This window comes from Eucyclogobius newberryi, unplaced genomic scaffold (assembly GCF_026437365.1).
Source record: "Eucyclogobius newberryi isolate DKJ021-1_F unplaced genomic scaffold, fEucNew1.0.hap1 SCAF_7, whole genome shotgun sequence".
Lineage (NCBI taxonomy): Eukaryota > Metazoa > Chordata > Actinopteri > Gobiiformes > Gobiidae > Eucyclogobius > Eucyclogobius newberryi.
The window spans coordinates 11891535-11951946 of NW_027316389.1; the positions used below are offsets into that span (position 1 = coordinate 11891535).

General features: G+C 39.7%; 2 protein-coding genes across 2 annotated transcripts; one reads left to right on the forward strand and one right to left on the reverse strand.

The window, feature by feature from the left end:
* The first annotated feature begins 22510 nt into the window (after positions 1-22510).
* LOC140348784 (excitatory amino acid transporter 2-like) lies at positions 22511-35688 on the forward strand. The gene is made up of 11 exons (XM_072434877.1): positions 22511-22758; positions 25149-25288; positions 27391-27543; positions 27860-28110; positions 28342-28486; positions 28638-28764; positions 29098-29331; positions 29412-29606; positions 30422-30556; positions 30690-30957; positions 32446-35688. Exons 1-11 carry the CDS (start codon positions 22721-22723, stop codon positions 32515-32517), a joined length of 1758 nt encoding a protein of 585 aa, XP_072290978.1. The 5' UTR covers positions 22511-22720; the 3' UTR covers positions 32518-35688.
* A 2948-nt stretch (positions 35689-38636) lies between these two features.
* Positions 38637-56850, reverse strand: cd44b (CD44 molecule (IN blood group) b). The gene is made up of 8 exons (XM_072434878.1): positions 56510-56850; positions 45647-45812; positions 44812-44954; positions 44679-44738; positions 43628-43978; positions 42336-42419; positions 42172-42250; positions 38637-41165 (listed from the first exon to the last, which is right to left on the reverse strand). The coding sequence occupies exons 1-8, from the start codon at positions 56574-56576 to the stop codon at positions 40952-40954; spliced, it is 1164 nt and encodes a 387-aa protein (XP_072290979.1). The 5' UTR covers positions 56577-56850; the 3' UTR covers positions 38637-40951.
* Positions 56851-60412: the final 3562 nt, after the last annotated feature.

Here is a 60412-nt window from a genome sequence, read left to right on the forward strand (position 1 = left end):
TGCATGGCGGCTGGCACATTATGCTTTGTTTAGAATGGAATTGGAGACTTCCGTTTATTGCTCTGGTCTGCACTCCTGCCAAAATGTCCCTTCAAAATCTCTGTATCACCCACATAACCCCAAGAAACAAGGAGCAAGAGATGAGTAAACGGAAAATACAAAGCAGGTAATGTTTAGGGAGCTAAATAATCAAAGCTGGACTTCCCTTCATTTTACAATATTTTTTTGACCATCAGGTTTTGGGTTCTGTGCATGTTTTTGGCATGAACCTTTTTGTTTTTAATTGTATCTTCTTTTTTCTTTCATGTTTCTGTAGTTTTTGTATTAGTGTGTTGTGTTTGATCGGAGAGTTTTGTAGAATTGGTAAATTGATGAGAGTAAAATCAATACAATGGCATCAGAAGAGTTACGAGTAGAATCCTAATGTTAACGGCACACTGAACCCATCAAATGATCAAAATATTAACAAAAATGAAAAAGGAGAAAATAGACCTGATTTACTTGCAAGACACACATTCGAGCAATATAGAATATAAAAAACGAACACAATGTTGTACTATTCATAATACAGAGGCAAACACTAGAGGAGAGCTGCAGTATTGATCTCACACCAAATATCTTTTGAACAAAGTTTTGAATGTAAGACAAAGGTGGCAGGTACAGTATGTACTGGTTAAAGGTACTAGTAATGAATGTTTTTTACTCTATTGAATGTGTCTGCTCCACCAGGGAGTGATATCACCTGTACTTATAGTATTGACCTGGTTGCAAACCACTCTGAGGGAATCCTAATCTGTGAGGGTGATAAGAAATCATCGTGTCCAACCTGCATTAGACTTATAAAACCAAAGGGGCACTGGAAGAACAATAAATAACTAATTCTGCAAATTAATAAAGTATAGGACTGATTGACATCTGGAGGGAGATGAACCCTGGTGCACGTCATTATATACATTTTTCCAATCCACATACAATATTCTCCAGAATAGACTACTTTATTATTTACATTAAGACAAATATATAATACAAATATTATAAGACAAGTAAAAATCACAGGCAGATATAGGCACAATATACACTTAAGTGACCACATGCAGTACTGTAGACTTGGAGGGAAAAAAACTAGAAAAACACACTTTGAAGGTTCGATACCAGCCTGCTTAAAGGTGGTATGGACAATTTTTTTCAGCAATTTTTTTATTATATTTCCTCGTGGCGTGGATAAATCATTTGTCCTGCCACGTATCAATCACAAAACGCACCTACCGCTCACCTGCTGCCGCGTGCTGCTCGTCCCCACGTTTCCGCGTGTCTAAGCGCATGGATCTATCATAATATAGTTCCCTCAGTGTACGGGGCAAAATGAAAACGGAGAAAGACTGTTCGAGCTGAAGCAGAAGTAGACGAAAATCTACGGGAGACGAGCGATGCGATGCGCTCCGTTGCGCTAATAAACAAACGCACGTGTGTGTTGTATCGGTCCGAAAAATCGTCCATTGCGCCTTTAATGAGCTGCAAGAAAAACTAAAACTACGTGAAGTAAATCATGCCAAGAGAAATTAATGACCTGACTTTACAGGAAATAGTTAAGAAAATGCTCTTTACCAAACAAAGATATTATGGGAAACTTAGAAAACAAAGCTGATAGAACAATTTTTAAAATACGAGACTGGCAGAGTAAAGCAATCTTAACCAAACAAGACCAAATTAAATCATCTTTTCAATCTTTCTACAAAACAAAAATGCTCAAAAATTTCAGGAGATAAAGAAAATGAACTAAATTGTTTTCTGGACACCCTGAATCTGTCATGACCGAAGAACAAAATAAAAATGAGGAGCTGAAATAACAATTTTGGAGATACAGGGTGCAATCAAAAGACTAAAGAAGAATAAATCTCTGGGGAGCAATGGGTTAACCTCAAAGTGGTATAAAGCTTTAAAATAAACCCTTATTCCTCTGATTTTAACAACTTAAACTTCCAAAAAACTCCTAATTAGAAGGGAAGGACCTAATCAATTGTGCCTCATATAGACCAATTTCCATTCTGAATGTGGACTATTGTATACACACCTTGATTATGTCCAAAATAATGGAACAAATGCTCCCAAATTGAATCCACAATGATGAGACAGGATTCATTAGCACAGATAACATAAGACGATCTCTACACATAATGAATCATATACAAAAATATAAAATTAAGCCGTAATGATTGTTTTGGACGCTGAGAAAACTTTTGATTCTATTAGCTGGCCTTATATATTCAAATGTATTTAAACCAAAGCTGGACTTACATTGTATGAACAGCCAACAGTTTCGCGCCCAACCAGAAGCTTCTTCAGGGCTTGTGTTGGTGATCGCCTGGGCTCCTGATCCGACAGGAATGTGTCCCTAAATGTGATCCTGAAAAAAAAATGAACAGTGCTCTGCCATCCCACAGAACCATAAGAATTAGCTCCAACAGTTCAACATCAATCTTTAAGTAAAAGCTCATAATAGAGATGGTATATGGCCTGGTTCTACAGTCTTGGGCGAGTGTTCTGTCAACCAGAAGCTGATGTTTGACTCTTTCTGGTGTCTTTGCTGATGCCCTTCTGTGCTTTGCTATTGTATTGCTCCAGATCCATTTTCATTAATCTATTTAGTTAGAAATGGTTTCAAATGCTTTTATCTGGTACCTTTTTACTCCATTTTACTCTTTTATTCATGGGTCCGAAGTGACGTAACAGGTGACACACTGAATGCTGCCATATTGAGGCCAAAAATCTAAAAACAAAGGATTCCTCTTTTGCAACCTTCCCAAAGACCTGTCTGTCCATACATTGATTACTGTCATCAGGTGGGACCAGTGGACTTAAAGAAATCCCTTAAGACCACTCCAGAGCCGGTGAGACCTTTATTTGAGATTGCACCTGGCTAATGCTAGTTTACACATTATTGCATGGCTATGATAATAAACAGGACTCCTAAACTTCCCTCACCCCAGGCACTTCTTTCCAAGGGGCCAGCTGAGAGATATTGTCCATAGATAGATGTGACAAATGTACAAATAATTATAGGTTTTACAACATTTGTGAATCATAAGTTTAGATCTTTCTTCCAAAAACAGTGATTTTTTTGGCCTCCATCTGATATATGATGCTATCAAATAAAAAAAAAAAGTAAATGCAACTAATTTGTTGTATTCAACCCTAAAGGGAGGCCATCCTTAGATCATCCTTGGATGTTTTCATAAATAATGCACTTCCATATTATTTCAATTTTTTTGGAGTGGCCAAACTATGTGTGTGAAGAAGGAAGCCAGAAAGAAGAGTACCCGAGGGAGCTTACGGCGCAACTTTCAGGAACAATTAAATGACCCTGGCTTTTCTTGACCCTGGGGTACGTTCGTCTTTAAGATTAGCTTGACCTTATGTGTGTGAGAGGTACCAAGCACTTGAGGTAGAAATAATAATGTCAGTAATATAAAGAGAATCAAACCTGGGACCTTGCTACTTTACACAATTATAAGAAAAGATGTTCAAGTTGAACAGTTTAAATGCACTGTCCTGACTAAATAAACAAATGATAAATGACAAAGTTAAGGTGATAAAAACGCTCACAGTTATGTCATCCCTAAAAATAGTGCCTGACTGTTGCAACTTGATAACACTTTTTCCGATGACAGAGCAAAACAAATAGCCGGAGCGTTCAGGCTTTTTGGGTTGGACAAAACGCATTTCCTCTGTATCACTTGATCAGGCCGACAGTTGGACAATGCTTCTTAAACATACTGTACAAATAATTACAGAATAGAACGGCAATAGTGATTAAATCCTCTCTCTCCACATTTCATTTCTGTCCTGTTGAAGAACACCTTTGGGCAAGGAAATTACTGTTATTGATTTGGAAGGGTGCAAGATAACAATGCATTAAAAAAATGCTTACAGAAGACCTGTATATGTCAAAAATGATCTCAAATTAAAGACGTCCGTGCTATTTGTCATCAAGATGTCAAGAACATAATGTTGAGTTCCATCAAAGTTTCAATCTATTAACAGTTTTTGACTATCATTGAAAATATTTCTGCGATCTCAAATAAAAAGCAATATCTGTTATGCCAAGTACGCCTTGAATAATTTCTGTATTCCTTTGGCTTGCCTTATTGCACCTCTCTTTGTTTATATCCAGTCTCAGATCCCACACTCTTTAGGTTATGACCCCTGCGTCTTGCTGTTAACACCTCTACCACCCTGATAAGTGCTCCACCTTCTGCAGCTCAACACTCGCCAATGTGTGGCTAAACAGTAACTCCATATATCAGACGTCCTGTGTTTATCTTGGCTGTTTATTGCCTGTTTGTTATCCCACGTTTGAAGGACGACCTGTTTGAAATGAGGACAGGTTGCTATTCAAGTTCAATAAAGTTTGTTCTTATTATAGAGGTTTATTATATTCACAATAGATTTTTAGGGGGGATAAAAAGGGAACCTGACCATGATCTCCCAAACTGGGCTTTGTTGAATGAGTGCATATCAATAGCAACACATAAAATGACAGAAATCAAGAAATAATTCCATTCTAATGTCATTGCAAATATCTGATTGTTGTAAAGATAATGGCGTTGTAATATGATACATAAACTGGAAACGTGGTAATTCCATTTTAGACAAAGATAGGGGTGACACCGCTTGAAATCCCACTATAAAAATAATCAATATAAATGTATAAAATGCAAATTAGAGAAGAAGAGCACAGACACAATCCTTTCATTCATATGCACAGCTAAATAAAACAGTTTTTAGCCTGGATTTGAACAATGACAGGGAAGAGGCCTGTCTCACATTTTTAGGAAGACTGTTACAGATTTGAATTGCATAAAACTGTAACGCTGATTTCCCATGTTTAGTCCTGACTGACTGGGCACCAGCAGTAGACTGGTCCCTGAGGTCCGGAGTCTGGGATGGGGACAGGTGGATGCACGTCATGATGATGAGGACGTAGAGGTTTACCCTTTGCATCCTTTGAATCCTCTCACTCAGAGTATGACGGAGTGTGTAACTTCAGGTGAAGATCAAAAAAATTCCATTCCATTCTCCAGGGCTACATAATGGGCTACTTGACACGGCACAGGCGGTGGTACTCACCGATATGATGAAAGAATGTACAAGTTGAAAATAGAACAAGATTCCAAGTTCTGGTGGAAGCAGCCATTGGAAAAAATGTGAGCTTGGTTGACTGCAACTGTTACAGAATGGAATTTGCCAAGCCCATTTAATTGATTTTGTTTTTGAGACGAGCAATGTAAAGAAGGTTAAAACCATCCACCCTCCTCTAGTTTGTTTGGCAGAATGCCAAGCACCTTAATGTTTAATGAAATCCGGAGCAGCGTTGCTACCCAGGCCAACCGACACCTCTCGAAAAAAGAGCAGTGGCAAGTCACAAAAGTTATTTGCCATGACCAAAACACAGTGGAAATATTTGAAGTGGTCCTCCCAGATAAGGAAACCGTGCTCAAAACTCTAAAATTGAGACTGAAACCCCCTGACATGGAAGAGGAATAAGTTTGATGATTCTAATAAAACATCTGAAGTGGAACAACAATTTGATGATGGGCTGGACTCAAGCTTCTCCCTGTCTTTGGAGGAGTTGGAACGGAGGTAGAGTCGATGCACATTGATGTAATAAAAGAAACCTGTTCTACCTCATAATCAAAACTGGAGTTATATTTATTTAATTCTGACTGTTTTATGGCAAACAAAATATATCACATCTTCATGAAACTAAATACATTGAAAACAATAACAGTAAATGGACTATGGCATGCTGTGTGTGCCTGTTTTGTTTTTTTAATGTAATGGATGAGCTGAGCCTGAGCAATTACACATGTGAGATTCAAAAATATACCATAGTGATTTGTTAGGTTTAGTTTTTAGCCAATGGGCTGATGAATACATTTCCACAAGTGCATCTGTGAACTGCCCACTGTACAGAGTGCCTATCTTTAATTCCCTTGGAAATAGACAAGTTCTTATGCAACAGAGGTCCAACAGCGCAAGCCACACACGGACAGACTGGGTTCCCAGAAGAGGTTGTGTGAAAAATACAAAGAGGTGATGGCAAAATAAAGGCAAAGTAAAAAGCGGGGGAGAGGTGATGTTACAGGCAGCATCTTCGACCAACGGGAGCTGGATTCCCATGCACAAAGAGACAAAGAGGGGGAAACGGGCGGAGGCGTGTGAGAGTGGGGTGGGGGCAGTAAAGCGGCGGAACGGTGAGGTGAGGCACAGCTCATTCAGTGGGATCGTTGAGCTGCGGAGCTCCTCGGATTGTACAGGCAGAGGACCGCCGGGTTTGGTACGTAAAGACGCGCTCCGTGACTGTGAGCTCTGTGCGGACCGCGGTGCAACCTGCAGCTGCTGTGGCGCGTGAGGCCAGACAGACCCTGTGAGGGGACCAAGCCAAAAACTTTTTACTTCCCCGTGCTTTTGATCAAAGGTAAGGTGCACTGATTTTGCTTTCTTATATAGGCTGTCAACAAGACGCTCGATAGAAAAGCAGTGTAGGGGCTTACGTTTTGTGCAAATTATAGTTATATTAAAGATGTAAAAGACGCAGTTGGCGGTTCCATGTCTTTGAAAGATGAAATAACTGTAAAGTTTATATACTGAAATGACATGATGAATTATTGTCACCTGTAATTGCATCTGCAGGGGCGCAAACAAACACCTCTCACCAGACACATTACGATCAACATTCATATTTCACGCGCGCAAATTGCCTAATAATTGAGTTGCTGCAGATAAAACGATATAATTAACCCCTTGGTCCAACAACATTTCAATTACTGTGTAACATTTAAGCTGGGGGATCTCCAGTCATGTGCTGCAGGGTTGTGAGGACAGAGAGAATAGAACCGAGGTGCGATGTGCCCGATATCTGCAGGACAGGACAGTCCTGATGAAGTTTGAACAAGGTTTTTATGTTTTACCACCCTGCATTTGAAGGGGAAAGCTGCCTTATTGTGCGCGCATTATTCTATTTTACTGATGTTAAATGCAAACATGTCTTTCACCACACACTGTGCACGGAATCTCACCCATGCTCAATGGGCTACCCAGCTCAGGTTGTTTTTCATTGAAGAATGGTTTCGCCTTGCTTTATTCTGATGTTCTAAACACATTCAACAAGTCAAGTTCTCTTGTTTTTCCAAAGTTTGCCAGAGGAGAATTTCAAACGCTATTGTGTGATGTTCAAATTGAAACATTTCATTCGTCTTTGCTGGAGCTCAATACAATTAGATATTTTCTGCGGATCAAAGGTATGCGCTGGTTCACACGGCGCGCGCGGGGAACGCTCCTGGATGAAGCGCAAAGCTCGTGCGCCTCACTATCGCCACCCCCCTCTGGAGCCAATCACCGCGGCGCTTTCCCCACTTCATATTAGCGCGCATGCACGCAGCCACACGCACGCACATGTCCGTTTTCTGACGCACACACTTTACTAACACCACCAATGTCTCTATGGAAACCCACTCTCTAATGCACCCTCAGTTGATCGTCTCCAGGTCTTGCCTTTTGAAATCATACATTTAGTTATTGTGTTTTCTTCTGTGTGGAGGAGGCTTTCTTCTGTGTGGAGGAGGCCTTCTTCTTCTTCTGTGTGGAGGAGGCTTTCTTCTTCTTCTGTGTGGAGGAGGCCTTCTTCTGTGTGGAGGAGGCTTTCTTCTGTGTGGAGGAGGCCTTCTTCTTCTTCTGTGTGGAGGAGGCTTTCTTCTGTGTGGAGGAGGCTTTCTTCTGTGTGGAGGAGGCTTTCTTCTGTGTGGAGGAGGCTTTCTTCTTCTTCTGTGTGGAGGAGGCCTTCTTCTGTGTGGAGGAGGCCTTCTTCTGTGTGGAGGAGGCTTTCTTCTATGTGGAGGAGGCCTTCTTCTGTGTGGAGGAGGCTTTCTTCTTCTTCTGTGTGGAGGAGGCTTTCTTCTGTGTGGAGGAGGCCTTCTTCTGTGAGGAGGAGGCCTTCTTCTGTGTGGAGGAGGCCTTCTTCTGTGTGGAGGAGGCTTTCTTCTGTGTGGAGGAGGCCTTCTTCTGTGTGGAGGAGGCTTTCTTCTGTGTGGAGGAGGCTTTCTTCTGTGAGGAGGAGGCCTTCTTCTGTGTGGAGGAGGCCTCCTTCTGTGTGGAGGAGGAATTCTTCTGTGAGGCTTTCTTCTGTGTGGAGGAGGAATTCTTCTGTGAGGCTTTCTTCTGTGTGGAGGAGGAATTCTTCTGTGAGGCTTTCTTCTGTGTGGAGGAGGCCTTTGGACCCAATAAACGCTTGTGAGATTGTCCAAGTGTCCATGCAGATAATGCGTTTTCCCCTGTTCTGTGGCTTTTGCTGTTGTACATGAATGAACACGTAAGCAGACATGAGCGGAGGCTCACACGTGCTTGAAGAGACTGGATGACTCAATTAACATATAAATGCATGGCCCAAATCTGTGAGGTGTGGGTGGGTTTTTTCAACTGTAGAACCATAACCAAATATTCCCATAAGAGTTGTATTGGTGGGGGTCTGTCTGGACAAATTATGAACATGTTTGTTTACACGCTCATTAGTGAGAAGAAAGGAAATTCCACACTTGCTTTTTTTTATATAATACGTTGTTGAATTAGTTCACCTCAGTAGGCTATAACAAAACGTGCATCTAATCTACAGAAGATTATTTTGTCTTTTGAAACATTTTACTTTATTATTGTAAATTTTCTACACATTGATATTCAAGAAATGCATCCAGGTGATTTGCTTAAAAGGACAGTTTTCCGTTCTTTGCAAATCCCTAAATCAAAATGTTGTGTCTAAAACACAATTTAATGAATGTATTGAACCTAAATGCACATATTCCAATTTGAAGTTCTTGTGCTTTGTTCTTTTATTGTTGAGGTTTGCACTACTATCTTTACAGAGCTGCATCATTAAGCTCTTGAAGCATTCAGAAATAAATTATAACACAAGTAACAATATGTATATTTAAATATTTTGCTTTGCACAGGCGTCCATCCCAGCATAACTCCAGAACATCCTGGGTCAGATATTGCATGTCCAGACAAGGCCCCTGTAGCTCTGCCTCCAGTCTACAAACAGTCCAAACCATATTTCTCTCTCTGTTTCTTGTAAGCCATCTGTGAATGTGTTTAATTAGGATAGACTCCACTTTGAGTCGAGGGAGATCCAACATCCATGTTTGTGTGGCTTTGTGCTTAACAGACTGTGAGAGATGCTCCCACAGGGGGGGAGGGGGAGTCATTCAGGCACTCATATGTACATACACAACGGGAAAGACAAGTACACTGGGTTAACCAAAATCAATAGGACTTCTAAGTGATAGCTTCTTCACTGACTGCAAACTTCGGAGGGGAATTCAATTCGGACAGTCAATCAAAGTGCTAATGTATCATACAGCAGTGTAATCCCTCATTCGTCCAGGCGCGAAAAAGCTTCAGTAAGTTATCATACAGCAGCAATTTCACGCAGAAAGTCATGAGCCAGAAGAATGCTTGACAGCAATTACGTTGACACAAGATAGAAAGAATAATATGCATTCAACACAAAGCACTGACAAATTAATTATTTTTTGCATTTAACCAGGTAAAAAAACACTGAGATTGAGACCTCTTTTTCAAGGGTGACTTGGGGCAAAGTAAAGACATAACAGCACACAATCGTTGAAACATTACACATTTAAAAGACATTTAGGAAAAGAAAAAACAAAATCCATAAAAGGAAAATGTTTTACTCTCTTTGTCTTTTAAAGACCATGTCACGCAATCTCAACCCCGCCTGAAAGAAGCTCCAAGCTGCAGGAGCAGCTTAGGAAAAAGCTTGCTTCCCCCGGTCAGTTCTCACGTGAAGGAGAAGACAAACCAAACATGTCGCATGAGCGCAGGGCATCAGGGCATGATGACCCTCCTCTTGGCACCGGGCCACACAGGACGGAGCACAACCACATATAAGTTGTGAGCCTCCGAAGACCCCACGGGTTCACAGTGATGGGTGGGCGTGCCACAACCTGTTGTACAGGCTGTGCAGGCAGTTGATAATGTTGAATCCTGTAGGGTTCATGTATGAGGTGGAACTGTGAATGCTGCACCCACAAGGGAGCGAGAGAAGTACTTACAGTGATGCATGGATGAGGTCTAGAATAGGCGACAGAATTATGGCCCCAGAATAGAGTGGGTTCGGAAGTAGACTAGGCATCAAGTACGTTTTTCTGCGAGGCATTTACTGGACAACGTGCTTTAGGAGGTGGACGCTGCTTGACAAAGGAGTGACGATATATAGTGTGCAAAACAGTTTGGTTGTAAAATAGGGCGGAGCAGTTTGTAGCATTTGTAATTCAACCATTTCAATTGTGATTTTGAAAGAAAGGATAACTTATTTTGAGGTATTCTGGGTCAAATATGATATGATTACTTTTAAAAACTTATTTGGGAGAGAAACAATGGTTTGGACATTTACCGCAGAACTAGACAAAGTTACTAACATTAACTTTAGATCTGGGCAGTGTATTTAAACTGCAAGATAGGACTATGCCTTGGTGGCACTTTTAGATTTAGATATATTAAAGATTGACTTGCCAAGAGAAAAAATAAGCTTATCCTGAAATGCTTCAATCACAAGATCAGAAATAAAGATTGACATAAACTAACATTAAAATACAAGGAGAGACTTAAAACAGTTGAAGAGCACATTTTCTGGTCTTGCTCTTGCTTTTTTTGTAATTCAACTCTAGATTTTTACATCAAAGCAATAACCTTACTGTATAACAAAGCCCGAGTCAGGCATCATTCTGTGCATGAACTGAATCACAGTTCATTTATATGTGATGAGGGCCGGGGTTATAATGGGATGTCAATGTCTTTCCAACTGCGAGTGCTTCTATGTGCCCATTCACTGCTCTTCTCCTTAGCTCTCACTCTCCTCGGGCACTATGGGCCCTCTAGTACTTGAGTAATCCTCCTGGGAACTTGTTGATGTTGCCAAAGGGCCATCCAAAACCTCTTTTTACACTCATTCCCCCTTAGCCTAACTAACCATTTTCTTTCACCTCCATATCATACCATTTTGATAGAGTTAAGCTTCATCACTGCATTCCTGGAGTGAATCTTCTTCTCAGTAGATGTGCTACGTTGTTTGATGGGCATGCAGGCTACAGAATGGCGTGTTTCTCAGGGAACAGTTTGGGGGCCTCTCCCATGAGTTGAGCAAACAAAGAGCCGGGGCGAGCCTTCGCTTCTGTTTGACTGCACAGGAACAGACACAAGCGCTCGTCCACCGAGTCTGCTGCTGCTGCCGAGCGGTGAGGCCATTGATGTCCACTGAGGATACAACTTTATTTATGGGTTAAGTGGTGTAAAGAATACCAAATTGACAAAATATAACTGTGGTTTGCAAAGTTGAATATAATTCCACAGCCATCAAGTAACAAGCTAAACTATGAATCTAGTAATATTTGAACTGCCAAGGTAAAGCCTGCTGTGTGCACTTTCCCTATGGATTACTTCATTTGGATAATATAGGTCAGAGTTCAAGGCAAAAGTAGGCCACAGTCAAACCTTGTCTATACATTGTAAACAAAAGATATCATGGGTTATGTCAGCAAGTAGGGTAACTATTGTCTATTGCGTCCAATTTGTGCTTATTTTGACACTTATTTCAAGACTTTTCTCATGTTTTTGTACAGCAAAACTCGTTCTTTTACTCGGGCAGTTTGCTGATAGACACAATTTCCTTATCATAGCCCCCTTGTGCCCCTATGTGTTGCCACCCACATCACTCTGGCACCTGCTCCATTGGAATTCAGGTCAGCAGGGGGAGTCCGGGAAGAGCTCTGTGACTGTGCCCATCCGCCCTGTGAACAATCCACCAATTGTACCACAAGAAAAGGATTCCTAATTAAAGCATATGATGGGAATCACTCGCAAACAAATACAAGCGCTCATCCGAACAATAGCTCCAAGATGTGAGCGATAGAATCACGCTGGTGGTCTCCCATGGAGACTATCCACTGCAACATACAACCAAAATGTCAACAAAAATCTGGTAAAATGGGTCCCCACGTGATTTCTACAGGTTTTGTCCACGTAAAATTATATTTATGGTGACATTATAATATTCAAAAGGAGAGGGAATATTCCATAGCACAAGACAGGATTATTTTCAGTTGCATGGACTTCTAACAAAGATTAATATGAAAAGTTTGTACACCAAGATAGAACAGCAGTTATCTTGGCACCTGTTTTCCATCTGAAATTTTGCCCACATCAAATTCTAGCATGTGAACCCAAGCTGTTATGTACTTGTGCCACGTGCGTATCCTTGAACAAATAATTCTATCCTTCAGCTGTCAGTCTATAGCTCCTGATTATCTTCTCATAGCAAAGCTTTTATGATCGCATAATGATAATAATGGCAGATCATCCACCAAGAGGATGAACGGAAAATAGAGGATTCGACAAAGCCTTGAGTTCCATATGGTTGTAAGATGAGCATACCATTAGTTGCTATACAAGAAATCCGCTTTGTTAGATTGAAGAGAAACATCTGAGTCTTTTTAAAAAAATTTGACACCCTCTCACATCACACCCATTTTCCTTCTCCTTTTCTAGTTCTGTAACTACTCAACAAATCTTCAATTAAGTGCACGATTGCTGTGTGAGGCGCACTTTGTTCATCTCTGGGGTGCAGTTAATGCCCCTCTTCGGTACGTAAATAGCTGGGGCTGTGGGAGCATAAGGTTGAGCTTAATTGAGGAAAACTCCATCATTTTTGGACACTTTTGGGGACCACTGGAGAAGGGAGCGTGCGTGAGAAGGATACAATAGAGGTCAGGGGTAACCTCAGTAGCATGCATGCTCTCCTATAGTCTTTCCATTAAAAAAAGTGGGCTTGTTTCCTGTAGGATCCTCCCTTACTCTCCCTTTCATCTTCTCACAACTTTACACAGTCTAACTTTATTTATCCCACCCACTTATACATGCAACAATCCAATTCATTACTTGTTTGTCAGGGCCCTTTTCAGAACTAAAAGACAAGAGAAAAGGAGGGGGAGACTAAAACTAAAAAAGCTGAGGAAACAATTAAAGCCCCCCTTCTCCCCTTGAACCCTGTGCTAGCGGGTTCCCAGCTCGAGATGCTGTGAACTCACTTGGAGGCCTGTAAAGTGGACCATTATTCTTGTCAGGGTGGCGTGTTCCAAGAGCAGCTCGCCTCAATGGGCCGTGAACACAGAGCGGGGTTTGTTAGTGAGTTTTGGCTCACTGCATCATGCACTGGTTAATTAGGATCTATATATCAACATATCTATCTATCTCTCCATCCATCTATATCCAGACATATATGTATGATAATGTATTGCAATGTCTTACCATGACAAAAACAACTTCCATTGCTATACCTTCTGACACTTTTTTCCTCGGGCTATTTAGCAAAGCAGTTTCAGCACCAATATTTTAGTAATTGTCGGTTCAATGGGTTAGTAATAATAGTAATGGGTTTTCATTGGCATTGTAAGAAAGCATCACCTCCTCTGTTTCTTTGTGGTTGCTAGATGTTATGTGTACAGACCTGTAGATGCCTTAGTGACAGATAATAAGCCTATTCCACCAATTGTCGGTTAATTTTCCTATAACTTCAATCCGCCATTAACATTGTACACATGCATTTCTGCTGGCATGTCTATTTGTCATCACAGTGCTTTTCTAAAGAGCCATGTTTGTATTTCCAGTACCTTGGAGACTATGTAGAAGTGTCACAACAATAAAACTAATGCATTCAGGCTAGAACAAAACATTCTCAGGTCTCTGGAGCCAAGTTCTAGTTTTATGAGATTTACAAATGACTGCAAATCAAGAGATTTATGGTTCTGGTTAATTCATCTACTGCACGCTTTATTTAGAGCAAGTTTGTGGGATGATTTTGATTGACAATAATAATCACTACTTTTTTGACTCCATTGTGTAACTTGATTGACGAGATTGAGGGAAAAGCCCTTTTACCCACACAATTCTTTATAGTCATTTGTGTTGGTTGTAGCTGCTTGGATTGTTTGTGGATGGATGTTCATATTGTAATGACTTCACAGATGCACAATGTTCTCCCCCTCATATACTCTTCATCTACTGTTAGCACAAATTTACCAATACACGCTTGTATGGATCATCAGAGCAGAGCAGCACTCCCACTTAATTTGTCATGTGCATTTAAAATAACTCGTCTTACTCTAATTCTAAACGTGAAGATACAAAAAATCAATTGGAGCTTTTGTCTGACATACTTGCGTGGACAATAATAATAGACTTAAGCAAAAAAACGTGCTCTTACAAATCCATTTTGACATCACTGGGGGAATCCTTTTTCTTCGCTAGCACCGGGATTACAGTAAAGCAGGATTTCAGGGAATTTGTGCGCTATGCGTCATGCGCCGTGCCTGTAAGGGTTTCCCATTCTCCATAAGCCAGTGAGTACACCCTGAGGATTTGTCCACGACTACGCACTGAACAGTACTTTTGCCCACAGGTTGTGAGGCTAACTGCGATTGACTGTGACTACGGGCATGCTGTCATAAATGAATAGTGGGGAAAATAAGCTCGGCGGGTACATTAGCTCTCAATGGCATTCCCTCACTGACAGCGACTAAAAAAATATTTACATAGTTTGACAAAATATCTAATGTGTAATGACATGAAAAGAATAACAGATTGGGGAAAACAGCGGCGCGCCTCGTGATGTTTCGGTGTATGACACGCTGTAGACATTAATAGGACATGAAATGTTCTTACTTTGTTGTTAGAGTGAGACATATGAAGGGACACATTATCTGAATGCTAGTGAAATAATTTTGTATGTCATGGAATAGTGTTTATCAATTATATGATGTAAAAAAAATGCTCCTTTAATATACAAAATACTATTACCTCACTACCACTTACGATTAAAGTAAATCTGTATAAATATTACCAGCACTCTCATCACAACTGCTATTGTTATGGTTATTACTAGCAACACTATTTGTTACTAGGTCTAATATTTACTGAATTATAACTACTACATTTTCATTATCTGGCTTTTAACACTACGTGAGTTGTGTGGTTGGATTTTTTTTTCTTCAATTAAATTGGTTTTGGTTATATAAATAGTTTTTTATCCATGGTATGTGTTGAACAGTTTGCATTTAAGTTAATTGATTGATTTTATTGTTTTTTTCTGTTTTAGTTCCCCCCCGAACGATAAATAAAACTGATTTGATCAGGTCTAGTTACAGTTTTGAAATTATATGTTTTTTCATTATATTTTGCTGACTTTGAGAGCAAAATTTCTTAAATGTTTTAAATTGCCATAATGTGCAGCACTTTGGAAAATATATTGTTTTGTATAATGTCCAATACAAATAAAGTTGGATTGGTTAAAGCCTTCTGATACTATCACTGGTGCCACTTTATGATAGCCACTGCCTTAACAAAGTGTGAACAAAGACTTAATTCATAATGAACAAATTATATATATATATATATAAAATTCAGATTCAGTAATTACTAATAATACTAATTACTAGTAATTACTGCATTAGTAAAGTAATGACTAAGCCTGAATCATTCTTCATAAACTATTTGTTCACCTTGTTTATGCTTTACTAAGGCAGGAATAAATGTTGTTATTATAGCGTGTTTATAGTAACTACTACATATATCGTTACTTATTACTACTACTACTACTACTACTACTACTACTACTACTACTACCACCACTAGAGCTATTACTAGTTGCTTATAATGCTTCCCTCTCTCTGCTGCTGCTCCTATATTGCGACTTCAGGAATATGTATTACTAATGTTATTACAACTGCTACTATACTATATATGTTGTATAGTTGTTGTTACTAATTTATTATTATTTATTATCTATACTGCCATATCAACATTACAATAACATGTATCAGGGGCGGGACAAGATCTCCTGCCACAAGGTCTTGCAAAAAAAATAAAGATTGTGTGCACATGAGGAGAATGATCTTTGAAATGAGATGGTTTTTTGTGTTAATTTCATTTTTTTGATGCATTTACATTCGGCGTTGACCACAGAAAAGGTTAAATTGTGCTACAATAGCAGTCAAAATATAGAATACAAATGATTGAAAATGTGTGCTCTAAATTTTGAGCTGAACATTGCACATTTATTTATTGGAAATCAAGTCTTGTCTTATTCTTGTGAATAAGTGAACAAGTCTCGTCTCGTTTTGTGGGGATTGTGTCTCTAATCCCAGTCCTAAAATGTATTCACCTTTTTTATCTGTGCAGTAAAAGAATCTCATTGTAGTGCATGTAAAAACCAGACACGGTTCATGCACAGCTCAGCTGTAAACACCCTGTCAAACTCTGAATACCCATGATGGACTGGGTCAGTTAACATTTGGTTAAGTAACAGAAGAGCAGCAGAGGAGGAAGAAGATGAAAACAAGACGCTTTCTTAAAATATCAGCCTTTTCACCCACACAAACATGGCGACTGTCAGTAAATTCTCATTTGCATTGTTCTACCGTCACACTTCACATGTTTGGAGAAACTGAAAGAGAAAGCCAAATGAATACAGCAATATTGTGGAATAGTGAAAGAAATAGTGGTGCATTGTGGGATAAAATGGGGGGAGATTGGACTGACAATGATTTAAAGTAGCATTACTATTGTTTTTTTATTTTAGATTACTTATCATTTTAGTGCAGGCGCAGCACACATGCAAAGATCCAAGTGTTGTGAGTTCGAATCCCGACTTCAACTATTTACTGCATGTCCTCCATTCTTTCATCCTCATTTCTCTATCATCTGTCCAGTCCAATAAAGCCTACAAGCAAAAAATTCAAAAAAAAATATCTTAAAAAGACTCATTGTTCTCCTTCATACACATTTGACTCATCGAAAGTCCCTGCCTTAGAGATTCACTATGAAACTTTTATGATGGAGGCCCTTCCACCAGCTTGTCTCCATGGAGATGATGTTTTTTCCCCCTGGAATGTTCCTGTTATTTAGCTCCATGGAGACATGCATGGGACTGTAAACAAGCAAATATGATATAGTCTGGCATATGTATAAATGTGTACATTTTCAAATTCTGGTTAAAAGTGAAAGTGTAATGCAGATCTAAAATTAGGTTTAAAAGAAGGGACAAATTAACAACAGTGCTTGTTGACCTATGCTTACTAATTTGTCGACACATTGTTGACTAAATCTAATCAAATACATCTAGTCACCATTTAACATCTCTACCCACAAGCTTCTACTGTAAAACACATATTGTCTTTTCAGCTTAATTGTGTCTATGTCCTCCTAATAGCAAGCTGCATGTGATGGTTCTGTCTTCACTGTGGGGCGGTGTGAGGAGACTAGGCCACGGTTACAGCTGCCGACTGGGCCTTTTCCCCATAGATTCTATCTTTAATTAGTGAGGGAACATCCAGGCTTCTCCAAACTCAGCCTTCTTATTAGACAACCCTTAGCAAAACAATAACCCTTCCTCTTCATTCCCCTTGCTTCCAATCGATGATGGCGAAATACAGAAATATCCAATGTTGTATTGTGGTATTAGCTTATTTGGGGCATTGTAAGAGAACGCAAGACAGACCTATATTTGCGTTGGTGATTGTGGCAGGTGAGTCCAGCCATGTATGAGATGTGATTTGCTCAGTAATCCCATTTCCATCAGCTGCACAGGCACAGATGTCCATTTTTAATGTACTCAATACCTAGTAGTTTAGCCTTTCATATACAGTATCCACTTTATTTGATTGCTTTTATCTGACCTTGTTCTATGCGTTCCGCTGTTATCAACATCTACACAACCAGTCACGTGCCTTTTATCTTCATTTTGTGGTTATTAGCCACACCTTACCTTTTTATGGTTTGGCACCCTTCCCCCCTAAGCCATTGTCACGCATCTATCTTTATATGGTGCGGTGCCAAACCCCTCCCAACCACCAAATCGGCAAACTATACGGTCCTCTGCAGCATAATGGTGGTTGGTTCGATGCAGGGATTGTAGTAGGGGGTGGGGGTGGTCCTGCCTTACCGCCTGATTTAATGAGCTCCGGTGGGGATTGGACAGAAGTCATCAAAAGATACATGTTGCTGGATCGGCAGCTCTGTTGTTAAGCAGATGTGGTAAGAGATACTTTCGTCATTGTAGGTGTACAATAATCTGTGAATTATAAGGTACACTTGGTTGACCAGAAAGGGAAATTTGCCCTCTACATTTGACCCATCCTTCAGGGCTGCTGGGACAATCTGTCAAGAGACATAATGATTTTGATCATCACACATTTTATTACGGATAAATGGAAATACATTTTTTTATACAAAATTAAGTAAAATAGTTTCTATAGTATAAACCCATTTACAAAACCCATTTAGCATAATAACAGATACAATGAAATACAAGTTCTGGACATAAATTGCAAGTGATACATTTGAGTTTAGTCAGTCTGAGTACCGTAATTATTTACTGCTCACCAGTGGTACAGGTTGTTCTGGTACAGATACACTCAGACAAGTCTCTGGTGATATTCACCAAAATAACAGGGGGCAGTAAAGTTCAGCACTATGTCAACAGCTCCCTAGCATAATAGACTGTTAGCGCATAATTACAGTGGAATTGGTCACATCTGAGAGACCAATGCAGACTACAGCACTAGCACTGGTATTCTTCTCCTAATGACTACCTCATTATAGCATGCAGACATTTGCCGAACAATAGGATACATCGGAGAATACAGAGATTGGAATCTTCTACTGTCATGGTTGAGGAAAACATTGAAAGTACATTATAGGGACAAAAGAAAGAGCCTCAAGTTCACACACAAACATGTGTCAGGCAATGTCTTTTAAATGTTTTAAAAGATCATGTGTCAGTTTTTTTGCGGAGATTGTGTATTTTTGCAATATATAGCAGTCAGCCATCAGCGATCAACAAATACATTGCACTTTCTCAAAGATGTTCAACTTTTAAATGGGTGGATCTATTGCTCCTGTGGACTATTTTCCCTCCGATGGTTTGATTACTACTAGCATATAGTCTGGTGCTCTGGAGCATGAACACACAACTTATCCATGCAAATGTATTTGTGTTATTGCACAGACATTTGCCAATCATTTGAGTTGTAGTAGGAATGCACAAAATAAGTCTATTTGATGTAGTTTCAAAGACAAATTTCCCCTCTGCCGGACAATAAGTATTTAGTTATGTTGTTTGTTTGTTTGTTTGTTTGTTTGTTTGTTTGCTAAAAAGATGTGATGACTATTCTTAATCTATCAAGTCTATATGGTAATTATTTACTACCTATCAGTATCAGTTAAGTGTGTTTACCATGATGATAGCATGACCTGTAGGAGTTTTAATGTTGTTTGCTAACACTGTAGTCAAGCATTAGGGATCTAGAAAGAACAGCTAGAAAAAAAACATGGCGGTCAAACACAGACAGACAATGCTAATGCTTATTCAGACACAATCACATTACATAGGTGGTGAGTGGGCCTCTTTGAGATCAGATTTACAGTATAGCTGGCACAAGGGTGGAAACAGTGCCTCAGGCGGACGGCCAGTGGCTATGTCTCTGGCCGTGGTCCTGAAACGTATTTAAAGCAATACAGCAAGCTTACTTACAATATAACTCCCTATTGCTATCCGGGATTTCAAACGCAAACACAGATCAGATTTACAAGTACCTACATGCAGATTTGAACTCAATCCTGGGGCAGTAAATTATGTCACTGTAGATTGGACTATATGTTACAAACCATGTTGTAACATATGGAAATTGGACTCCTTCACCTTGTTGCTATGTCAGAGATTTGTATATAATACATTTGGTCAAATACTTCAGTTGATAAATGGAGTTCTGTTGTAAAAGCATCAGCTGGGAAAACGACATTGGACCTTTTTCATAGTCTTACTGGATCTTCTATCTTTTGTTGTCCCGTAGTTGAACTGTGGGTTACACTAGAGTTGGAATCCAGCAGATTTGCATGATAGTCTCTGTATCACTATCTGTCACCATTTATCCACACAAACTTTCCTGGGATAGAGAAAGAAGAGGCGTCCGGTGACAAAGCTTGTCTTTGTTCCGTTGGTGGAATTTATCTCTTGCTTCCTATGCACGGCACAACCTGAAGTGTTTGCAGAGTGTTTCATTTGGGGGTGGGCCCTTTTCCACTGTTCCTAGGCAGCAGGGATGTGTGAGTGCGATTCTTCCCAGTGCATGGCAAGTGAGTGCTGAGGCCCTCGGAGGCTCAGATATATCCGGAGCCTGGCCTGGATCCAGTTTGTCTTTACCGCGGAGCATATTGTGATGCTCCAGTCATGAGAACGGGCAGTGGGCCCCACAGCAGAGCAGTGGGAAACTGGTTTGCTCATTTACATCTTGCTCAAGGCTGTGGTGAACCTAGCATCAAGCTGCTCTCCTCATGCGCTAAAATGATCATTGGCTAATTCATGCTTTTTGTGAAAAATGTCTCAACTATCATTTTTTTCACATCAGTCTTTATTATTCAGTGCTTAGCTTGCTATCAGTATTTGATCAGGTATTTATAGATCCTTTTACAAAATACACCACCTGTTTGAACTCTTGAGAAGTTATGATATATGGCCGAATGGGGATTTTATTGCCTTCAGATACTTATTTTTGTAATTGATTTGTTTTGTTTCTAAATTTCTTTGCCTTGTTCAGTTGATCTACAAGTTTCATAGTGTAAATGAAGGTAAAAGCATATAATGGTGTCCGTCCATTTACTACTTGAACATCTTTAAAGAAGGTTTAGTGTGGCGCTGAGCTTCCTCTTCATCCCCTTCTTCTTCTTCTTCTCTAAGAGGCTAACTGTTGCTACGACAACCTGTAGAGCTCTGTGCTGCATTGCGGCCGCCCTCAATACCACCGCTCCGGGAACCTCCTCGCACTGGGAAAGCGGCATAAAATTGGGATAATCGCTGTCGATTATGGGGCACAAAGGGCTGCCGCTTGTGAAAGATTCATTCATCCTGGAAAAAGGGTTCGCTGGTGGAGGCGGGAGGGGTCTTTTGGGGGCCCTCTGCTCTCCCACGGTGGGCACAGGCATGACATCAGTGGCCTGAAAGGACTGGCATTCTGGACACTGTCTCTCTCTCTCCCCCATCCCTGCTCACTATAGCCATCCCATACCCACAGCCAGGACCCCGTTCACCCCTCCCCTGGGCCTTTTAACCATGCCAGTTTGGATGTGGCGCTTGGCCGGCTGAACAGGGGCCACTGCCACTGTTTACGTGTGGAACAAAGCAGCTCTGAAGAAGCGATAGGAAGCAGAGAACTTCACATGGAGCCAGCCAAGAGGAGGGACAGCAGCCTTAGTGCCTTCCCTCTGAGGGTCCTCTTTTGGCTCTGGGGGACCACTCTGACCCCAGTACCCCTTCTCCTCTCATCCCCCTGCTGTAACCCCTTCTTGACCAAATCAAACTTTTCTCTTAAAAAGACCCTTTTGAGTGATGTGACAGAGATTTAGCGTGAGTGATTTCTCATGACACCACCTCTGCGGGCCAATGTGGCATTCCTCTGGCTTTTGTTGTCGTTGGTCATTTGTGTGCGGGAGGAAATAGCTTTCCAACACATTTGCCTAATTGGAATAATGTGATGTAGCGGAATGAGATGTGGAGTCCCATGCTGCTGGGAGACTTGGGGCGAAATTGACGTGATATCATCATGACATGAATCACAGGCCATTTGGGTTTGATGCAGTCTCTACCTATAGTATTATTCAGGATTTAGAGTTACGTAACCTCTGTCCTCATATTACACGTGTCATTTCGGATCGTATTAGCTTACTACAAAGGCAGGAGGAACTAGTTCGAATTTATTTCTGCCAAGGGATTATGTTTCCTGTATCCGACCCAGAAAAGTTTCTACCACTGTAAAATGATGCCAAGCATGCAATGTGTTCATAAAATTTACCACCTGCTTTCACTTCAGATCTCGCCACCAAATTTGTATGGCGTTGACCAATAGAACAAATGCTTGATTATTTGGAGTGCTTGAGTTCATAGTTTCTGTGTTAATCAAGTCTATACCATATCTTCTATCATCTTTTTTTGCTTATGTTGTCATATTTTTGAACATTAAATTCCCAGCTCAATTCCAGTGACTTATTTTGCCTCATCAGTGACATATTATGAACCGCACCAAGGCTCCAGTTCGCAATAGATCTGCTCTCAGCCCTCTATTCTATGCAAACCTGTCCCATAAAGCTCCACTGTAGAACCATTAACAGCATCATTCTCATCCCTGGACGAACCCGACCTTCTCCAATAGGATTACACACCACTGTTGAGGGGATTGACAATATGGCTGTACAATGCACTCCCCCTCCCACCTCTGAATGTATTTCTTTATTTGAAGGATTGCTGGACGTCTGATGGTCAAGGGGTGGGGGCAGAGGAAGCAGGGGAGGGGGGGGTGGGGGGGTGGATCCAAGGCCAAGGCAATTCAGTTTGTTGCGGTTGTGACTTGCTGGACTGGCGTGGCTTGCACTGCTGCGGATACTTGGAAAGTATTGGATTGTTGGCATTCTTTGGATTCAGGATTTATGGGATTGGGACCGTATCTGCTGACATCTGCCATTTCTTCACCAATATTTTGAATGGAGTAATTGTGTTTCTGCGATTCATTCCTATAATACCAAAGGCTGGTGCTGAGAGTGGTTCATGTATATTGCACTTACCTCTTCTCCACCAGAAATGAAGTAAGTACAATGTAGATGTGCATAATGTGTAGCACGGTGCAATGTGAAATTACAGTTTAGTTTGAATTTGTTTATCACAATACAGATATTTCAACCACAAAGGCAGCAGAAATGTTTGTTTTTCACTGAAAGTAAAAATCACTTTCAGTTTTCAAAATGAAATCATTGCAGTAGCAGGTTTGTTAATTCTGCATGCATTAGTGAATTTTAGTTTGTTTCCCATGGGTGCAATGTACAATACATACAATAGGATTATTACATTTGAATAATGTAAGTCTCTCTGTTCAGAATTTCAAATTATTTATTTTACTTTCACTTTAGTTTAACTTTAATTATTTTTTGTTTTTATTCCAAGTTTTGTATTTATTCATTTATCTTTATATATGTATGTATGTATATCTATATCTATATCTATATCAATATCTATCTATATATATATATATATATATATATATATATTTTCCCCTCTCCATCTTTAGAAGATGTTTAAACCCGATTATTTTTCCACCCCTCCACCTCTCCATTTATCTCTGCCTGGGAGAGACACTTTCTAATGAGAAGATCATGACAGGATAATATCCAACCTGCGTCACGTCCACTGTCTGCTCCATCTTCCTCCTGCGCTAAAAATAATGAGACATAGCTTAAAATTAATTAACACCACCATCACTCTTAAAGGACATGGGACTACATTGTAAAGTGAAAAACAATGTCTATAGCTCATATTTAGCACATGATCCCAATGCAATGGAATGGTCTGTTTTTCACACTTCACGTTGAAATTAATAAGGGAACGCTTGGCTGTTTGCCTGGAAGCTGACCAGGTGGTCTTCCTCCTACAGCCACGCCAAATGGGGGTGCGTGTGTTTGAGTTCGCTCATGTGGAATTATTAGTGTCTATTCAAAAGAACATAAAACAACATAAAACACCCTGTATTGCTGAGGAGGCTCTGTCACCCCAGTCTTTTGATTGTTACTGCTTGTGACAGAACTGTGATTAATAACTGTAGTGGCTTGACATCATCATGGACTCTAGGGGGAGTGTCGAGGGACAAAAAAGCCTCAAACTTCAAAAGCCTCCAGGAGGTGAACTTGAGGGGTGAGGTCAAAGTTCACTCTGGCATTATCTTGAGTGCCTTTTATTCTCCATTTGCACCCCACTGTTCTTTTCTGGCAAATGAATAGCTTAGCAGTACATAAATTTGACTCAATTGGCAATAGAAAGTTGTCAAATTCTGTTAGATAATTTGATATATTGTAGTAACTTGTTGATGAGTTGTTTCATAAATTGTCTATAGAACACCTGCATGGTTGCGTTGTCAATACGTTGCATGGCCCAGCTGGTTCCCTCTGCCCCCCCCCTGCCCGATAACAATCTAATTTACACCTCCAAATGACATTCTGCGTTCTTCTCAAGAGGAAGTGCGATCACGTTTAATTAATTAGGCAGCTTGACTGAGCTTCCCTTTAAGTGCATTTCAATTCACTTGTGTGTCAGGCGTATAAATACAACACAATGCAAGAATTATAAGCAGGAACAATGGCCAATCATTTCATTTCTTTAGGCAAAGAACATTTTTCTTTTTGCTACAAGTGTGTGATTTTCTGTGGTATACAGTATGTATTATTAGTCGCATGATGTTGATAAGAAAAATATCAAAATCTATGTCAGTATTAAACTGCTACTATTTTACATTACAATTTATTTTGTTGGCTTTGAGGTTTTCTTTTTGGTGGATGTCAATTTTTTTGATCACTTGTCTCTTTCTCATATAAGAATGTTTTTGTTTTTTTATTAAAGTTGATGCAATTACAGTAGAATGTTGTTGTCTTGAACTCCAACTTCAATTCACAAATATTTGAAGACATGAAGTAAAATGGCAATTCATTCTCATTCATTCTCATTCGCTTAAATTACAAAGGACTCTTTATGCATGTGATTCCTGAAGTACTTGTACGTAAGGTGTCTTCCTGAAGGCGCATGTATTGTCTGTAAACTGACTTGGGAAAGATGCTGTTCTCTCAGAGGACTGTGTTCATTTTTCCATTCACCATCTTGTTGTCAGCCTCCATCTGTTGGCGGCCAGAGTTAGCACAGACAGTGAGAGGCTGTCTGACAGCCCACACAAATACTTGACAGATTTTAAACTCATCTTTTCTTTTTACGATCGTCTTTCATCTCAATCTATTTGCATTCTTGCAACGCAAAAATATTACAGTATATTATTATTATCATACAAAAAAAAACATGAAAACTCAAAACTACTCAAAACACTAATATTGGATTTTTAAAAAAATAATTTATCAAACACAAAGAAAATGTTTCACCTGAAAAAGCTTTTGAACCCTCAAAATGAGGTGGAATGACTCTTGTCCTTTCTCTTTTCCAGTGCCAACAGTATGCCTAAACAAGTAGAGGTGAGGATGCACGAGAGCCACCTGGAGCCCATCGAGGCCAGGCCCCGGTCTAAATGTGCTGAAGTATGTTCCAAGTTGACCAAGAACCTTTTGCTCACACTCACAGTGCTCGGTAAGTACCCTCACTACATCAACCAAGATAAACGTATTGTTAGCTTGTTGCTTTGTGGCTGAATTATCCAGTTGTCCAAAAAGCATTGGGCCTCATTCATGAAGCATTCTTATGCACAAATTTGTACTTTGTTATTGACATTTGTTCTTAACTAAACATGTTCTTCTGGAAGAACAAATCATACATATAGTCAAGAGCTCTTACACACAAAGTCTGCTGTTCCAGTTCCTACATGATTGTTGGTAATATATATATATACAAATTAGTTTATATTAAAATTATATAGAATGCAAATGTCTCCCTTGTAAAAGAGGTTTCAATCTCAGTGGGTTTCTTACCTGGTGAAACAAAGGTTAATAAATAAATAAAAGTTGTGATCAGGCATGATATAGAGCATAAGTAAATAATAGACTTCTCAGCCGTCCCAGCCTGTCTATCCCAGCCGCAGTGCCAATGTATGGGCCACTGTTATAAACCTCCACATGAAAACACACCCCTGTCAACCCCCCATGACCAGAGGCTCTTGTTTCCATGCGCCCCCCATTTAAATGAATGCTTGCTCCTCAATGGATGATGGCTTTTACAGTATGATGCATTATTCATTCAATCCTATGTAGCCAAAGTTGCCCTGGGACATTTGATAGAAAAATTGGCTCCTCTGACCACCACCAATAATACATGATAGAATTCACAACCAGAAGGAGTTCGAAGCGTTTCTCTCAAGAACACAGAAGTTACTAAACAGTGTTGGGAATTGGAACCATAATCTCTCTGATTCATGGGAAACTATCTCCAACTGAAAGTAACAAAAAAAATATCCTTTTCAATTTACACATTTGGACGGATTATGTTTTTTGTTAATGACTGGCTTTGACCTAGAGACAACATTTGGACATACAGTGTAGGTGATACAGCGTTTACAGTAGTATGTTCTCTGAGTCCCTGTAAAAGAAAATTAGCTCAAATAACCTGGTAAAGTTTATGCCCATGGTTCTATGAGGGCTATGCTTCTTCAATGACCAGAAGAAAAGGCTGGACATTGAATTTTACATCTGACAGCATTGTCTATAAATGGACAGTGCATTCAGGCAGATTTAACCTACGGTCTACTCTACAACATCTTATCTGCAAATATACTGTCAAATCCAGTCCGTCTAACTGCTTGCTTGCATCTATAATTGTGAATATAGCTCTCTCCAATTGGCAGTTTGAACCACTGCAATCAATGATCTTCTGTCACTCGGAAAATCGGGGCTTGAATTGCAAATGAACTAAAAAGAGGCTTGGGAAAGTCTAAATTGCATCCTGGGATATTGCTTGGAGACTTGTGAAGAGTTCAAGCCCCGGAGGACAATTTAGATGTTGGGCTGACTGTTGGTTGTAAACCATATTTAGCAGGCCGTGGTATTTGGCCATAACTAGTGGAAGCAAAGGAAGTTCAACCATCAGGGGGGACAGAATTGAGTTTGATCTGGCATTTTTTTGGCAACGTTATAGAGACTGACCATTGGGAGTTAGTAAAAAGGGTTGAATCACACAGAGGGAAGTCAATACTTCCTTTGGAGATTCTGAAGGAGGGATCTATGTAATGTCATACATTTCAGACATAGAAGAAATGGGACAAAAAGGGCTTCAGAAAGGTACAAAGTGTGCCCTTGATCACATCTGAAATTACAAGCTGTTCCCAAAGATACACAAGCCGCCTCCTCCTTGTTGCTTCAAAAGATCAGATCTTAATCCTTTTATCCTTTCATCTTCCCAACACTCCTACATAGTGCAACAGACAGTTTCTCAATAACTCTAAGGGTTGAGATTCAGAGAAATCATTTTTCACAACCCCGGTATAATTGTGAGGGGGGGGGGAAGCTATCCATAGAATTCAGAGTGATGGAAAAATAGCCAATAACAATTCAACAAAATAATGTCTGTCATAATGTCTGTCAAACGATTAAAAGTACTCAAAATGACAGCAATAAGATATAGTGAACAGTACAATACAGTGAACAGTCTGCCTTATTAGTGGGGTGGAAGGTTATATATTTATATCTATATATGTGTTAAAAAATGTGCTAATTGTACACCATCTCTCTTCCATATCATAGGTGTGATTATGGGAGCTGTATCAGGGATGTTGCTTCGAGTCGCTTCCCCTATCCACCCGGACATCGTCATGGTGATTGCGTTTCCCGGTGACATTCTCATGAGGATGCTGAAGATGTTGATCCTGCCCCTTATCATTTCTAGTTTAATCACAGGTATTCTTTTTTAATTACACCTCAACTTTTTCAGGACAAAAACGTGCATGTTCAAATTTCCAGTGCAATTCCTAATGCCATTAGAATTTATGGAATATACAACCAATTATACAAATTATTATTATTTTATTTTTCATTTTAAGAAAGGTGTAGTTTGAAAAAATATGAGGTGATGATGAATTGGATGGCAACTCATATTTTGACAAAGCTAATCTTAATTAACTAAACTTATCTGTAATTTCACTATCTAAACCAATCCCAAAAGTCAATGCGCTTCGATTTCTTCAATAACAGAAACATCACTGTGTAATTGCAGGTCTGGCTGGTCTGGATGCCAAATCTAGTGGTCGCCTTGGCACAAGAGCTATGGTCTACTACATGTCCACTACTATCATTGCTGCGGTCCTGGGTGTCATCCTGGTGCTAGTGATCCACCCTGGTGACCCCAAACTCAAGGAGAACCTGGGGGAGGGCACAATAAACGATGACGTGTCAAGCTTGGACGCTGGCTTCGATCTCATCAGAAACCTGTTCCCAGAGAATCTTGTTCAAGCTTGTTTCCAACAGGTATGTGCAAAGAGTGATTGATGCGAAACTTTTGGCAAGAACATTTCCCATGCACATGTTGAAGAAGACATGTTATTTTGGCTTTGTTCTGGTAGTAAGTGATTATGTAGTACTGACCTAGAGCGTTACTTTACTAAAACAATACAGAATTGCTCAGACCTGCAGGAACTACTCACAGCAAGCTAACAAGTTAAAATGTTTCATTCATATCTTTGACTTAATTTCTCACAGATCCAAACAGTCACCACGAAGATAAAAATTGAGCCAGAGATACTCAATGTCACCTCAGTGGACGGACTGGTGGCAAATGTCACCAAAGAACCCCAGTTCTTAATCAAAAAGTCTCTGCAGTTCAAGAGCGGAATGAACGTCCTAGGTACCTACTACTCATTCTCAGATAGCATTTTTTGGCAAACACAACTGTTCCAGATGTGAGCTTGCCAATTTTCTCAATAGTAAAACCGATCATGCTTGGCTTGGCTTTGCTCATTCCACACAAATGTCACTAATTTCATTTTATGTCACAGGGCTGATTGGTTTCTTTATTGCATTTGGCATCTGCATGGGCAAGATGGGCGAGAGGGCCAGACTCATGCTTGAGTTCTTCAACATCCTCAATGAGATTGTGATGAAAATTGTCATCATGATCATGTGGTTAGTATCACAAAGCTGAATCTCATTGACGCCATTTCGAATACTCATTCAAGAAGAAATAACTGTAGGTTATTTCGATATTAAACTCATGAGTAAAATAGTGATTGTTGCAATATTAAATGTGCAAACAATGGATACAGTGATAAAATATGAAAGAAACAAGCAAATTTCAGAATGATAACAATATGTCGTACTTGTTTTGACAAGTTGATTTTGAATATTGGTTTTACCATAACTTTAATTTACACATCACCTGGGAATTCTTTCTCGTTTTGATCCTAGACTGTCTGTAATGTGATGTAGCAACATTCATTTGACTACTTCTTATGCCAGGTACTCTCCCTTCGGTATTGCCTGCCTGATCTGTGGTAAGATCATCTCCATTAAAGACCTGGAGGTGGTGGCCAAACAGCTTGGCATGTATATGGTCACTGTCATCATTGGGCTCATCATCCATGGAGTCATCTTCCTGCCAAGCATCTACTTCGCTATTGTCAGGAAAAACCCCTTCACCTTTTTCCTGGGAATTTTCCAAGCCTGGATCACCGCTCTGGGCACAGCTTCCAGGTCAGCACTGGGATGATATCCATCTAATGGCTATGGGCATATTTAGAAGCTATGACTTACATTTCTGTTTCTGACTGTAGTGCTGGTACGCTACCTGTGACCTTCCGCTGCCTGGAGGAGAACCTGGGCATCGATAAGAGAGTTACCCGTTTTGTGCTGCCTGTGGGTGCTACCATAAACATGGACGGCACTGCTCTTTATGAAGCTGTGGCGGCCATCTTCATTGCCCAGATGAATGGAATTCATCTGGACCCTGGTCAGATTATAACTGTCAGGTAAAATTGAACTCAGGTTGTTCAATAGGTTGTTGTGTTCACATACTTGATAATGAGGGCATGGATATAGTATTATTGAAAGAAATGTCCAAACTACTTGAACCTTATCTTTATTTGTCAAGAACAGACAACAAACTTGCCATATTTATCTCATGGTTTATGGCTCATGTCCTTTCAATTGACAGCTATCATGTCTTTGGTATTGAATAATGGCACTTCTTTCTGAGTCTATAGAGCTCTGGACTGAATGCCAAAAAGCAACAACTATTCACCAAATCAGCCATATTTTTCAGAAGCGGTGCAAAAATGTCCTTTGCCTACGTTAACCAAAACAAAGTGAAAAAGTAAACACTGTGTGGCGGATCAGCACGATCGGGTCACTACTGATAAACATATTCATCAGTCTATAATGTTTATGAATTCAAGCTAGATTTTGAAGGCTGTTTAGCATCTTAAAATCTCTATTGTTTAACTTTAGGGTAAATGAGATTTTGATGATGCGTGTCGACACAGCTCTATTGGGAAAAAAGAAGACAGACAAAGTTTCAGCTTTCCACTCTGTTGGTAATATCCATAGCAACAACATTGCGTTCTTTCAGCTCTAGGTGCAAGAACAAACTTGTTATGAAGTATGAATTGGCCTTAAGAGCTCCCTCCACTGCTCTTGAGCCTTAAGAGCCATCCAAAATCAATGTCTATGACTGCGGTCTACAGCTGTTTGAATGGTCAAGTGGTCACTTTCAGCTGAAGCATGGGGGTGTGATTAAGTGTAATGACTATTCAAAATGTGACCAGGTGCTTGTGTATCTCTTCAGTCTGACAGCTACATTGGCCAGTGTGGGAGCGGCCAGTATCCCCAGTGCCGGTCTGGTGACTATGCTGCTGATCCTAACCGCTGTGGGGCTGCCAACTCAGGACATCAGTCTCCTCGTGGCCGTCGACTGGCTGCTGTAAGTGCGACCATTAACCCCGCACTTTCATAACCCTGGTATTTTCAATCAGGAGCAACAAACAAGCTAGGGATGTTAAAGGCAACAAGATAAATTCACTCTTCCTTACTATTGTAAATTTCCAAACTTCTAGGGATCGGTTCAGGACTTCTGTGAACGTGGTGGGGGATTCCTACGGCGCAGGCATCGTGTACCACTTGTCCAAGGCTGAGCTGGACGAACTGGATGCACATGCGGCCAAATCGGATGACATCGAGATGATGACAAAAACCCAGTCCTACTACGATGATATGAAGAACCATCATGAAAACAATTCCAACCAGTGCGTCTTAACCGCTACCACTAGCACAACTGCACAATCTTCTTCCGCTAACAATTCTGTCGTAGTAGATGAATGCAAGGTACAATTAACTCTTTCAGGCATAGAGACTTCAATGTAACACCTATTTTTCTGAGGCATGCTCACTGTGCACTTTTGCTTCATGGTTTTTGCATGAAAACATTTGGCTGTGTCCGTCTTTCTTTCTTTCAGAGATATGAAAAACAGTACAGCAACTGATGCATGTATGTACTTTATTTGGATGGAATTGTAACTTTTGTGTCGAATTAGTGTTAATAAGGTAATAAGGTAAAGCGTGAACCTAAATTGATAGCTATTAGGAAGAATTTAGCTTCAAAAGCTTATGCTAAGCCAATCTCATCAATGTATCCCGTTGGGAATTGGCTTGTGGTAAAAAGGCAAAGCGAGTTAATCCCCTTCATGACAGTTAGGAATTATTTAGCAGCGCTGTTTCTATTCAACTCAAGTATGCCACAATGAAAACAAAGACACTAGTGATTGTCATCACTATTGAAGATTAAGATGGTGTATTAAGCATGAAGAAAATAGTGTAAAAGCTCATTGGCAGCTCATACATGCACGGAAACACTGTGCTTTCTGTCTGTCCTTTGGTGTTTCCACACCAGCTAAATATGCACATTGTGTGAACTCACTTGTGAAATAGAAAGCTGTGAAATACAGTAACTCATAATATAAAGACATAATGCTCTTTGAATTCTTAGAATGTATTCTGGACTATACAGGCTTGAGTGGTTAAAAGACACGGGCCCCTCGCTCACATCCCAGTAGAAATGTCTAATGATGAGCCTTTTCATTTATTAAAGGGTGAAAGGTGTCTCCTAGCAACGACGGCCAACCTGTCACCCTTGTGAGCCACACACAGGAAAAAAAGTTATATCCTCCCTTCTTCCTACGATTTATTAATGGATGGTATTTCCATATAAATGCGACACAAAGGCTTGCTATTCCCATTCCCAGCATGACTAATGACCTTTTCTGTTTTGCTTGTAAATAGAACATTTCTAACCCCTGCTTGCAAAGTAGACTCAAATTAATCCATGGTTAACACAAAATTGTTCTATGTTTTATAAATTGTGTTTTTGTATTTTGTGGATTCATCTTTTTGTATCGTCTGCATTTTGTGCATTTATCTCAATCACTGTCCATAAGCAGCCATTTAAATTGTAATGTGTCTGTAGACTAAATTGAATATACCTAAGATGATTTATTTTAGAGGCTGGCGTGGCCAAACTAAAAAAGAATGTAATGAAACCTCTATGCTTTATTATTAGTTAACACTTTTTCAACATATAGATATCAGATTAAATTCTACATCTTAAAAAGAGATAATTCAGAGTTTGGCCACTACTAAATGCAATATTTGATTTAAATATTCAACAGTTTGAAATAAATAAATCAAATAAATAAGCAATCTTTAGCATAGAAAACAGGGACAGTGCTAAGATTGACTAACTGTCTTGACGTTGGAGCGTGTAGTGTTTTCTTGCCTTGGTTGCAATGCTTAGTTGTGGATGCTAACTTCTTGCAGGTAACCTCAGCCACAAACGGCTCTGCTGCGGAGTGTACGATCGTCGAGGAGGAACCATGGAAACAGGAATAATGGCAGCACAGAAAACCCCTGCTCCTGCTGGGCCCCACGACTTTTCATAACTGGTGAAAAAATATGAGTGAATGAAACAAGTCACGAGAACAGAACTACTACTAATTATTTTATTATTTTTGTATGTAGCAATGTTTACTTCATTTTGTATTAGTCCCTTTAAAGGATTTTTTGTAACTGTCTTTCTGACTGATGATACTAACTGCTACAAGAGGTTACCTGTTAGAGCACAAATATGTTATGTTTAGCAAATACTTGCACAGCAGACTTCCAGGTTAGAGGGAAAGGACAAGATAAGCTACACCCAGCAATACATTCCACTTTGGCATGTGCACGAAGGGAGAGGGGCTGTGAGCATGTCACACTATAAAGATATGATTCATTTTTCATGGCAGATGATAAGTGGGAGGCAAAGGATTAATCATGGCAAGTTGTTACAGATTGTCCATCAAAATGTGCCACTGCTTCCAGCTTCTAACACCTTACTGCATGATTAACTGCCATAATAATGTTGTTTACACTAATGATTGCTACTGATAATTAATAGGAAGCACAACAGAAAGAAAAGTACATTAAAAAGTACAGCACAAACTGTGGCATGGAGCCCATTCATGTTTAATGATTTGTTTTATTTTTTCCAAAAGGAACAATATATTTTGTGGTATGCTAAAAATATTAGCAAGGGCATGAGCTTGGCTAATTGGATTGTAAGGACCAAACACAGGAAGAAAATCCATGAGCATTACAGAAATTAAGGCGGTCCTGTCCATTAGAATTCCAGCATTGGACTGAATCAAAATATGCCTCAAAAATCAAGGAAAATACCTTCCCAAAAGCAAAGCACACATTAAATTCCTAAATGAAAAATCAAAGCCAATTAAAAAGGAAGTCCTTGTTTTACACTTGTTAGCACAACACAGAGCACAAATCCATGAGCTTATGTTAGCTCACTGACAGATTCACCCTAACGCGCAACAAGCTTCTCATGATAAGCCTTCACATTCCCAGCAGGAGAGACTCGAGCGTCTATATGTTTACTCCAAAACAGTGTAATCCTCTAGTGTTTACTGGCTCAGTTGAACAAAAATGCCTATAAGAGCACATGTAATTGAGACTATGATGAGAACAGTTTACAGGGAAAATGTGACATGTGCCAAATCACTGGCCGAAAACTTATCACACATTCCAACGGTTGATCGACCAACTTTTGTATCAAAAGCATGCAAGGAACAATGACTGAAGAGCACCCAAACGAACAGCACAGAACAAATTGCAAATGTGTTCAGCCAAAACACAAGCAGCACATTGACTCAAGGGCCCAATGCTATGAAGCTAGCAACGTAAGTTATCTGAAGCTGGTTAGCTTTGTGTGCTGTCGGAAATGCAGAGTAAAGGACCAGTGATGAGAACAGAAAATAGGTATTGTATTTGCATCCATAATCATGAAGATCCATTCAATCTCACAATTCTGTTTGTGTTGAAACTGATTGAATCCATAACATCTCAAGTTTGAATTAGATCTACCTCTATAGAAAGTGAACCAGCTTCAAGATACTGAAAGCCAAGTGTTAATCCTAACGTTACCTCACTAGCTCCTTAGCTTTGTAGAGCAGGCCCAGAACTTAAGACTGTTTGACCAACCCTATATGCTGCAGTTTTGTGCCCATTTTAACAATCTATCCGGGCACAGACTTTGCCAGAATGTTGCCGACTGTCTATCAGGTAATGCTCCTCATCACTCTCTGCAAACACACTGGACTACTGCTGTTATTGCTTTTAAACCTGTGTGAGTGAATGATAGTGCATGGTGTTCTCTCTGGTCTATATATATTTTTTTCTTCTTTTAGCCGACGACAACCTTGCCTAGAATTGATTGGTAATTCCAGTAACTCTAGGCGACTTTCCTACATAAATACAGTGAGTAAAGTATTCTGTAGCCTTTTTTAAATGATGCTTTGTTACATCTAAAGCACACATTCAAATGTCACTCAGATGACCAGTATGACCAGTATGATGTATGCTGCAGAGCACAGAAATGTAATCATCTCACTAAGAAGGCTGGCCCCAGTGTCACAAATGGGGTTTGTGTGTTAGACCAGGATTTTGTTCAAATAAGGTCTTTGAAGCATGAATACAATTTATTTTTTGCACCATTATCTTAAAAGCATGATATTTGAAGTGCCTCCCTGCACTTTGTGTATATATTGTAGGTACCTTTTTCTCTTTTTTGCTTTTTGGTTTCTTTTGGGAGCTGGTGAAATGGCGTAAAGTATAGTTTCACTGCTGTGACATTTAAATGTAATCCTCTAGAGAAGATTCATCTCCAGTAAGTCCTGAGTAAAGCTAGATTAGATGCAATGTATAGAGGAAAGTGTGTAATACAATGCTTATTTTTTATTATTTGGTAGCTGTTAACTAGTCGTTTTACTTACCTGTCACACATCGATATATAAATATATACTTTTTGTATCTAATGTAAGCGTTTTGAATGTTTGTTCCATGAGGATATAATCAGTGTGCATTCATTTTCATTGTACATACATAAATATATAATTGTTCTGTTCAGTGGCGTTGCAGAGTATACTGGAGTGAAGCAAACCATGTTTGCATGATGCTTTTGTCTGAACATGTGAAGAATGAGGGAGGTTTAGAAAAAGGGAGGTTCAAGGTTTAAGGAGGTAACCTGGCTTAGTAAGAAACCATTTCATTCACAATTTAGATTTCCTCAGGTGATTCATCTGATCATCTCGTCACCAACAAGCGCTGGCTTTAGTCTCAGTCAGCATTGTGCATTCACACCATTGATGCTTTGTCAGACACTGTGTTCCATAATATCCTACTGCTTTCCTCCTCTTGCCTTTGACACAGTAGAAATATGTACACAGCCTGGAGCTAAACGCTAACGCTTCAATGAAGTTGAAGAGGGAGGTAGTTTCTCCTCAGACCAGGCGAAGGCAGCCCCCCGTGGCTCTTCGACGCCTCTTTGTAAAGCTGGAGTTGTCATTTTGATGTTGAAGTGGAGCGTATGTTTTCGGGTGAAAAAAAACAAAAAAAGACAAATCCTTTCCTCTGTCTATGTTATACATGAATCTGTTTCTACATATCAAAATGTGTTGTACCTTTGGTGTACATATATACAAATAAAACTAATAAATGTCAATTCATAACTAACTCTTGGCTTTTTGCTCGATTGTCTTGATTCATTTTTTCTATCACAATACACACAAATATATACAAAAGTTATGGACATACCCAGTAACTGACTCCCATATATATATCACAGACTATGATGATTATTATTGCTATTATTAGGCCCGAGCGCCACAAGCTGGCGAGAGGCCTATTAATCTCGTAAGGCCGTGCGAAGCACGGCTGCGAAAGTGCGCACGTAGTGCGCACGAAATCGAGCGCGAAGCGCTCGCCCACTTCCAAACACTCACTAACGCACTCCTTCACTCATGCACGCCCCGTGCATACTAATTAGTAGTAGGAAAATGGAACATTACCGTTGTAAACGGGCGAAGCCCGTGCAAAAGTGCGCACTAAACGAGCACCTTACATTGGGATGACGACCGCTTCGCGGTCGTCATCCCCATATAAAGCACTCATTTGCGCTAAGTACCTCACGAATACGTTCCCCATCTCTTGCATGTTCCGTGCATATAAGCATGTAATGCAAAAATTTAACATTATTACTGTATAGAGGGCCAAAAACACAAAGTGGGCGGAGCCCACTCAAAATTAACGAAAGTACCCGTCAGTGACCAGGGACCCACACCATGAGGTAGGAAAGCGCGAGCGTTTTCCGAAAATGTATAGTTTATGATATTTGAAAAATGGGAAACATTGTTTTCGCATCGGAATATTATTCTTTCTTTCTTTCTTTCTTTCTTTCTTTCTTCTTCTTCTCGGGACCAACCCCCCTATTTTTCACCCAGTGAACATTGACGAAAAGTCACAAAAATTTGCACACCTCTAAAAATCGTGCCTCTCTACATTCTGGCTATTTCCCTTTTCTAAAATAAAAAAAATTGGCGCGTCAGCGCCACCAAATGTACCAAAAATGCATTGAGAGATGGGAAATGACCCAAAAAAAATCTGATCGTAGAATCATGAAATTTGGCGCAGAGGTAGATGGTGACAAGAGAAGTAAAAAATATTATTACGGCAACGCCGTCCCCCGAACCAAATGTCGGCCATATTGCTTCAAAAATGGCTAAACATGACTTCGGAGTCTTTCCAAACGTCGTACTTTTACGAACTCCTCCCAGGGCGTTGGCCCTAAAAAGCTGAAATTTGGTGAAAATGCTACTGAGGAGTGGGACATCAAAAGTTATCCAAATTACATTGATACCTCTCACGGTCTCTGTGCGGCGAAGCCGCAAACTGTAACTAAAATTTCAGAAATCTCCCATATTTAAAATTTCTGCCGTTTGCGCAGATAAAGTCCGAATTGCGTCAAATTAGAATCAGTTGTTAAACTCTTTGCCCTAAACCTACTTGAAGTGAAACAAATTCATTTGGCGCCACAGCGCCCCCTACAGATTTTATATGGAGGTTAAATGTTTAGTTTTGCGAAATTATATGAAATTTGACACACAACTCAATTTTAGCATCCCCATCAAAAAAGTCAATGAGACCCATGTCATAATTGTTATGGCGTTGCCGTAACGATGACCGAAACCTCCCATGTTATTCCAATGGGGCCAGAACATGTTTACACTTTAGACTTTCACAAACTCCTCCCAGGGCGTCAGCCCTATTAACCTGAAATTTGGTGAGACTCATCTTCAGGACCATCAAAAGTTATCCACATTTTCATTCAAAGAGTCACGGTGTCTGTGCGGCAAAGCCGCACATTTTGCCAAGAATTCAAAATAAAATTGCTTTTTGATGGTAAAACAAAGGGGAGAACATGTGACAGCGTCACAGATTCAGCAGTAGGCGTGATAAAAGGACAATTGGGGCGCGTTAGCGCCCCCTCCTCTTGCGGCGTGGCGGCGGTGTGGCGGCGGCGTGGCGAGGGCCGATCATTGCCGCTTGCGGCTATATTTATTATTATTATTATTATTCATGGTGACCTGTGGTGTTGGTCACTGTAGCTGCAGTTTGCTGTTCATTGTACTTGTGCATCCATGATTAAATAACTGAGTTGTCAACTGTACTGCACAAAGAGATACACAGTGTTTATGGGCCATATGAACAGCATTTTAACACCAAGTCATTTATCAATCAAGCTTTTGATTTCATATTACACACAAACAGGCATATGAGACAGTGGAAGCTTTCTAATCTCACTTCAATAGAGTTGGATGCTGTGGCTGCAGTATTTTAATCCAGCAAATCCAAAAACCGGGTGAAGCACATGATGCCCATTGGCACTAAAGAATGGGTCAAATGTGGAGAAAGTCAATTTACATGGTGAGTTAAAATCTGACAATAATCAGATAACCCAATAATTAGATCTCATATTCGGTGTTTACAGGAAAAATTAATCTGATAACAAACAATCCCTGGTGATGTGTAAGTTAATCAATTGATTTTCAGAGTAACTGCTTTATTAAGACAACATTTTCTTCTTTATTTGCCCATTTTTGTGTGCATAATGTCCATGTCAAAGCCTGCACAAATGTGAACAATCAGAAATACATCAGATTACTCAAATCAACTGTAACTGTTCACATGACATTTACATTTACAACTCCAGAAATCAGATAATGATCCAATTGCTGGTGTGCATGGACACACTCTTCCTATGGCTGGGCAGATGCTCAACCTCACACCTAAATCTTACTTATGATATATCAAGTCTAGATTTGGGATCTGACACATTTAATAAGACGAATGGGCCAATAGTTGTGGGAATTCATCCAGTCGAAGAAGGCGGATCGACTGAAGTCTCGGTTAAATATTGCATGGAAGAGTGCCATTTTTTATCTTTCAAAATGGCTGCCTTTGTGCTCGACATACTCTTGCATCACAGACCGAGCGCCATGGTAACCCCGCTCCTGCCGATGTGTACCCAGTGCATCCATTCAAAAGCCCCTCTCTCTTACCAAAACCCACAGCATTCACACCACTGTCCGCCCTTTGTCCCCCAATGATCCACGACCCGACAATGTCCATTACACGTTTATTTCATTGGAATCTTTACAAACCTTTTTTCTTTTTTTTTCAGTGACAAATCCTTATTAATGACCTATAAAAGCTGCCCACGCTAAAACATCTGCTACTTCTCTTAGGTTCAATTGCAAAAGCTTAACAAACTATGGAATATTTTGTATGACACAATGTATGGCAAATTCCGTGGGGATGTTTTGCGTGTGTGGAAGTGATTGGCACAGAGTCGGGCGTGCGAGTATACAAGCGTCTTTCATTGAGAGGGAGAGAGTCCGCGGGGTGGGAGCACACACAGACAGGATCAGTCTTTTGAAGCGGCCCTTGGACATTGGTCTATGTACAGCACAGGGGCCCCTCATCATCATTGGGGCCAGTTACTTGTATTCAAAGCCAAGCCGCGGTCACTCACTGCTTTAGAAACATCTTAAAGGGAAAGTCCAGTGTTGTGGGAGACAAAAACAAAGCTGTCAGTAATAAGCTATCGGTTTGGAGGAGCAGAGAGGACACGACTTAAAGGTGTACGATGTAACTTTTCTGGTGGAGGGTTTGTGCTTTGCTGAGAATGTTCCACCATTATGGTACTGAACTTGATTATCTCCATGGTGACAAGCCACGATACATGTCAGATTAGTGATAAGGCAAATCGCTCACAGTAATAATGCTGTTTTTCAGGTATATTTTTAAGATATAATTAATGCCATAAGGAGGAACTTGTTATGCAAAGTAATGACATTGCCATGGAGACGAGAAGGTGGTGGTAGAACCTCCATCAGAAAAGTTACACAGTGCACCTTTAATGACCCATCAATATGTTTCAACATCTGGTTTGATATAATTGATTTCTCCAGTACCCTTTCAAAATATTTGTCTGTTACATTTTATTCTTATTATTCTTATCATTAGGAGATGTATAAGGAGATGTTTTGATGGTCTAATGACAAAAATACTATTTCACAAAAGCTTGGTAGCATTTTTGTCATATACATTTGATTATATAGTTTCAGACACAGATTTGGCAACTTGCAAACAAAAGAGATAACTTTTTTAACATTGCATTTAGAGGATTTGACTTGCATCGTGGAAAACTCTTCATGAACAGATTTATTCAGTTTTAAAATGATTGTTGTGTCATCGCGTCTGCACCTCCAGGCCCGATAGTCTTTGACCACTGCATTGAATACGTTACATACATATTCTTATATTACCTATCACTTTCAAAATAAAAGACTCGCTCATTTACATAATACAATTTGATTAGGCAACAATAAAATCAAGCTAACATGCTTTCTTTGACTTTGTACAGACAGATTGTACTACCTTGATCACCGTAGGATCACAGTGGGGAACCTAGCTATCCTTTGTTATAAATAAAACAACATTATCATGCCATGAACTGGACTTAAAAGGTGCTTCGGTTGCACAGTTTTCAATGCGATATAAACATGATTGCTATTCACTTGAACTAATTTGGAAACCAACCTCCACTGCTATTTCTAATTAAATAAGTTTACACATTCCTTTGTTTGAAAGGGATTCTCTACCAAACAAAAGCACAGCTGGCGGTTATTGCTAAGGCATTTTCTCATTTACATTTCACTTTATATACAAAATGGGAAAATGGGATCAGAAAACGACATAAATTATATATAGAGAGTTCAAATCCACAGGTCAAGTCAGGGCATACAAAGCTACAAAAAGGCAAAAAAAAGGACACTGAATGAGTTGTTAAAAAACAGACGTTTTGTCTCATATTAGATTTTTTTTAAAGGGCACTATGCAAGTTCATAGGTGGAGGTATTGAAGACTTCTATTCTCCAAGTTGTTGTTTTGCCTGGACTGTTCCATTACATTTCTCCACTTAATTTCCATGGAGAAAAGCAGGTGACTCCATCAAATAGTTTATTTCCTGGCAATAAAAAGTCCTGTAATTGATGAAATACATAATATTCATCATACTGTGTGGAACATTCCAGGTAAAGCGACAACATTTTCATGAACCGCGCAGGCGACTGACCCTCCATCAGAAAACGTACAGTGCACCTTTAAGTAACCCTCTGAATTTTGCACCATTCCTTTTAATCACCATGATAATAATTACACAAAAATAACACACTACACATTCATAGCACATTCCTCTACAGATGCATCCAAAGTAATCCAGCAATGCATGACGCTTTTTTTTCACTCAATTGGCAGTCCCATAGCGAGGCTTTTGGAACAATTTACACACTCCGGCTCGTCATTCACCCATTCAGTGCTGACAAACCGAACGCCACCCTCACGACATATTGGACCCTGCTGTTGGACATTTCTTTCAGGCGGTTTGGTCTTTGTCTGGAGATTCCTCTAGCGTGATGACGGTAAACTCCTCCGTGTTGCCGTTCTCCTGGATCTTCTCCTTGTTCATCAGCGTGACCATTTCCTGCTCTCGCTCCTGGGCGTGCGAGCTGGAGGCGGACATGGCCGCCTCGTTGCCCTCGCCGACGTCTTTTGAGGTGATCATGAGCGTCTGCTGTTTGCCGCACAAGCTGAGGGGCAGAACAAAAAAATGGTGGAAGATGTCATTGATGCTGTTGATTTTGATTTTTTGATTTTTTTTATTTTTGTTGCTGTGTCTTTGAGTAAAAATATTCAAGAAGACATATGCTAGATACAGTTGGCAACGCGTCGTATTAGAGGGTGTAACTGAGTTGTAACTGAGTTTTAATGTAGGTTGTTGACATGAAATTACCTTGGGAAAATTCAACAAATATCTCTGTAGATAATTTAAAAAAATACCTGCTACTGCCAATAGCATTCGTGGATAACTAGATAAATTAGAGCTGGGTATAATATCATATTTTGGACATGGACATTTTCAATTGCAATATTCATCTAAAACAACTTAATAAAAGACTCCTGGAGTGAAAACTGCGGTGCCGATTTCCAACAGCCCCTTTACATAATATGCCATCATAAACTGCATCACAATAAAGTGCTGTCACACACAGTTTTAGGAAATAAATCGGTGCACAGAATTAGCACAGAGCAGAGGGAAAACTGTAGGGAAAAACAGGATATTTGGAGCATCGGTGTCTTGAATGCAGGAGAATAAAGATGACTCAAACATGCATAAATCACTCTAAATCCAACTTGGGAAATGAGAAGGAGAAACAATAATATGGTCTTACATTATGCAACATCAGCACAATATGCCTACTTTAATACTGGAATAAAAACGACTACATTTGTCGGTGCATTATTCATACCCTTTTCAGTTAAGCTTGGGGGTTGCAAGTGGCTTTGTAGCGCGACTGTCAGACACGTCTATTATCCCACATTACACTACAATACATCATCCTTTCAAAATGTCAGCTGTAGCCACTTTCGCTCCTTCCAACAATAAAATGTCAACCAACCAATTTTGTCATCTAAGCCCAGGATTTATTTGTTATGGCCTCTAGAGGAAAGTAAAAAAAAAAACAAAAAAACAATGCCCTAGAGTAGTATTTACGGTACATAACAAAGAAACATGACAGCCCAGTCAGTCCTTACGCGTTCCTTTTGGCCACCACTGCACACACCAGAAGAATGGCCGCTACCGCCACGAGCACACCGACTATGACCAGCCAGTCTGCAGGAGAGGTCACAGCAGATTTATGACTACAACACGCGTAGGAGGATATTGTTTATTTTCATACGTCACATAGAGTACTTACTGGATGGACCTCCGTTCTCCTGCGAGTCACGTTTGGGTCCATCGTCCAATACTGAGCGGCCTTTACCAGGAGGAGGGGGAACCACTGAAACATAATTAAATAGCTCAAATTGAGTCTTTTATACATAAAATGCCCTCATCACAACATGTGTTACAATTGCCATAAAAGACAGTGTTTCCATGTCCCTAAAAAAAACGTTTATTTTCCAAACTGTCCTTTTATTTGATGATTTTTATGTACTGTGCATATTTTTTATTGGCCTAACATTGCTCGCAGAAGCAGGTCAATATCTCTTGTGTTCTAGTGAATAATAAAGAGCCTTCAATTCTAAAATGTGTGCCACCCTGACTGACACAAGGGGGCGTCTTCAGTCCTCACAAAACCTGTTGCTTCTCTGTCTGTGTTGGAACGAGTCACATGTTTGAATTAGGTACAGCTTTTCGTTATGGCTAAGCACATTTACAAGCTTTATACATACATACATATATACATTCCAAACACGGGCAACAGTGTGGCAACAATGAAAGTATTTTAAAGTATATGGCTATTATTTTTCTATAATTTGTTGAAGAAATGTAGATGTAAGACATTTGAATTACTATACATTTATTTCATGCATTTATATTTGTCATATTTGTATTTGGGTGACTATGTACATCTTATTTGAGTACCAACAACAACAACTACAAATATGTACTCATTTGAATTAAACTTTGGCTTCATCTGGCAAAACATGTATATTAATAGTACTTGTTTACTCAAATTCTTCATTGGCTTCTCTTGTCTTATAAATTTACAATGTTATATACGATTTTGTCCTCCTTTGGGTTAGTCCTTGCTTTCAAACTATTTCAGTCATGGTTTAGTCATACTTTAGACCTTTTTTAACCCTAGTTTAAACATGGTAAAGCTCTGTTGTAGACCTGGTGTTACTCGGAGTAAACGTTACATTGTTGGTAGATAGGTCGGTAGATAGATACTTAAGATAGATAAAAGATATATTTAGATAGTTATTCATCTTTTTCAGGAAATCATCTTGCAGCCTGCCCTGCGACGAGTGTACACTGTCCAGGGTGTACCCCGCCTAAGGCCCGAAGTCACTGGGATAGGCTCCAGTCACCCGCGACCCCGAAAGGGAACAAGCGGTAGAAAATGGATGGATGGATCTTTTGCAGCCTTTGTGTTTTGCAAATTTGGACCATACAACATCTTATAGCCCTCGTGTCTGTGTGTTTGGCCTCGACATCTGCTTTACATTTCTCATGAGTGTGTTTACTAAATGCACATCTTACTCTCAGTCGTATCCCCTTTGACCTCTGATTGCGATTCGTCCTCATCGCGACCGCCCAGACCGGGCAGTAGCTCCTCCCTTTCCTCCACATGGGCCGTGGTGAAGGTCTCGCCCGCGTCCTCCGCAGCCGTGGGCAGCATTCCAGAGCCTGTTTCCGAGTTGAGGGTGACGTTCTCCTTTGGGATCACTTCGGTAGATTCTGGATGAACCGTTGTGTGTAAGTCGTATAAGTCCATATCCCCCAGAGCCACGGTTGGATCTGTAACTTTGTCCATTTGGGCTGCGGTTGTGCTCTCATAGTCACTTTCCTCTGAAGCTGGCGTTTCATTGTCTGGAACAGTTGATAATTCTCCTGTGTGGGAAGAGAATAACACTTCATAATAACGACTTTCATTATATAATTCGTTAAAAGTACAGGATTTTCATTGTTTAAAAGTCTTAGTCATATAATTAGAGAAATAATGAGGTGTTACAAAAGTGATTTTAATTGCTATTCAAATACGAATTAAGGCAAGATTGTGTACTTTACTCGTATAAATGTAAGGGAAAAAATGCATTACATATTTTTCATCTTTTAAATAAGGCATTTTACTTATCAACATTACTAAAATGTTACGTATTTGGTTCATATAGATTGAAATTGAAAATGTTAATACCATATTGCTTGGTTTAAATTGTCTGCTTTCTATTGTTAACATATTAGATGAAAATAAATCATATGTTTTGTATATCTTAATTTAACATTTGAGCAAAATATATCTAAAAATAAAGGTTAAAATTGCATAAAAATTTAAATTTGATCAAATTTTTTGGAGTTAAAACCTGGCTACTCTTAGATATGAACAAATGTCACCTCTAAATCTACTGGTAAGTTGATTAAACTAAGTAATAAAATATATTTAGGTGCAGATAGGACTATATTGTTGTTTCCAGGTGAAAGTTTATAAGTCAAGAGAGAAAACTGACAAAAGAAATAAAGAAATACATGAGTTTTGCCTGTAGTGGCTCACCTGAATATGTATTATAATAATGTGTTGATGCAGATTACAAACCTGGTTCACTGGGACTTTCAGATCGGGAAAAGGCTTGTGAACAGTCCTTTTCTAGGCCAGCTGCAGTGAAACACAATGTAAGTCATGAGGCCAAACTCACATTTGAGTTCAATACATCTGATGCAAATGTTACCTGTTGCATTGAAGCAGTAGGCGTCGAAGGGCTGATCAGCGGTTACGTGTGAGTTTAATATGAATCCTGTTTGGTTCTTGGCACAGTTTCCATGAGCCACGTGTCTGAGGATGGCCACTGTCTCATTCAGCATCCAACCATTTCTGAACAAACAGACATATTTCATATTTCATTATTCCTTCATAAACATGATACACTTGGGTAACTTGGTAATTGGTTCACGCAAGCATTTGAGTGGAAGGTGGCTGGAAATATGGACTTAGATCTCTAATTTAGGAAGATATAAGCTATTGAAAGCATTTATAATATGATAGTGACATATTTACATTTTACGGACTGCTTATTTCTGTTCAAGTCTATTTTATTCTTCAACATATTTAATTGTGCATGGCCTTAATTTAGCATTGTCTGCTGTATATTGTTTGTTTTACTATTAATATAATTATTCATTTTTCACACTTTACCGCCAAACCACATTTCGTTCACTGACAATGGTAATAATATTTCTGATACTGATTTACAATTTGTTTATGCATTTTCTTGAATAAATTTGACCAAACATGGAACACGTTATGTTACTAAATAAAAAAGTTTTTATTCTTATCAGGTCACAGATGTTTTCCACAGTTCCACTTTGACCTGTACAAAGTTTATTCCTCTAATCCCAGACCTGGTTAAATAAAGGTTAATAAAAATAAAAAATAAAATAGTGTGTCTAGTAGTAGGTATCTTGTTGCCTGAAGTTGTAGAATTCATGTTCAATTACGTGTAAAACTAATTTCACATCATCTAGAGAGGTTAAAAAACATCCACCCTATTACGTCTTTGTCGTTACCTGCATGTTTGCATTTTTCTTTTGAAGGCCTCGTGCACTTCTTCCGGAGAGGCCATTTCAGCTCCGAGCTGCTCACAAGCCTCCTTCGCCCTCTCATAGTTGAGCGAGTGGCGGCTCTCCCCCTCGATCAGAAAGACCCCCGCAATACTGCAACCGCGAGAGTTCACTGTGGGACAGGACAACACAAAATCAGCCCTGGACATTCATGTTTCTAACTCTTCGAACTATAAAGCACACGTGTTCGACTCCATCGTTGACGGTTTGAGCAGTTGATTGAGATGGTTGAGCTGACCATCAAAGTTGTAAAGCGTTATTTTAAGATAAGATATTCCTTTGTTGTCCACACATGGGGAAATTCCATTGTTGCAACGCAGGTAGATACAGAGGAAAAGAACAGATAACTTATAGGAAGTTTAAAAAACACTCTCAACTCCTATAGACAAAACCTCCCATTTCCCAACAAGGGATGGAGGGGGAAAATAAATAAAGATAAAAACAAATTAAAAATTAAATACAAAATCAATCAATCAATCAATCAATCAATGTCCTTATAATATATGTATGCTGCAATGTGTTCAGGAATGCTACAGATTAAAGTGGTAACCTTAATCTTTACTAATAAACATACTCAAATTCTATATTCTACATTTGACCCATGCTTACAACGGTACTCAGAGAAATTCAGAGAAACCACCCAGGTTCAGTAGAGCAAATAACTGAGCATATTTAGTCTTTCTTGTGAATAATTGAAAACCCATTAAATCAATTGACATTTTTGTTGTAATTTATAGTAATTTTCTATTTCCTACAGATGTCATAAAGTTGGCAACGGTTGACCAGTTTAAACTGCGTGAAGGATTTTTCTGGTTAAAGTAGAAGCTTATGGCAGCAGAATGTCATTTTCCTCTTCCATGTTTCTCACCACTCCATCTACAGCAAGGACTTTTTGAATTTCACTTTTAACTTCTCACTCAACTTCACTTCTAGCTTTAAATACAGAGCATTCTAGCATCTTGAGTAGACACTTCAAGACTAGAAATGTATTTATCTGAGCAGAAAACTAATACAAAGGTTATTTTATGGAGTTTCCCATTTTGTTCAGTAGGAAAAGTATGGCAGAGCCTAAGGGACAAATGCTGTCTCATGATGCTTCCTCATAAACAAAGCTAACCCATGACATCAATAGTTAAGCCTTTTTTTTTAGACATAATTAAACACAATTTAAAAAGACAGTTTTGTTTGCATTGAAGAGTATACAGCTCCAAACATAGAAAGAGGCATCTACATGTGGTCATTTAGGCTATACTTATATGTGTAGATATATTTTTAAAGAGTTGCTCGATAAGATACTTAGTTGATCCTTTTACGATAAAAGTATAATTAAAGGGCCTTTCTTGCACTATTTTTCTATGTTATAATTGTGTTTCCTCATCCAAAAATACCAAGAGTTTTGTTTCATTCACACATGTTTTCCACACTAATCCCGCTTAGGCTGTGTTCTGTTCTCAAACTGAAAACACCCTGTTCCACCTTGTGATGTCATGAAGTGGTAATACAGGAAGTGCTTCATACACCTCCATTAGAACCATTTGAGTAAATTTCAGCCCTGGAATTGCCTAACTTTATTGTTTTAGCCTCATTGAAACAGATTTACTCTCCTCACTCAACTGAACAAACGGTAAACAATCAATTCGACAACTTGAGGTGAGTAAAGAAGTTTAATTGAGGCTAAAAGTAGCAATCATTTTAAAATACTGGTATATAAAATGACATCACAAGGTGGAACAGAGCCTTTTGAACTTCGGTATGTAAATGTGGACGAACTAATAACGCAGAATTCATCATGGATGTAACTAACATCAGCAAATCACTGCTGACACAGAGACAGACAGACACTTTAAAATGCATTTACTTTGGATAATAACCAATTACATCTGAGACAAATTAGCATGCAGCTTAATCTCAGAAAGACTAGGTGTCATTCAGTCCAAGAATTCAACCGATTAATGCAAGAAAAGAACACTTAACCTTCCATCAAGATGCATCCACAGTGGATTTATTTATGAATTCTAGGTAAAACTTGTCTATATGTAACCTATATTGCAACTGTTTCAGAGCTATTACGAAGTGGCAGCTGTTTTGTTTTAAAAGTCAGTGATAAGCGAGTGTAGTTTCTGATAATTTATGCAGCAACATCTTGAACCTGATAAGCACAAGAGAAGAAGTAAATGTGGTTTTCAAATCCTGCTTTGGTTGAACACACCCTCCTGCATTGAGCTGTCGTCAACCCACTTAAACCACACAGTACACAGCACAACATGCACTCATGATGCTTGTTTACTGCTGTTGCCATGGGAACGTTATATGCAGTGGTGGAAGGAGTTGTCAGTATTGTTACTTAAGTAAAAGTACAGATACAGGAGCAAAAATAAATAAATAAAAAACATTTATAAAATTTAAAAATGTAAAATGATTTCACACCAACTTTCAGAACTGTGACATTTAGTGATAATTGTTCTGATCTTTGAATTTATTTATTTTGTGTTTGTCATTTGTTTGTTCAAAACTGGGGCTTGAAATGAAAAACCTTTAAGCAGGATGTGACCTTTTGAAATAAGTACTTTTTACTTTTCAGTCCAGTTAAAAAGGGAGGGAAGTAAAAGTATATAGTACCCTTTGTAAAAATGTGTAAAAATACCTAAATGTGTAAAGATACCTACAATGTTTACAGAAGTACAGTACACCACTGATTACAGGTTATTGATATTATTAAGTTTGTATTAGTTTATTAAGATCCCCTCCCAATATACCAGTTGCTATTCTTCCTGGGGTCTCCGTATGTAATGTATATTTTTTAAACACCAATAGGAAACAATGGAGTAAATTATTGTTTACACAGCGCTTTTCAAATTAATCTTGTTTTAAAATTGAATGCATTAAGTTGATTTTTAGATATGCTACTTTTACCTGCCTGTATTTGTTTTTTCCCGTAACTCCTTGCACTGGGTGGTACGCTTCTACATACTGCTAATGTGTGCACGGATCGGCATAGAAACAAGTTGCCATGTTTTGTGTATCTGTTTAAGTGTAGACCCACTGCTGCTCCTGACACATGGAGAACAAGGCCTCCCGCAGTCCTGAATCGAGACATACATAGTATGGTCTAACCGGGCCAAATAAAAACAGTATCATAATTGTGTCTGTCCTTATACTCTAATACTGCAAAGTTTTCAGCGGGTTCCGATGAAGAAACCTTGTGACAGACTAGCATGCATAATTTTGAATGACACTTTTTTTTGCAGAAACATATTTTCCCCACATCATGATGGTTGCATCACCTCGTAAATACGTAAATACAGCCTCAATATTTTTACCTTAAATGTGGAAGTTAGGTTTGAGATGATAAAGATTTTGAATACAGATTGCTTGATGACATTTTGGCCTGCTGGTTCTTCAACAATCAAATATTACAGTGCCAAAATAACTTAACAGTGCCATAAAACTAACCTAATCTAAAGTGAACCCATCATTTTTAACAAGCTTTATTTGATATACATTGAGAATACAGCTGCAGGAAGTGAAGCCCAGGGCTGTTGAGTAACCAGTGCGGTTGCCAGTCCTCATCCAGACTTTCTCTTTTCTAACCACTCTTACCCTGGTACCCACACCTTAAGGCTGACACCTGAATGCTTCATGGCCTGTCCCTGAATGCAACACGATGGGTGGGTGAAAAACAGCAGTGGTTGTTCCAAGGCCGAGAGATCAAAGCCCGCCTAGCTCAGCATCAATAAGCACGGCGGAGCGCTGACATGTATCTGAGGCTTCTTCATTAGTATGCACAGGAAACGCCATGTCTTTATACAGCCACGCCAGTGACTCCACAAAAGCGCCCTTTGTCACCTGAATGGAGATGAAACCTAGGAGACTGCTCAGCTCAGCAAGAGCATAAAGGGCTATTACGCAATTCTGCAAAAAAAAAAAAAATTAAATAAAAGGTACACCTGCGCCACATGTTGAAACTTTAGCTATGAGTTTCACATTGGTTTCTGTCGGCTCAAAAGAGGAAATCCACCATTAAAGCAGGTTTAATGCAGAAACACTCCAGATTAAAGACTGCTATTTGCCCCCTGAGGAAAGGTGAGACAGAACTGATTTATCTTGTACAGAAGCACCACCAGAAGCACAATTGGGGACCTGTTTTAGATTTTTTTAAATCTTTATTTTTGGACATATATACTAATGCAGTGCTCCTTATCCTTTTCATTCAAGATTAAACAGAAATGCATCTAGGTTGTTACAACAACCAAAACACATTACCTAACCAAACTCATCAATAGTCTAAAGCAGTGGTTCTCAAACTTTTCACACAAACACCCACTTAAGAAAATATGTGTCCCTCCGAGTTCCACCAAATCTAAACCAGGTCAAGAACAGGCCTGTTCGGGGCGTAAACTATGACTAAGAGGTCTAAAATATGACTAAGAGGTCTAAAATAGGACTACACTGCTGCTTGTCAAGTTTTAAACCAGGACAAACCAAACAGTGAACAAAAATGCTCTTTCAATTGACTGTATCTTCAGCAATATTTGAATTGCAGAAGAATCCGTGTGTCCGTGTACCACAGTTTGAGAACCACTCGTCCAGAATGCGGAGTCAAAGTTGACTTTGGCAAATACAGAAGAAGCCACTTCGAGCCGGATTTTTTCTCTCTCTCTCTCTCTCTCTCTCTCTCTCTCTCTCTCTCTCTCTCTCTCTCTCTCTCTCTCTCTCTCTCTCTCTCTCTCTCTCTCTCTCTCTCTCTCTCTCTCTCTCTCTCTCTCTCTCTCTCTCTCTCTCTCTCTCTCTCTCTCTCTCTCTCTCTCTCTCTCTCTCTCTCTCTCTCTCTCTCTCTCTCTCTCTCTCTCTCTCTCTCTCTCTCTCTCTCTCTCTCTCTCTCTCTCTCTCTCTCTCTCTCTCTCTCTCTGGCAGTTTGAGCTCAGCAACATAACGTGGGTGTTACTTTTAAACCAACTTCCTTTTTGAAAGCTGAACTAAGGTTTGAGTGTAGTTGAGTAATGTTTTCCTGTGTTGGTTTTCTGTCACTGGTTTCAAAAGAATAGTTGGTATATCTTTACTGCATGGCCTGATACAATACATAAGCAAAGGTCGACATAAACAGCACTTTGTCTTGTGAGTAAACACTGACGTTTCAATGTCAGAGGAAGTTTAGGTTTGACATCAGGGTGACTGGCCTTCAACTGCCCCATCTATCTTTACAATACTCAAAATTGTATTAGATTAGTTTATTTACGGGACATTATGTGAGAGAAAGGAACTCATTCGTCATTGATCAGTTAGAACAAAATCAAACTTCTCTCATCTCAAAATTGAAATACATTTTAGCTTCAGTTACTCTTTCTGCAGAAATCTGCAGAAATTTTGCTCAAAAAAGCAGCCATATTATTATGATGTTTTAATCACAGACGGCCGTTTGCAGTAAAAAAAAAAAAAACACTTTGGAAAGACATGTGCAAAAACAAAAAAAAAGACATCAGAAACAACCACACAAACCAACAAAAAATTACAAAAAACAAAAGTACCACTGAAAAGATAGAATGAATAAAACTTGGCTAATCAGCTTTGTGGTAAGTAACAAGCAAAATACCGAATTTGTTTCTGAAACACTATAAACCGGTAAGTTTATAATATTTTGAAGACTTTTATATTTGACATGGTTTTTCTGGACTGAAAACAACTGCATTTATGTGACATTATGCTCCAGAGGTATCCATCCATTGTGTCCACCGCAGGGGCCCTAAGGCCCAAATACACAGTTCTTAAATTGAGTGGGATGGCGATGTCAAAAACTTACTGCATTACTTTGATGATATCAGTCAAATATTTGTAAGTAAAAGGACACATTGTAATGGTGAGCCTCTTGGCAACCATCATTTCTCCAAAATTGAGCTTTTCCTTAGTCAGTCAAAACAAACAAACATTTGATTTTTAATATGTTTAGTAGAATGGCGGTCCAAATTGTTAAAACAATGATATACTTTAGATATTATTCCCCTTGAAAGGTCCGATTTATAAGCTTTAATACATATTTTAGTCAGAGGGCTGTTATGGCCATTGCTTTGTTTAATTTCTTTGTTAAAATAACTCTCTAATTTGTAAATATCAATATAATTCCAAATATATAAGTCAAAGGATTCTTTCAACATTTCAGAGCTTTTCATTTAGTTTTCTTTTTCAATCTGGTAGAAAACATGTATGGCTTTTGTTATCCTGTACCTTGATCATAAATTAAAAAAAAATATTTGTTTGGATTGTATGTTTTGATCAGCTCTTTCAGGTCGTAAGCTCAGGGATTCTCAATTTCCTCCTCTTGACCCTCAACCGTTTATAATCTGCCAGTAAGACCGGTACAGGAATCTCCAACACATTACACTCAATCATTTTCAATTGACTTCATATTCTGGGTCACACCAGTACAGCAACGCTCTGATTTGAGCTGAAACAACGTAATTTTTCAAACAAGGAAAATCCCCCCCAAAAATTTTTATTTTTCTAAATCCCTATGACAAAAAATATTGAGAAATTGACTGGGCGAGACTGTGGAGCTCCATAGCATCAAGACGGAGGATAAAACCTTTAAAAAAATTGACCCATAGTATCTCAACACTTTTCACTTTACAGCGCTAACGTGTGTTCAGTCAAAACCACATAACAAATTCTTCCCCAAAACAACATACTGTATTTGTTTTTCACATGCACATGACTAAAAATATTCTCATGCGTTTTTTTTTTTTTTCTACATTAGGAATGCAGGATTATGACCAAACAGAGTGTCCATTGTAAGTGTTCTCATGGCCTCTGACGACTGTAACATCCTTTTACCCATAGCACATCTGCCCTTAAAGAGCTCCCTCATGTGAAGCTGAAGGTGCCGTGTCAGCAGCAGTGTCTCCTAAACAATGCTGGGTCGGGCCGGAGGGACAGGTGGAACAGGAGATCACATGACCACACTCACAACATTACCTGAAGGTCAGAGGAAGGACGGCCTGTGTCGGCCCCTCACTCCAGGATACATTCAAGCTGAAGGCAAAGTAGCAGTAAGAATTGGACAATTAAGTGAATACATGCGTTCGCACATCCGGGAACTTGTGCAGTGGCAACCGAGTCCGCCATTTTGAAAGGGGCACAACAGCACGTCTACTACATACGAAACCCAGGAAATATGAGGCCAACATGCCGAAAACCTGCTTAATCTGTTAGGATCGCTCTGTTGACTGACCAAGAATTGATAGCTTTGTCGTGTACTTTAGTTTTCCGTTATCGTCTAAAGAATCAAAGTATTCGTAGCTCATTATGCCGTAGAAAAGGATGCAGTCGTGTTGGTTTTTATACATCGCGTGCCCCTTTTAAAATGGCTGCTATGGGGAAGTCCCGGCTGTATGACGTCACCGCGAACGCATGTATATTGCAAGCTGAATCCTAGTGTCTGAGTTGAAGGTGCTGAGGTGGTATCTGAGCTAATTTTAAACTATTTGTTGCAGTACACTACCCATCACCTATTGAGCATCTTATGTATTCACTTTTATAAGCACTTTTCACAACTTTTCTGTCTTGCTGAAGCTACTGCTTCATGCTGCTACTAGCATGCTAGCAGCGCACTTCCTGCTTCACAGAGAATATCATGCAGATATAGGCCGTAGATGCAGAGATGCAGATATAGATGCAGAGAGTGCGCAAGTTAGCCAAATTTTTACTCGAATTGCTGCTTTTACGACATATTGGTAATGGGGCAAAACAGACTTAACTTAACCGACAAAAGGCACAAGTAGAAGTAGAATCAACTTTTTGATCTGACTATCATTGCACAATGTTTCCACAGCCAAAGACAAAATCTTGTGTTCAATCACAGGTTTTTAATTCCAAAAATCAAACGTGAAAATATGCATGCTGTTGCCCATCATCTTGTCATGAAAAACAGTGCATAAAATTGAAAATGAAAAGGATTAATACTATGAGAAGACAAGTTATGGGCTTTGATCCGCATCTACTTTAAACCACTATGTGATGTTACGAAATAAATCATTATATTAGAAAATATTGAGGGTTTCTTTATTCACCTATTTAGTTTTTGTGTTTTTTAATCAATAGCGTTAAAATTTGCTCTTTTTGCTAGAAAATCTGCAGTCCCCATCGTCTTTAATCAGTAACATGCAGTAATAAAACACCCAAACCTCTCTATTAACGTGCTAAAATGGCCTAAAATACTACGGGCTAACGGCCTATTGATTTACTCTAATGACTAATCCACTTGTCTGTTCCCCCATTATTTACGTCCAATGATATCATCGGTTTGCCCTCATGTGCACATGAGTGAAAGCTACACTGACGTTCTGGTTTAATCCTCTAACAAAAGTTTGTGCGTTTCACAGTCAGAGCTTAAATCTGTCTGCAACATGTCTACAGTATTTATATATGAGACAAGACATTATTTTAAAATACAGCTATCACATAATATAATACTCAGCTCTTTCTTAACACTTCACAAATGTTTTATCCATACTAATACGTGTGATTTGTATATTTCTACGGTTCTGTATAGCACCACTATAGATTTATACAGTTTAAGTTGTTAGCGACCCAAAGGTTTATGGGTCAATCACCTTTACAAACTTATATTCAGGAGTGTGTAAAACCAACAAACATCCTTTAAGTGAGTACAGTAGTTGTTTATTTATTTTCTTGCCTGTTCTCCAGTGTAAAACAACGAGTAACCTGCCTTGGTGACTTTTTTTAAAAGAGTAACTGCACTATTGACACCACAACTGCTGCAAATGTGTGTGCAGTTTGCTTGATTTTATAGGAGGAGCCGGGACTTGAACACGTGCCTTGGTAGAATGTCAGGTGGCACACGCCCAGTACAGCACAAGCCGTCTTTGTAAAAGCCCGGTGTACGTCCACGAGGGCCTCCCGCTCCCTCACCTTGAAACCGGACTCCCAGGACACACAGGAGGGGTGCAGGCTGCAACAAGGAGCTGAATGTCAGAGCACTGGCAGGATGTATAGTGGTCTGCCTCCACTGGCGTGTACAAGAGTAGGGAAAGGGAATACTGTCCATTCAACGTGTCTCTATATTAAAATCCTACATTTAAACCATTGTATTTTCTTATTTTTTTATTATCTTATTTCATTCCTTCAGGAGAAAGGTCCAGTTTGCTTTGATTTCCCACAATTGCAACTTGCCGCTATAATAAGGCGCCACCCAAACAAGATAAGATAAGCCTTTATTTGTCCCATTCAGATTCCAGTGTTGCAACACAATGTAGGTACAGAAGTGACAGATAACTTTTAAAAAACGCTCTTTGTGAATGTGATGTTGAAGGATGTAAAAGTCTCTCAATGTCATGTTTGGATGTTATAAATGTGAATGATACTTGAGAAACCTTCCAGGAGCAATAAAACATTTAAGAGTTATTATGCTATTGTTACAGTCGTGCTAGAGAGTAAGTCGTAACTGCTAACAAGACTCATAAAACCTTGGTCTGCTATCAGTGCAGTGCTTTTTATGTTTAATAGCTCTCCACAGAGAAAGTGCTTAAATGTGGTTCTCTGAAATTTGATACATTTTTGGCAACTCATTTTCAGTTGTGCTCTTTGGGCCACACAGATAAAGCAATGTGAAACAAGAAACGTTTGAATGGGGCCTTATCATTGTGGCACAGCGCTGGCCTTGTATGCAGACCATATTACTCACCCAATCATTTTTAGAGCTGAATCACTTTTTGAAAATCCTCAATAAAAAACGTTTTTCTTCCTTTTTAAATGACTAGTCTTTCCTTGCTCCTGTCTACTTCACCAACCCAATGCAGCCATTTTTTTTTTTGTTGGTCAAAAGCATTGGATGATCTCTCAATGAAGTCCAATTTCATCATAATATTGCATCAAATAACAAACATTGACCAGCGTTTGTTTGGTCTAATACATTTCCATTTCCAAATTCACATTACTTATAGAGCAAAAAACAAAACCGTTTCCAAGGAGCTGCACAGCGACAGACAACAATAAAAAAAACAACAAAAGGTATACAGTGCTCAGTTTCATCCAAACAGTGAAACCAGTCAAATCAAATACAAGCTAAAGCATATTTTACCCAATTTATCATAATTTTATGGCACAAATTAACCACCCAAATCAAAACACTGAACTCTATTTGTGAGTCAGAAATCACCCCCCCAAAAAACGCAAATATTTTGTATCCCGAGACAGCACAGAAGTCAGTACATTACACCCTTCTCCCCAGCAGACACCAATTACTCCAAGCCATAAACAAGCCCGTCCAAACAGACAGTGGCACAAAGCTCTCCAACTCTTCCGTGCCAAGGACGCCTCCAGGGAGAAACACATGCTCAATCTCTGGGGGGTAGACACTGTATATCCAACCCATCTTTGTCATTAATGATCTCGCTTTCTTTAAATGAAGGTCAAATTCACTCATTCTTATCGCTCTTTAGCACAATGCCTCGAGATAGCCGTTTTTTTCCCTACTCTTTTGGGAACCTGTTTGAGTCAAGTCTGGGAGGAAGAGCATGGAGCATTACACCAGACAACAAAAGAAAATAGAAATCTGCCTGTTTTTGCCACGATAGCCCGCACAATGCCGCTTCCTGCTCTGCTTATGTGGATGAATACGTCTGCCGCGTGCTCCAGAGCATGAAACAGCCAGTGTGTAAGAGACGCTCTACTCCTTTGTGTCTATATGAGCTGTCTGCCAGACGTCTGAGCTGAGAGAGCATGGTATACCGGCATCTGCTCTCTCAGCTCCCCTTTCTCCCTCATTCACTCTCAATCGATACAAATATTCAAGCTTACCTAGTATTTCTGCCAGGGATGAGCCCAGAAATCCAAAAAAGGTGACTCCAAGTATCAGATTCCACATCCTTGCAAAGTATTGAGTCTTGATGGCCGGCTGGAGGGAAGTGTGTGGTAATGGGTGAAAGAAAGACAAGAAAGAACAACCTGTGGGTACTGAGTAACCGTGGCAGTAGCTGCTTTAACTGGCTGTTTTTTTGCTGTTTTTTTTTTTTTATTCAAGGGCTAACTTTACTATCCTCTGCTTCTCTCGCCTTGCAATGGCACAGCGCATGGCAGCTTACAGAAGCGGAGACACACTCACTCACACACACACTCATCCAGAATTGCCACACCCCCACCACCCATAGCCCCACCTCACTCACAACTGTGCTTTTCTCCCTATATGCACTTGAAACATGGATAAGAAGGTGATCTCTCCCTCCACCCTTCCTTCTCTTCCTCTTTTTCAAGTTCCCTGCAGTTACCGAGAGCCCATCTGGTGCCTTTGTTTGATTTTCAATTCATCCTTTTTTTTTTTTTTTTTTTTTTTTTTTTTTGCTTACCCCTTTCCAGCACTTCTCGTTTTGTGTCTGGAGAGCTCGCCTGAGAAGTGTGTCAGCGTGATCCACCGGCACCAATTCACTCAGGTCACATTCATTTCACGCCGACAAGGCTTTGGGTCGGCAGAGAATACAATGATAAAAAGAGTGAAAAGCTTTTTTTGTGATTACACAACGTGGAGGTGCATAACTACAAGCTCTAACCACGTTAATTGTGATACGGTAAATAAAAGAAATCGGGCGGCTTTTTGAAGTTGGAACAAACTAGCGAGGAAGAAGATGGGTTGGAAAAGTAGACGGGACAAATAAGTACTTTTGAAAAGCTGATAAAAAAAAGAGTATTTTCTCTGCCACATCGCAGCAGCAGAACCATCAGCCACTTCAGCCTTCCCATCTTCATCCAGTCACATCTCAAGTATTTCAGTACAGTTGTATTTTTGGTTTCTTGGTCGGCCCTGAAAGTTTTCTTTTACTTCCCTGTCAATACACAAGAGTTAACTAAGGTAACTAAGGTTCTATGAATTCTCTGCCTCCTCATAGGATCGGGATAACTACATTTCGAAACAAAATCAATATAATTTTGCAATATTACATCACCTAATGCCACTTTTAGAAAAATACTCTTTTTTTATCAGCTTTTCAAATGTACTTATTTGACTCTGTGTCACATATCAGGTAAATGGCATCTGCAATACCTTAACGACCATGCTTGTTTTGGAGTCCCACCATGACCGACCTCCAGAGCGTTAGACTCCAGCACCGATCACTCACATGAGTCCCATCCTGGATAAAAGAGCGCTTGTCCCGATGTTTGTCACATGTGATTATGTAACATCCCATATCAACAACAGCGATAACCAACCGGGGAACATGCAACCTGTGTAATCTGGTGACTTCCTTACCCACCATAAAGAACATCCAATGGGTCGGGGATGGTCTGTAAGTGTGTAGTCATGGGAACTGGGTCCAAGTCGACTGACATGACCTGGCCTCACTCTGGAAAAACACTTCACTGTTTTGATGGGGATGAATAACTTTCTAAATTGTACCTTTAAAGCTTTATGTTTGGGGCAAGACGAGAGTCACGGGAGAAATTGAAGTTCAGTCAGTTCAGTTGAAATGCACTCAAGAGCTTCCAAATAGCTTTTGGGTGATTTTATTTTGATCCGTTTGTGTTCTTCTTCCCACTCCTTTTCGAGCTTGAATAAGAAAACCCATTTCTAGAATTTTAGTTTTCTTTTGTATTGGTGACATGTACTTATTTGCTCTCCTTTGTATCCACAGACTTGAAAAGAACACAACCCCAGGAATAAATTATCACATTTTTGTATCAGAAAAATGTGTCAGAGGAATGAATGGTGTTAAAAAGAACCCATATATTATTAGGCCCGAGCGCCACAAGCTGGCGAGAGGCCTATTAATCTCGTAAGGCCGTCCAAAGCACGGCTGCGAAAGTGCGCACGTATTGCGCACGAAATCGAGCGCGAAGCGCTCGCCCACTTCCAAACACTCACTAACGCACTCCTTCACTCACGCACGCCCCGTGCATACTAATTAGTAGTAGGAAAATGGAACTTTACCGTTGTAAATGGGCGAAGCCCGTGCAAAAGTATGCACTAAACGAGCACTTTAAATTGGGATGACGACCGCGAAGCGCTAAGTAGCTCACGAATACGTTCCCCATCTCTTGCATGTTCCGTGCATATAAGCATGTAATGCAAAAATTGAACATTATTACTGTATAGAGGGCCAAAAACAAAAAGTGGGCTGAGCCCACTCAAAATTAACGAAAGTACCCGTCAGTGACCAGGGACCCACACCATGAGGTAGGAAAGCGCGAGCGCTTTCCGAAAATGTATAGTTTATGATATTTGAAAAATGGGAAACATTGTTTTTGCATCGGAATATTATTTAGGCCCGAGCCCCAGCAGGGCGGAGGGCCTATTGCTCCCGCACCGCTGCCGAAGGCAGCGTTGCTACTGTCTGACCAACGGGTACCCCGTCGCCCCTGGCAAGTACAGTGAACTAGCCCATGCCGAAGGCATGGATCATGCATACTTACTCCTGCTATGACAGAAATAGTCATACGCCCATTCACTAATTGTTGACAACAGCAGCGCGAAGCGCTGCATTCCTCCAAAAATATTCCTGGCATTGTCCCGTATGCGAGAATCCATGCCGCAGGCATGGGCCATGCTTGTATCTGCTCAAATCGATGGAAGTCTATGGGGAGTGGGCGGGGCATCCCGACGGAATAGGGAGTGACGAGCGCGTAAGCGCTCGTAATGATGATTCCACCCCATGGCGGCATGGGGAAGGCTTAGAGCTTTCAAACGATGTATAATTTGTTGTTATAGTGGAAACGGCTATATTGTTTTTGCTAAAAATATTATTATTATTTTTTTTTTTGTTCTTCATCTGCCCTTTGATCTCTAATTTGACCCCCTGAACATGCTCAAAAACTCACCAAACTTTGCCCAAAATTCAGAATCGGCGAAAAATTTGATTTTTTCTGGGCCATTTTTTTTTTCGTTAAAAAATGGCGCGACAGCGCCACCGACAAAAGTCAAAATACATTGCGCCTATGGGAGACGCCCCGAGGTCAACTTTGTCGTAGAGCTACGAAATTCGGAACACGCATTCCTCTCGTGAGGACAAAAAAAAAATATTATTGTGGCCACGCCCCCAGACTTACCCTATGCCCGCCATCTTCCTTTGAAAATGAAAACACGCTGAGTTAGCCATTTTGTTCACGTCAAACTTTGACGAACTCCTCCTAGGGCGTTTTGCCCACCAACTTCAAAATCGGCGTACGTCCTCTGGACAAGTGGGGCATCTAAAGTTATCCAATTTTTTGAGATACCTTTTACGGTCTGTGTGCGGCGCAGCCGCAAAGTTGGACAACTTATTTTGGGATATTGCTGATCTAAAAATTGCTCCCATTTGATCAAAACCAGTCCGATTAGGACCAAATTTGAATCAGTTGTTAAACTTTCTAGTTTGGACCAGTTTAGGATGACAAAATTGAAATGGCCGCGATAGCGCCCCCTACAGAGTGACCTTTAAATTAACATTGAAGGTCAAAAATTAGTTTTACCAAAATTATCTAAACTTTACCCAAAATTCTATTTTGGCGTCGCGATCAAAAAAGCCAATCAGACAAATGCCTTAATTTTTACGGCGTAGTCGTAGCGATGACATAAACCTCCCATGTTATCCCTATGGGAAAACCGCTAAATCTCTCGAATATCCACATTTTTATGTTTTACACTTTAACGAAGTCCTCCTAGTGCGTTTTGCCTACCGACCTCAAAATCAGTGCACGTCCTCTAGACAAGTGGGGCATCTAAAGTTATCCAAA

Bases quoted from the DNA above. Each gene is read 5' to 3' on its own strand.
- LOC140348784 (XM_072434877.1), top strand. From the start codon at position 22,721: ATGTATATTGCACTTACCTCTTCTCCACCAGAAATGAA. The intron at 27,544-27,859 runs GTATTCTTTTTT...GTGTAATTGCAG, and splicing joins CATTTCTAGTTTAATCACAG to GTCTGGCTGGTCTGGATGCC. The intron at 29,607-30,421 runs GTAAAATTGAAC...GTATCTCTTCAG, and splicing joins GGTCAGATTATAACTGTCAG to TCTGACAGCTACATTGGCCA.
- cd44b (XM_072434878.1), bottom strand. From the start codon at position 56,576: ATGTGGAATCTGATACTTGGAGTCACCTTTTTTGGATTTCTGGGCTCA. The intron at 43,979-44,678 runs GTTTGTAATCTG...CTTCCCACACAG, and splicing joins TGAAAGTCCCAGTGAACCAG to GAGAATTATCAACTGTTCCA. The intron at 42,420-43,627 runs GTAAGATGTGCA...ATTATGTTTCAG, and splicing joins CAAAGGGGATACGACTGAGA to TGGTTCCCCCTCCTCCTGGT.